The 72,089-nt window shown below is 38.3% G+C and overlaps 1 protein-coding gene and 1 long non-coding RNA gene across 3 annotated transcripts; both read left to right on the top strand.

Annotated features, from left to right (window-relative positions):
- Positions 1-8,543: 8,543 nt before the first annotated feature.
- Positions 8,544-9,897, top strand: LOC311289518. 2 transcript variants are annotated; one of them, XR_014627136.1, is made up of 3 exons: positions 8,544-8,831; positions 8,917-9,008; positions 9,097-9,897. It is a non-coding gene; the product is annotated as an uncharacterized lncRNA (long non-coding RNA). The 2 variants fall into 2 exon arrangements; XR_014627137.1 differs by having other exon boundaries at positions 8,917-9,897.
- Positions 9,898-44,888: 34,991 nt separating this feature from the next.
- Positions 44,889-71,435, top strand: LOC311289847 (meprin A subunit beta-like; the record flags this gene model as incomplete). Its single annotated transcript, XM_084408093.1, has 12 exons — positions 44,889-44,987; positions 64,571-64,580; positions 65,182-65,299; positions 65,471-65,649; positions 65,735-65,944; positions 69,490-69,645; positions 69,732-69,956; positions 70,041-70,481; positions 70,614-70,784; positions 70,918-71,026; positions 71,157-71,205; positions 71,316-71,435. The coding sequence occupies 12 exons, from the start codon at positions 44,889-44,891 to the stop codon at positions 71,433-71,435; spliced, it is 1,887 nt and encodes a 628-aa protein (XP_084264219.1).
- Positions 71,436-72,089: the final 654 nt, after the last annotated feature.

Below are 72,089 nucleotides of genomic sequence, written 5' to 3'. Positions count from 1 at the left end.
TGGTCTTTGGCCAGTTTTGTCTAGGAAATTTTCCATAGGTAATCTATCTAATGTGCTTATAGAATCAGTACAATATACACTGGGTGTAATCCAATCACACTCTATCTCATACAAGCGGTGGCTAATCCCATCAGATTTACACATCATTAACTTAAGAGTTAATTTGACCATTGGTCATTCCATATAGAGTACAACATCTCCTCAAACTCCTCATCACTTTCCTGTACCATTGACTGTTCACTGGATGCCACTGAAACTCTCGTTAGGCTCGGGAGATTCTCACAAGCTTGTCCAGATTGTACTGGTTGTAACTGATTTTCCTGCTAAGACAAAACTCACCCAGCAATAAAGCCATAAAACGCACCCTGGACAGAAGATCGCAAAGACCGAACACAGGACTTTGTCCTGTTCAACCTTTTCTCTTTCCTTATCTCTGCATCCCCCTCTCCCTCCACCCTTCCTCTCCCCCAGAGTCAAGTCACCAAAAGTTCACTAAGAATGTCTAAGAATGTCTTTCAAGTTGCATGTGTAACTATGTTGAATTTGTTTGTCTCCTTAGTGGAAAACTCTGCTATTTTCCACTTTAAAATGAAAATTCTGTCATCATGTACTCACCCTCATGTTGTTTCAAACCTGTATGCATTTCTTTCTTCTGCTGAACAGAAAGGAAGATATTTAGAAGAATATCAGTAACCAGACAGTTTCTGGTCTCATTGACTTCCATAGTAGGAAAAAATATATACTATGTAAGTCAATGAGACCAGAAACTGTCTGGTTACTGATATTCTTCTAAATATCTTCCTTTCTGTTCAGCAGAAGAGAGAAATTCATAAAGGACTGAAACAACATGAGGGTGAGTATATGACAGAATTTTCATTTTATAGTGGAGTATCCCTTTAAGGCAGTAACTTGTAAGCACACAGCACAAGACGCTTATATGTAAAATCAACCAAGACTTTATTGAACTACTCTAATACACACAATCTAAACTAACGAAAACACACAAACATTTATTCAAACAGTGACAGAGAAAAGTGATGTTATTAACGGAGGGTGAGTGGAGCCCCAAATATCTAGCGTTAGACACTATTTCTTGACCGCAACCTGAGAGAATCAATCTACTAGCACTTTATTCTTAGTTTGTTTTCTTAAGAAGGTTTGCACCAGTTCAGCAAGAATTAGAAGATTGTGTAGGCTACTTGCGTTTGGATGCTCATGTGAGCCCTTGCGTTTCCTTCTGTGACGAAGTTGCTGGAGGGAATCTCTTCGGCGCTGATTGGCTGGCAGTTGGTCGATGATGCGTTCTGAGGGACAGTACTCGATGGTGAGTGGTTGGTTGGCTTTGCTGGGTGGCGGTTTATGCGCGGGGTTCCCTGGATTGCGGGTTGCTATGCAACAGAGTTTCCTCTGACTCTGGAGGAGCTGCTGGAGCGACTCTGAGAGGGTTTTCTTTGACGAAGTTCAACGAAGGATCTTACGGAAGAGTTGATGAGTTTTGAGTGAGCTCTTGGTGGTTTGAAGAGTATGTAAGCATACACGCTGGACGATGGAAAGGTCAGCACAAACATAAGCAAGAGCAAAAGTCACTGCAAAAGCAAGGCACAAAGCAACGCATAGCTGCTTGTCATTGGGTTATAAGCGTGTCCATCCGACCCATCCTTCCGAGTGTGACAGCCAATCAGATATTGTCTTGGGCGGGACCTACGCCCCGTTCTCCGGTTCTTGCAATTAATTAGCGTCATGTCCACGTGATTGCGTGTGCCCAAACTCCTGAGAGTTTAGTTAAACGCTTTAACCCTCTGGGGTCTGAGGGTTTTTTGGGGTCCTTGAGATGTTCTGACATGCCCTGACATTTGTGCTTTTTTCAGTTGCTTATAAACATATTAATGGCAAAGGTATAATTACACTCTATTTAGCACAAACAGGGCTATCATAATATGTGAGCAACATGCATGTACATGTTTGTATTTTTGAGAGAATAATGTTTATGCATGGTTATTGAAAAAACTAAAAACTAAAGTTTCTGAAATAAGGCCACAAAACACATACTAAATATGTGTCAATAAGACTTTTGACTAATGGATGTTGTCGCCTAGAGTTTTTTCTTCAAAATGATGTGAAGCAGTCATGTGTGTACCTCAAGCGAGATGGCGGCTATCTAGATAAGCTCCTACCCACTCGGTAATAATTAGATAATTTATGACGAAGTAGTTGACATTGTGTTAAAAAAATACTTTGAAAACGTTTATGATCAGGATGCTAAGAACTTAATCACGTTTTTGATTGTATCACGATGACTACAACATCCAAATATTTCAAAGAAGCAAACCGCATGGCGACCAGGCAGACCCCACCTTTAACGGACACTAAGGCAGCTTCGAGTCCGCCCGAAAAGCAGACTGATGCTAAAGTGAGCCTAGAGAAAGTTTTTGCTGAAGTTACTAAAATGATTAAGACCCTTCAGGCAGTGGCAGCGGACACAATCGCCATTAAAGAGACGATGACAGAGCTAAAAGATACCGTGAACGGGCTGCAAGTTCGAAAGGAGGAGGCGGAGGACCGTATCTCACAAATGGAGGATGTGACAGAGAGGTTGGCGACAGATAAAGATGCTAAAGAAAAGAAGATAAACGTTTTGTGGGATCGTGTTCAAATGCTTGAAAACCATAGTAAGAGGAATAATGTAAGACTTGTGGGGCTGAAAGAGAAGTATGGACACCTTGGAGAGATGTGTGAAGAAAGTTTTGAGTGAAGGCCTGGGGATCGACATGGAGGGCGAATTCGAAATTGAGAGAGCCCATCGAATACTGGCTCCCATGCCGAGTGAGGATCAACCGCAGAGACCGGTGCTGATCAGGTTTTTGAGGCAGTCAGCGCGGGAAAAGGTACTTCGAGCCGTGCGAGAGCACCGGGGAATCGAGTGGGAGGATGTTAAGTTATCCGTGTTTCCCGACATGACGAAGGAGCTGGCTGAAAAAAGAAAGACCTTTTTGCCTGCCAAGAAATCGCTTCAACAGCTAAAGGTGAGATACACGCTTGCTTTCCCTGCTACCTTGAGATTTACTTGGAAAGGTAGAAACCGTAGTTTCACCAGCACGGAGGAAGCGGAGCGTTTCATCAGCACCTTATGCAATGATGGGTCATAAACAGGTACGCTGTGTAACAACAATGACTTTGTGTTGGGGAATTAATTAGCTCAGTCAGAATTAATATTCATAAGATATGAATATTAATGTGTTGTATACACAAATTAATTTATTCTAAATAGGGGATAAGTAGGTGGAATTTATGTGTTCAATTAGGGGAAATTTAGGTAAAGTTAGTGTTCATTTATCGTGCAAATTATCTGTCCGGCAGACAACATGCACAATTACTGAACAGAAACCTATCAGTCTATAACACCGACAAGATATCCTTCTTGTGGCCACAGAGAACGATACTTTAGGGTTTATAGACAGTTTAGATATTTACTGGTAGAGTTTTTAGAGGTAATCAACACTCTCAGAGATTTCAGCAATGTAACAATATGAGACAGATTCAGTTTCATAGGATTATAAGTTTTAATCAAACAACTAAGATTACATGTACTACTTCAAATCACGCAGGAGTAAATATGCATAAACGAAACAACATGAGCGATCGCAATAAAACATAAAATAAAACAAAGCAACAGAATAAAGTAATAACAAGGTTATAGGGGAAGAGAAAATGAGAGAGAGAGAGAGCTTTGGGTGTATGTAGGTGTGGCAGCGTGTGTGTTCAGGAACACGTGTATGTGTGTTTTGGCTAGGAGCAAGTGGGGTGTGTTTGTCTAGGAGCGTGTGGGTGTGTCTGTCTAGGAGCATGTAAGTTTGAGAAAGAGTGTGTCTGTAAGTCTAGGAAAAATGTGAGATTGTGTATGAGAGAATCAGAACAAGGAAGAAGGCAAAACAGTTTAAAATGTTACTTCTCAACGAGAACCCAAAGGCTATAGCAATTTCTAGTCAACTTAAACAGCGTTTCTTTTGGATCTGCAAATTTAAGGATATACAGTACTTGTTTGGAGCCCTCTTGTATGCGTCTCATGAAACAAAAGGCACCTGGAACACGTGGTCAGTCGCTTCGTTGGAGGCGAGGTTTGGTTACTATGGTAGCTCGGAGAGTTCGTTAAACTTAGCTCAAAGATAACTTAGCCTTAAGTTTCGTTGTTTGAGAATTATCAAACTGAAATAAAGTATCAAGAAAATAAAGACTTAGAGTAAAACAAAAAGAAAGCGACAGGAAGAAGCGGGTTTCTCTCTCGAACGGTTGAACTGCAAAGTTTAGAGAGCCGGGCGCGTGTTTTTGAAGGGACCACAGCCACGCCTTCCTCCCGTTCCGGAGCCAATCATCTGGAAGGGCGTGTTGCGGCCGCCTCCTAAAAGTTCGCGCCTCTTCCGTCTTGCGCTGAAGGAATAAACTTATCTGGAAACATTTATAGCCTGATATTAATAAAAGACTGCATCCTCCATGATTTTGGATTAAAGATTCAACACCGTTGGGCTGTTTGGCACAAAATGATACCGCGAACGGTGATTCTGTGATCCAACAACAAAGATACACGATGTCTCGGGATTTTACAGGCATATTACATTGGTTATAAAACAATACAGCTTATAGATATAGTAATTTGGGTATTAAGACCCTGAAACACAACCAGAAATACAATTTATATAGTTTATAGGGTATTTGTAAACCACGTGGTCAGGGTTAGTATAGTTTCTTTGTGTTTGTGCGTGTGGAGTCATACAAAGTTCACACCACGCGCTGAACTTTTGGCGGTCCGAGCCGGGAGGGTGTGAATGTAAATGTGTGTACGTGCGTTTTCCAGTCACATGGCTTGTGGTCGGACACTTGTCTTATTGTTCTAAGGTGTAAATCAGTGTCTGTGTGTTAATCAGTGTCTTAAGAAGTTCCCTAGGGGATTCGTGAAATTGCCGACATTGCGGCGCCTTGTCCTCGTGACTTCCTGTTGAGGAGTAAGCAAAATGATTCAGGGGAAAAAGATGTGTTTTTACATGACAGTCACTTGAGTTACTGAGGTGATAGGCGCCATCTGTTTTTCTGTAGGCAGTCCAGGACGAACAGAGGCTGTTTGTTGATTGGAAAGTCAGTGAGTTAATCATGTAAATTCTTGCTATCAAGGAGAACAGGGTTTTTGTGTTCTGTGAGGATCCGGGTAAGTTAATTAGATCAAGGAAGAACTGGCATTCTGACCCGTCTTTACGTTACAGCTGTATGCCCTTATAAGACAGTGATGCGTTTGGACGATGAGGATTATATAAAACCATGGGTGGAAATTAAACACGAGTGGGTTTTGAGCTTTTTGGTATGCTGCCCGAGCAGCGTGCAGCTGGACAGTGACATTATGAGCTGCATGGGGGGTACCCCACGGACCAATAGGAGTTATTTTTCGTTGTTGCGTGTTATATTTGCAACAATTTTTTTTTTTTTTTTTAGGCTTTGGTTTAGAGACCACGGACTGGTCAGAGCTCCCAGGTTCTGTTTTAAAGTAACACTATGTAACTTTTCAACCTTCATAATATATTTCCAAGATCCTTGTGATGGTACATCGACTTACAATAGGTTGAATGACACGTCTGCCATAGCCTGACAGGGTCTGTATCGCTTTTACTGGCACTATGTAACTTCGGTGTTCGGGTAGTAACCAGAGCACAAAAAGAACTACAAAATTCGACTGCTTTACGGCATACGTCACTTCCCCCACCACTTCGTCAAATTTGGACGTGAGAGGCCAACCAGCGTTTGTTTTCGGCTTTCGTGCGTATGTTTTTGTCATGGGGGCTGTTTACACCTGGCCACTTAATGGTTTTCTCAGATCGGATAGCTATCCGATCGTGAAAAGCTATCCGATCCTAATATCTTCAAATTAGGAATTGTGTTTCCACGAAAATTCAGCACACAGACGGAAACCATATCTTAGACTTCCTAACACTTCCTCATCCCCAACAAAAAGCCTCCGTATTTTACAGGACAACCAACCAGGTGCTCAGCAATGTCTGCACTAATTTAAAGACGATATGGGAAAAGGACATTGGGATTGTAATTGGGGTCGAAGAGTGGAAAAGAATTTTGTCAAACACAGGCAAATATGTAAGAGAGGCTAGAGGACAATTTACACAGTATAAAATCATACATAGGTTTTATTTGACACCTCTTAGACTCAATAGAATGGGTCTGACAAATAATGATGTTTGTTGGAAATGTCAAAAGGATAGAGGTACTTTTATTCATTGTATCTGGGAATGTCCAATTATTCAACCTTTATGGCAACAAACCTTAAATATTTTGAGCAAATGGCTTGGAACAACAATACCGTCATTACCAAGGTTATGTCTATTAGGAGACAGGGAACAGATGCCAAATACTTCAAAGGGAGAGTTTGCAGTAATTATGGTGGGGGTCTCTGTGACGGCTAGAGTCATCCTGAAACACTGGAAAACTCCAGAAACCCCAGAGTTAAAAGAATGGGTCAACATAATGACCAGGACAGCTTCATACGAATGTTTGCTTTGCAAACTACATAATAAGAACAAAGCAGGGGTCCCGGTGGATATTCCAGTTTGGGAAGATTTTTGGTCCTTTGTGACGCTGTCTGTACATGTGAAACAATAATTATTTTATTTTATTTTATTTTTCATTATTATTATTATCAATGTAATTTTCATTTATTTATTTTCTCTGACCATTTGTTAATGTAGTGGGTTGGTAGTGGGGATGTATATGTGTTTTTTTCTTTTAGTTTGATTGACGTCATGGCAGAATGCGTTTAGCGTAATTTCCGCTTAAGGAAGTTAAAAGAGGCGTGGCACATTATTGTGGGAGACGCACATGGTTGTTTGGCGTGGCATTGCTGTACGCGGGAAGAGCTTTTTTGAATCTGCATGCCGAAGTTATCGCCTGCTAGTGTATGTTGCCAATAATCCCCGGGTAGGTCATGCGATTTATTATGTATGATAAAAGCGGAGTATTGTTTGTTCCTGAGTATCCGTGTTGCATGTGTTATAGTAACAAACCTGAAATCAAGGTCATTCACGTGGAGTGCACGCCTCATACTAATCAGCTTTCCTGTCCATGTTGCTGGTGACGAGGGAAGGGGTAGGTTGTTTGATTTTTATTACGTATAAGGGAAAATGAGCATTGTTTTAAGCATGTGTTATATGTGTTATAGTAACAAACCTGAAATCCCGGTCATTCACGTGGAGTTGTACGCCTCATATTAATCAGCTTTCTGTCCATGTTGCTGGTGACGAGGGAGGGGTAGGTTGTTTGATTTTTACTACGTACAAGAGAAAATAGAGTATTGTGTTGAGCATGTGTTGTATGTGTTATAGTAACAAACCTGAAACCACGGTCATGCACGTGGAGCTGTACGTCTCATATTAAGCAGCGTCGTGTTCGTGATTTGTGATACATGGTGCAGGTAGTGAAATGTTTTATGTGGTTTTATATTTTGTATAGAGATATATAAATGAAAGGTATAGTCTAGATGTTATTTGTATATTCCAATGTTATACAAATGTAGGTGTGTTAAACATGTATTATGTGTTGACAGATTATCCGGCAGCCGATGGCACTAGACCACTGCTTTTCCCAGTACTTAAAGTTTGTTTTTAATTGAGTTTTTTTTGTTTGTATTTGTTTTGGATCAGAAGTACTGAAACTTCGTTTTCTTTGGTTGATTGTTGTATTGTATATTGTGATTTATTATTTCTTTTTTTTTGTTTCCTTTATTTAACTTTGTTTAGAAGTATTGTAAACTTCGTTTTCTTTGGTTGATTGTTGTATTGTATATTGTGATTTATTATTTCTTTTTTTTGTTTCCTTTATTTAACTTTGGCCATTTTAGGGGGCTAGGTAGGCTACTGGAAGCGGCTATATTTTCCATCTTAGGAGGTGGTGTGATGCAGTGATAACACTATTTTTGGATTGCTGTGGTTGTATATTTCATTCAACACGTGTGTTACAATTTTCCCGGGTTGCACTTAAATAAGTGGAGATCGTTGCTTCCAGCCCAAGACTTGTATATCTGATTCAATCTGGTCGCCCTCCTTATTATGGCCATTTCATTTGTTTGTATTGGGTATATGATTATGATGTTTAGTATTTGCTCCCAGTAAATGTTTTAAGAGTCATTGTAAAGAAATAAAGACCGTGTACCTCACTATTGCCTATACTTTCATTCAATTGAACAACTTGAGCGAGTTTAATTCCCCACTAATTATAGACGGCGGAGGTCCGCCTTGTTACATTAATACATCTACTTCTGTTAAGTTCAACCACTGTAATATTCTGGCCTTGCAAGCAGTATTGATACATGTGTTGTCATGTACTGGATGAAAAGAATAAAAACTTGAATAACAAAATGATGTGAAAATCATCCTCCCTAATCATTCACATAACACAATACATTGATTTAAATCTTGTAAAACACTTTTTGTTTGTAAAGGCAATATGCGCAAGGGGCGTCAACAATTCAACACCATCATGCATATTTATGTAACCGAATGAATAGGACGAGTGGTGGTGATTGACGGTTGTGAGTACCAATCAGCAGGGAGGATCCACTATTTAAGAGCTGGTTGGTTATGGCCTGGGATGCGTCACGTCCGGCTCCTCCTCTCTTTCCGTTGTTGACAGTAGACACAGGTATGTTTCACTAGCATGTAGCAAGTTTTGTTGTTTGCTGTGTGCATGACAGTAATGATTCATGGCCATTCTAGCCTGTCTTTTCTCCTCCCTGGTTCCCTCGGCTTGTTTTAAGTGGATGCTAAAGACTACTAACCTCTCAGGTATGTGCGGACTGTTTTATTGAAAAGTAGATTGGTTAGCTTTGTGGGGTTTGGGGATTAGTTGATGTTTTCGCGTTGTGTGCAGTGTTCCCTGTATCTCAGCTGAACGGCAGTTATATGAATATGGTATATCTGTGCCTGTAAAGGGATAATAGAGCTCATCTCCACTGTTTTTCGGTAAGTGTTATGCATATAGTTAAATGCTGAGAATTTTAGCAAGTAACGTATGCATTTGGTAATTGTTTTCTGTGTGGATTTGTCTCAGGATTCTCTCTCCCGCTCGTGAGCGATTTGTTTCTGCTATAGTTGCCGTCCCGGTTGCTTCTCCGTTTCCATACCGCGAGAGCGCTGTATCGTCCAATTAATCAGGAGGATTGTCGCTGTCTGGTTTCTTTAAATTATAGTTTAGTGTATTTTGGAGTCGACGTCACTATTTTGTGAAATAAGGAGAAAGTAACCCTGCGGTTGCTCCTTTTAAGCTGGTCTGAATTACTTGTTGTTTTGAAAAACCTGTTTTTGTTTTCTCTTTTTCTATTGTACCAATATCTGTATATTGTTTGTGACTTGATATGACTTTATTTTTGCCCTGTTTTTGTGATCAGTGATATAATCAATTTGTGCTTTATTGTTACTGTTTTTAAGTTGTTTGTTTTTTTCTTTCTTTCAGTCGCCGGGTTCCCACGGGTGATGGGTCTCTTGTGGTGGTGGTGGTGGTGCTCCTCCTACGGGCGGTGCCACACTTTTGAAGTGTTGTGGTTGCGTAAGCTGAGTGCACGGTGGTGTGTGTGTGCAAGTGTGCTTTTGATTTACTAGCTTTGTGATCCCTTCTCCGTGTGGTGAATCCCGGCCCTGTAAGGTTGTATTTCTTTTCTTTTCAGTTGTGTAATTAATAGTGATGTGAATTGTTGTATGTCATTTGTTGTTTTTGTTTGTCTTTAAGTCGATGTCAGCCATGCATTAACGAGTCATCAGACACATCCTGGTGCAATGGAGATTATTTTAATGTGAATCTCACACTCTTTTTAAATAGGATTTTGTATTAATAAAGTTTTGTATTTCTTTGATACCCACGTTTCCGTTCCCTTCCTTAAGAGAGTCGAACCTGTGTGACCTAAAATCTTAGGTATCAATCATATTTCCCGGGGTGAAATTCCCATGGGTGGCGTAGTCGAAGTCCCTTGTGTCTGAAACCTGGTATTGCTCCGTCACATTTACATGACAATGGGGCCTGCATACTTAATGAGCCATTCATTCGGGTGTGTCATCTATAGCCACAAGAAAGAATGCAAGAGCAATATATTCTACCAAATTGGTTCACAGTTGGAAGCATGTCAATAATATATATATTTTTTTTCACAAATTGTGCTTGCAAATTGTATAATATCCAAGGAAAACATGTCTAGTAATTGTGCAGTTAATTCTCATACTGTATTTTCAGTTTTGGAATATGTATCCTCTCCCCAAATTTGTCAATAATAAAACACAATAAAAATTATTTAAAGAAAAGGCTTATATTTACCTTTTAAAATTTGTTTACATTTGTTCTATTACAAGATAGAAAGTCTAAGGCCTTCAATAGCCGTACAGCAAACCCAACTAATCTGGTGCCTATTACACGTCAAACTAAGATTGCTGTGGGGACAAAAAGTAAGACTGTTAAGTTAGCACTTTTGAACATTCGCTCACTTAAAAATAAATCACTTCTAGTCAACGACTTAATAACCACAAACAACCTGGACTTTATGTTTCTAAATGAAACCTGACTAGAAGACAGCTGCAGTGCAACAATCCTCAATGAAACATCCCCTCCTAACTTTACTTTTATGAGTGTCTGCACAGCTGTTAAGAGAGGTGGGGGTCTAGCTGCTCTTTTTAAAGATATCTATCAATGTAAGCAAATATCATTTGGGAATTACCCGTCTTTCGAATATCTGTGTACTGTGTTAAAAGGTGCTCCACGCATTTTACTTATCATTATTTACAGGCCTCCAAAATACTCTCCAGGCTTTGCTGAGGACTTTACAGAACTGTTATCAACAATTACCTCAGAGTTTGACTGTATTGCCATTGCTGGAGATTTTAACATCCACATAGATAATGCAGAAAACAATATGGCAAAAGAAATCAAAACTGTTTTAAAAACTTTTGATCTGACTCAGCATGTACATGGACCCACACACAATCGTGGACACACTCTAGATTTACTTATCAGTAAGGGTCTAAACATTTCATCGATTGTTATTAAGGATGTAGCACTGTCTGATCATTTCTGTATTTTCTTTGATATATTGATCTGTCCTGCCACTGAAGCTAGATCTGTGTCTGTCAAGAAGAGATGCTTAAATGAGAACACTAGTGTACTATTTATGAAGGCTATATCCTTAACACCAAGCATATCTGCTGACTCTGTTGATTTTCTCCTTGATTCTTTTAACTCAAAAGTTAAAAGTGTAATTGATGATATTGCTCCTGTGAAAGTCAGGAAGAAGAGTGGCAAAATATGAAAAGACAATGCAGAAAAGCAGAGCGCATGTGGCGGAAGACAAAACTTGTAGTCCATTATAACATCTACAAAGACAGCCTGCATACTTTCAATATGGAACTAGGCAAAGCTAGACAGACTTTTTTCTCAAATATTATAAACAGCAATTTAAACAACACACGCACTCTTTTTGCTACTGTAGAGAGACTGACAAACCCCCCAAGCCAGATTCCCAGTGAAATGCTCTCAGACAGCAAGTGCAGTGAGTTTGCTTCTTTCTTCTCTGAGAAAATCAATAATATCAGAAAGGTGATCAGCACATCCTTGAGTTGCGCTGGGGTCAGACAGATCAGACCACCTGAGAAAGTATTTACTATGTCTGACTTCAAAGAAATTGATGGCAAAATTTTGGAAGAAACCGTACAGCACCTTAAAACATCAACATGCGCCCTTGACACACTTCCCACATCTTTTTTCAAAAGTGTGCTAAACAGTTTAGAAGCAGATCTTCTAGAAGTGGTAAATGCTTCACTTCTCTCTGGGAGTTTTCCGAACTCCCTGAAAACTGCAATTGTCAAGCCCCTCCTGAAAAAGAGCAATCTGGATAAGACCAATATTAAGCAACTATAGACCGATCTCGAATCTTCCTTTCATAGGCAAGATCATTGAAAAAGTTGTCTTCAACCAGCTGAACAAATTCTTAAGCTCGAATGGATACTTTGACATTTTTCAATCTGGTTTCCGACCGCACCACAGCACAGAGACAGCGCTCATAAAGATAATAAACGATATTCGCTTAAATACTGATTCAGGAAAATTATCAGTGCTGGTACTACTCGACCTCAGTGCTGCATTTGACACTGTCGATCATAACATACTTCTTGACAGGCTGGAAAACTGGGTGGGGCTTTCTGGGATAGTCCTAAAATGGTTCAGGTCATACTTAGATGGGAGAGGTTATTATGTGAGTATAGGAGACCATAAGTCTGAGTGGACATCCATGACATGCGGAGTCCCTCAAGGCTCAATTCTTGCACCACTCCTGTTCAACCTGTATATGCTCCCAATGAGCCAAATAATGAGAAAGAACCAAATTGCTTACCACAGCTATGCCGACGACACACAGATCTACTTAGCCCTATCGCCTAACGATTACAGCCCCATTGACTCCCTGTGCCGATGCATTGATGAAGTCAACAGTTGGATGTGTCAAAACTTTCTTCAATTAAACAAAGACAAAACTGAAGTTATTGCGTTTGGAAACAAAGATGAAGTTCTCAAGGTGAACGCATACCTTCACTCTAGGGGTCAAACAACTAAAAATCAAGTCAGGAATCTTGGTGTGACACTAGAGTCAGACCTTAGTTTCAGTAGTCATGTCAAAGCAATAACTAAATCAGCATACTATCATCTGAAAAATATTGCAAGAATGCAAGAAGATGCTTTGTTTCCAGACAAGACTTAGAGAAACTTGTTCATGCTTTCATCACCAGCAGGGTGGATTATTGTAATGGACTCCTCACTGGCCTTCCCAAAAAGACCATAAGACAGTTGCAGCTCATACAGAACGCTGCCGCTAGGATTCTGAGCAGAACCAGAAAATATGAACATATCACACCAGTCCTCAGGTCTTTACACTGGCTCCCAGTTAGATTTAGGATTGATTTTAAAGTATTATTACTGGTATATAAATCATTCAATGGCCTAGGACCTCAATACATTGCAGATATGCTCACTGAATATAAACCCAACAGATCACTCAGATCATTAGGATCATATCAGCTAGAAATACCAAGGGTTCACTCTAAGCATGGCGAGTCTGCTTTTAGCTATTATGCCAGCCGCAGCTGGAACCAGCTTCCAGAAGAGATCAGATGTGCTCCTACAGTAGTCACATTCAAATCCAGACTCAAAACACATCTGTTTAGCTATGCATTTACTGAATGAGCACTGTGCCGCTGTTCGTCCGACTGTTTGTACTGTACTGTATTTTATTTTATTTTTCTAAACTGTTTTAATTATTCTTATTTCTTTTAATTATTTTAATTTCTCCTATGTAAAGCACTTTGAATTGCCATTGTGTATGAAATGTGCTATATAAATAAACTTGCCTTGCCTTGCCTACATCTACCTTGTAAATATATATTTTTTTATTAAAAAGGTTACAATTACAACAACAATTGAAGTGTAATCTTTCTTTGTAAAAACTAAAGTATACATTTTATCATACATATTTCAAAGTTAAGGATTCATTACTTCGAATATAGCCTACATTGACAAAACATACTATATTTAACATATTAGCAAAAATTGGCAAACAAAAGCTTATTTGAGGTGGCAGATATTTTACAGTAAAAATGTGTAATCTATCCAAAACTAATCAACGAAATGTTGTCTTTCATTTGTCTGTAACATAGGTCTTTCGTTTTTATTATAAGGAATATAAATGTTAATTTGCAGTTTAATACGTTGCTTATACAAATACATTTTATTTCAACATATTTCAGTCGATTTTTACTCGGTATAGCAAAATAGTTTGCTAAAAGCAGATCATTCATTCATTCACACACGCGATTTAAATTTAAACTGTCTTTTTGCGAGCTGTGGTAAACAGCGCGCATCTCTGCCGTTCATTCATTCATAAACAGAAACCCGATTCACGTGAGAAGGAAAAAAAACTTACTACAGTATTCCTCAGCTCGCTCCTCGATATACCCGCACTTCTGAGGTACATGCGAGACGGTGTAAACAAGTAATGATCTGAATAAACTTGTGTTTTCTCGAGCTGATATGGGGGCGTTCACAGGTTTGCATGGATTGCCTCAATCATTTGCGTTTGAATAGCGCGCGCTCTCCGTGGGCGGAGTCACATTACATTTGAATGAGCTGTAATGAGCTCGACTGGAATCGCTCTCTTTTAATACAGATTTCACAAGATGAGAATATTTGTTTTTCATATAAATTACTTCATTTAAAAGAAGAGAATTCAAGCTTCATGCCTGTGTGTCTGTATGCCTGTTTGACTGAGTATTCGCTGAGTTATTGTTCATTTTCGGACGCGTTTCAGAATGGACTTCACTGGCAGAGAGAAGGCAGAACTCGCTTCGTGTTTATTTTTCTTTATTTGGCAAAAAGCACAACACTTTGTTTTTATTGTGAGTATACACAAAAATAATACACATTTAACAGAATCGATTGATGTATGAAACTCCTATGGAAAATCAAAGTCAACAGAGTATTTATGAGTTTCTTTTACACTGATACAAAAAAAGCGAGTTGGTATCGCCGGCGATACCGCCGACCTCAGGGGGTTAACGCTGTGATAGCACCACATTCTGTCGACATAGCTCTGAAAGCACTAGAAGCACTAGACCTTACTGTGGTGTTTCTACTGATGGGAGCAATCACGGTGCTGTGAAAATATTCCCTCTGCTTATTCAGTATTTTGACTGGAAGAATGGTGGCGTGCAAAGTACATTATTCGAAGTTAAAAACACTCCAAATGAGACAGCTGATACAATCGCTCAATACAACAAAGAAACACTGGAAAAGAAGGGGATTTTTTCAAAATGTTTTTGCTATTGTGTTTACAGGTGACAACTGCAATACGATGTTCAGGGGAATCCGGAATAAATAAGTCTTCAATCGGTTTGGGCTGCCCAGCACACGTCTTGAACAATTGTGTTCATTACGGTGCAGACACACTTGATGAAAATATTGAGAACATTTTTAAAATATATCAATACTTTCACATCTACACTGGTGCGCACAGAGAATCTGAAGAAGTACTGTGAATTTGTTGATGTTCAATACAGAAGTCTGCTTTCTCACAGCAAGACGCGATGGCTGTCATTATTCCCAGGTATTGAGAGGAACATTGCTACAGATGTTTCCAGCCTTGAAAGCATTATTTTTGTCACAGGAAAAAACACCCTCCTTGATCAAGAAGTTTTTTGAAGATGAGTTCAGTGAAATTTACATCGGGCACATGCACTCACTCATGTGTGTGTTTCAGTCACACATTCAGGAGATGGAAAGGGAGATCAAGTTAAGGGGCTACTGGCACAAAAGCACAAGGATGGGCTTGGTGAGAGGTGTGATCATTTCAGTGCTCAAGTACAAGGTCTGTACAGTTCATGCCTGGAGTATCTGGAGAAATGGATGGCACCCATGGAGGAGTTCTCCTCTTTCACGTGGATGGATCTGAGTGGATGGATCTAACGGTGATGGAGATTTCATTGATCTGCAAGCACACAATTCATACTTTGCAGTCACGTGACTACCATGGATACCTGGCGGGCAACAAACGGGTATTTTCAACGTAGAGTCCTGTAGTTCCAGGTCTTTCTAGTAGCTATCAAGTCTGTTAGCGAGCTAGCTGCAGAACTATAGACTAGGATTAACTCCAAGGTAGCTAAATGAAAGGTAGCTTTCCTGTAGCTCAGTGGTAAGAGCATTGTGTTAACAACGCAAGGTTGTGGGTTCGATCCCAGGGGATTGCACATATACCTATGTATAAATGTATAGGAGAACGCAATGTAAGTCGCTTTGGATAAAAGCGTCTGCCAAATGCATAAATGTAAATGTAAATTGTGTAAAGCAGACAGGGTTTTTAAGATAATCGAGCAGTAATAACTCCTCCGTAAATAATCTAGCTCTACTGTTGTGTCATCTCTGGTTCTCATTGAAAACCATAGATATCACAAACCTCAAAACAACCTATCACACACTTTTGTTGTTGTTAGCAAAAGACGACAGCTGTTACTGTGCATTCACACCGCCAAAAGTGCCCGGAAGTCATTAATTTTCAATGAATTTTGCCGCTCTCGCCGGCGGTGGTGTGAATGTACAGTTAGCCTAGCTTAGACTCATAACACAGCTGACTCGCCAAACCAGCTGGTGGTGTTGATTTACGAAACAACAGGGTAACTTAAAGACACGATTAATTACATGATCATACTCCCATTGTATTCAAACAAATGTTGAAATTACCTTTGATGGAGTGATGGAATGATCACTGCACAGATGTGTATACTGTGAATGTTGCTTATCTCATCTGCGGTTAGTGCATCCAATCGCACAACAACTATCTGGCATGTCGTTTACACCTCAAAACACCAACTTTTGTATAGTAAAACTGGCGACATCCTGGCAAAATCCTTGATTAGTTTACTGGGTTTCGTTGCTGGAGAAAGACGTTCTTGCCCGCCAGCCAGTACTTGTGACGTCACGTGCATAAGTGAATGAGTGGACAAAATATTTTGAAAGGTCCAAAAGCATAGTCTCATTCAGAGCTACTGAAGATCGCACAGTTTTTCTCTGCTATTCCTTCTCACAATGCAAATTTAGAGAGCGATTTTTCACTGATGCAAAGCCAGTGCGTGAGCTTAGAATTAAAAGGTTCTATCTCCGTTTAGGGTAGTTCTGAGATATTGAGCATCAAAGTTTTTACATCCCAGCTGGCAAAACTGTTATGTAGTATAATCTACTATTATAGCTCAACAAGACCATCACCCTACAGGTACTTTGAGGATAGAATATCAAAATCCTGGCACATTTGGAAATGGGATTTTTTAAGATGGCCCAAATGGAGATAGAACCTTATAATTCTGAGAGCTCTGATTCTGTTTGGAATTATAAGGTTCTATCTCCACTTTTACAAATAAACCCCCACATTTCAAAGAATAAATGTATATAACCATTGATTTTAATCAATTTATATATTTATAATACAAGCACACAGCTTGTAGTATATAATATAATATATAATAGTATAGTATACATCAAAGCCAAGCAAGTTTGTAAGAATTTTTTTTTTTTTTTTAAAGAATATGGAAAAATTACAGCTAAGCAAAAAATGTTTTCTTCACATACTACACCCCACTCCTCTGTACTGTAAAAACATTTAGGAAACATCTTACATACATTAAAACCGGTTCATTTAGTAGATTAAAACATACAAAATATTGTGTAACATCATGAAAGTTATGTTTTCATCCCTTTCCACCCCCACCCCCTCTGTGCTCTGAAACATTTTAAAAACAGTGTTCATTTATTTCATTAAAAACATTCTAAACACACTTCTAATCAATAATGTATTGTTGTAATTCATTAGATTCTTTTTTAAATCCCCCACCCTTGACATCCCCTCCTCTCCACCCGTATACCCCCCCCCCCCTACACACACTGTTACTAAACATCATTAAACACTTTTTAAAAACACATTGTTCATTTATTTTATAAGCTAGTGTTAAACTATGAGACACTTTTATTTATTATTCTGTATGTCTGTTTTGTTATGTATGATGTACTTCATGTTATATGTAATTTATGTTGTCATGACTCTTTCCAACCCTCCAACCTTCTATCTAGATTGACTTAAATATTGCCTTGTAGTATGCTTTGTCAACTGCAGGCATGTACTTGAACATGGATAAAAGGTCTGACTTCTTTGCCTCTGCGATTGTGTTTTTGTTGGTGAGCAACTTTGGCTTGGGCAGCAAGAGAGACATTGGCATGTTAGCCCTGGTTTTGGCATGTGAGCCCCTAATATCCACCTGTATAGGAGGCTGAGCATGGGAGGTACTGTACTGCACACTGAACAGATTTTGAGAAAATGTTATTTGGGCCACTGAAGCGAATGGTACCTGCTTGTACTGGAAAAGTTTTGAACATGACTGAAAGTCTTTGAAATCTGTAGGACACGCAAGAACAACAGTGGGCTGTAAAACTCTGAGCTTGCCATTGCCTTTTCGATGTTGCTATGCATGTTGTCTACTTCTTGGACAGCCGAGTGGCCAGGCGTAGAATATTTCATTGTGATCTTTGGGATTTTGGGATTTCTTGACAAGAACTCAACGATTGCAAAAGACATAATGGAATTTCTATTTTGTGGCACACAGTAGAGCCCTGCGCGGGACTGTTTTCTTCATCCCGCTCCCGCCCGGCGAATTTCTGACCATTACCGCCCGCTCCCGCAACGTATGTGTTACACTTCCGCCCGCTCCCGCAATATGTATGTCCACTCCCGCCCGCAAAACTCTGAGAATTTATTCCCACACAATAATAGAGATGCATTGATTTTGTGTCTTCTCCCGTCCCGCAGGAAAAAACACGTATTTGTATTGCTATTATTAAAGAGATTCATGGGGTTGTTTGTATCGTTTCCCTGGCCTGCATGTATTCTGACGCACTGGTCAGGAAGATGAATAGTGTCTGAAAGAAGCTAGCCTATGACAACACAGAAAGACAAAACACACAATACATTCAAATATAATTTTGTTTTTATCAAAAACTTTGCACCATCACATAAAAATAGACTAGAGAGAGAGTAGAGGGCACCTTCCATCAAAAAAAACTGACAGTTTTATTGCTTTATGGCCCTCAAAGCCCCGCCCCCTTTGACCGTGGGAATTTCACACGCTAGCTCCTCCCCCTTATGGGCTGTACAGTACACCGTGGGAATTTCCCACGCTAGCTCCTCCCACTTATGGGCTGTACAGTACACCGTGGGAAAATTGGATTTGTGTCACGCCTCCTTAGGGGTTGAACATCTGAAGCGTGGGAAAATTTCGCACGCTCAGTAGTTCTAAACAGTGTAAATTAAAACTTTTTAAAAAATGTACAATAAAGACATAGCCAGAGTGTGAGATCAGTGTTTTTATTAAAGAAGACAGATGTACATTCATCACTTTTAAAACATTAATGAAATAAGTTACAATTGCATTTTTCTCTAAAAGAGATATTTAAAAATGAGTTAGTGTTATTTAAAGATGTTAAAACATTAAAACAAGTTAAGAGTTTTTTAATTTACAGAAAGGATTGATTTGTAAGCATTTAACTTTCAGCCAGTATTTGTAAAACTTTTACATAAAACACAAACTAGTTTAAAAAGTGTTACGTTTTTACATACCCAGTTGTTAAAGACTCGGAGTTTAAAGATATATAAGTGCTTCGTTGTAGTGGAGCAAAGTGGAGAGCGTCCATTCAGTCCACAGGTCAGGCAAAAATGAAGCACTCTGAGGCCTACAGAGAGACACACACAAACCCCGCCCCTAGCCCCGCCCCAACAGGTGTCACCGTGGGAAATTCCCACACCCCCCTTCAAGCTCCCAAATAGAAAACACATCCGGTCATCTCAGTGGCCAGACTTAAATGACCAAAGAAAACCGATGCAACGGCCCGGAGAGACCACACCCCCTAACACGCCCCTCTCAAAGCTCATAGGTTGTGTAAAATTAAGACACACCTCTCAGATGTCATTGGATGATACAAATGACATCACTCATAGGAATCCCCCTACCAAAGTATGACAGTTAAGAGTTTAAAAAGCAGCGGAAACTTCAAGTGAAATACTACTTGTTTTATCTATCGTTTTATACCGTTTTTATGTAAACCACTTTAAACATCCATATGAAATGTGGTAAATAGTCACGGTTTCCAATATTTAATTGTCACAAAATTATTCTATATTTTAAAGTAGGCTATAGTCCCCTAGAGTTTTTTAAGGCTCTCTCACCTATCATACCACACACACACACACACACACACACACACACAGCGTCGCTATGTCTACCAAGGTGTTATGGGGCATATGGTAGGGTGGTAGTGGCGCAATGGATAAGACACATGCCTTTGGTGTGAGAGACCCGGGTTAGAATCCACTGTGAGACACCAATGTGTCCCTGAGCAAGACACTTAACCCCTAGTTGCTCCAGAGGCGTGCGACCTCTGACATGTATAGCAATTGTAAGTCGCTTTGGATAAAAGCGTCAGCTAAATGAATAAATGTAAATGGTAGCATCCTGCATATTTAATTTTTTCTCTTTTTGACGGAATTGTGTGAATTAGTTTTATTGCAGAGCTTATTTGAAGAGATGGGTCAAATTCGACATGTTTTTTCTAGTCATACAAATCAGGTATCAGATTCCATACCACATGCAGAGATGAAGGGTTTCTTTGAAAATTAAGGGGGGAAAAAGGTGTTTTTAAAACGCATCGTATCGCAATCTTTAAAAGGAGTCAAAACTATTTCATTTGAGTACCCAACCGCCGAAGGAGACACAGCATCGAGCCAGCGCAATGTCTACAAATCATCATCATGAACCAGAAGGAGACGAACCCTCTTTTGATCCCGAATTAGTGGAAATTCTTAACGATTTATGTGAGTTTTTTTATCATAAATCATAACCTACAAAATTGAAAAGATATCTCAATAAATGCTTTTATTTGCAGATGATACATCATTCCCCGAAGGTGCCGTGCCAGGTGATTTTTTTCAAGGTACGGGGATATATTTTTGTCATGTCTTTTTTAATATTTAATATTTAATATTTTTTTTAAAGAAAAAAGCTACTTTCAACAGAAATCACAGAGGACGCACCGGCTCATAGCTCCGCCCAACCGCCGGACCCAGCTAAATACCCATTGGTTATTGATTTAAACCCGACCAATCAAATTTACGAAGACGTCACGCCCAATTCAACCCCTAGACCCCTGCTCTGCGTGGACACAGAGAGTACCGAACGTCAAACCTCACGTCCAGTCGAAGAGGAGAATTCTTCCCGCTCGAGCCCGTCTTTGGATGAGCCAAACACCGGATCGATTAACATCATTGACGCTTCACGCAGAGGGGTGAAACGTCTTCGGGAAATTTATGGAGAAGAATTAATCTATCCGGAGAGAGGTAAGGGAAAAAGAAAACTATTTGGTCTAATCTTTTATATTTTTTTATTCGTTGAATTTTTTTAATTAACTGAATATTGTTTTTAGAAGAAAACAGTGAATCTGTTACATCGACAACTGGAGGAAAGACACGATTCGAGAAATATTCTCCCGAGAGTCCGAATACGGATGAATACGGTAAGATTTCTTGTTTCATTAGACTATATTTTATCTATATTAAATAATTCATATAATATATATATTTTTTTTTTATTTTTTTTTGCTTTTAGAAGAAATCCCCTCTTCTCCAGAAAGAGGGGCAGAGGTGTTTTTGGCTTCTCAGCAATCGGTACTGAACACCATCAATTCTGAACGGGACTTATCAGAAAGCAGTGATGAAGACGACCGGAGGTTTAGTCCTCTGTACAACCCTGCAGATCTCCGTGGATTGAGTTATGCCACTTTACGGAGTGCAAACAGAAGCTTCCAACGTGTTATTGAAATAGCCACGCTACCTCTCACTTACCATCAGACAGCGGATATAGTTTCAAGAGCGCAGACCGGTATTACGGACCTTCTACATAGAGTCATTGATACACAGAATCAACACACCGCCGATTTAAGAAGTGCGGTGGAATTTTTCGGTGTTTGCCAAGACCGTGTGTTGGAAGAAAACAGACAGTTGCGCAACACGGTCTTATCACTTCAGCAAAACCTTTTGGAGGTGAGGAATGACCATTCCTTGCTTATTACTGTACTGTCCCTAATCTCTGAAAGATTAAATATTATTCAGAGACAATCGAGGGATACATAAAATGATGATTGACTAGTTAAAAAAAAAAAAAAAAACATTTCACTGTTATTGTTTTAAAATCGTTTGCCTGTTATTGTTTTTATCTAAGTGTGTGAGATTTTGTATTTGTGTTTCAGTTTTTAAAAATCTATTTCTCTGTTATTGTTTTTATCTAGAGGTGTGCGTATGTGTGATTATGTTTTACTAATAGCCTACATTTTATGATGTATACCTATTAACAACATTGTGGTGTATATTTGATGGCATCCTTCTGTTTCACACAATTTTAAAAATAAAAAAAACATATCAAAATGTTTCCTAAAAGACAGAGAACCGACTCAGAGTGTGATGAAATAACTCGCTCAAGATCAAGACCTAGGTCTGAGAATAACGAGAGACTCAATCTTTTAATACGTGAACAGTTAAGAGGTCTAAATAGTACTGATTTGTCTAATACGGAAAGATTGGATAATATTATAATCGACCAGCATGGCTGGATAGACCCGACCGGGGATGATGGAGATGAGAGCGCACAGACAGGTGGTACACTAGGGACATCTCAAACGCGGCGTACGGAGTTAAGCTGTGCCGAGATAGATTCTCTGATGACTGATGGCGGGGTTGTTCGGGGTTTCACGATAACACCACGACCTCGTTTTAATGGGGTAGAGCTACAGAGATCGTTAGATCTCAGACAAATACAGACCAACGATTTTGTAGAATATAATTCACGGCTCCATAATATCCTAAACGATGTGGTTGACTTTTCACATCAGCTGGCGGGGGAGACCGGCTTCATAAACATAGCTCTTGCAGGAGAAAGTTTGCCGGGGTCAGTAAATGCTGTATTAACACCTGATAACAACCACAATGCTTCATTATTTATAAATCAGATTGAGCAAGTTGCTCAGAGTAATGCTGATGTGGCTAGTGACTCGACCCTAACATTACAAATCTCAATTGTGCGAGATAAAACAGGAGGCGCACGAAGAAAGATCAGTGACTTAGCTATCAGCGAGAGTATCAGTAGGAATAAAATGCATTTATTTACCCCCATTAATATCGATAATGAAATGTGTTTGAGTTACTGTCTAGCATATTTCCTCAATCCAGAATTCACAGATCAAGAGTTACACACACCTGCGATGGAGATTCACATGGGATGTGGTTTTATGACACACGAGCAGATAGGTCTCCATAATTTGTCGGTTTTCGAAAATAAATTAGACATAAAAATTGTAGTTTTTTATAGAGACTGTTCTGGGAAGGTGGTGGTGTACAAAAACACAGACGAATTACACCCAAAGACAGTCCATCTATTTCTGCACGAAGGACATTTTCATCTAATAAAATTTTTTACAGGATTTATTGGATGCTCGTACGTGTGCGAATACTGCTTCAAGGGGCATAAAGACAGAAAAACACACGAATGTCAGTTTGTTTGCAAAATATGAATGACATCTGAATGTCGCTCGTATGCGAGGAGAACAAGACAGTGTGCAGAATGTCTGAGATTCTGTAAAAACAACTTCTGTTACGAAACACATAAAAAAATCACAAACCCCCGGCGAGAGATCTCAGTGTGAATCTGTGAGATTCTGCTCAAAATGCCATGCCGTTTATAGAACGCCCTCTGGTGGTGAGAAAATAAAACCTCACAAATGCTCTCCAGAGTATTGTGTACATTGTTACGAGGTTTTGACGAACGACGGTGGTCACGAATGTTACATTCAGCCTCTAAAACCTGAACCCAAAGACAAAAATTACATTTATTATGATTTTGAAACATTCGTTCAAGATGGGAGACACATAGCAAATTATGTTTGTGCAATGACACAGACAGGTGAGACGTTTGAAGCTGGAGGGGTAGATTGTGTGGCCCGTTTGATTAAACACTTCAGACGCCCAAAATATACAGGATACACGTTTATTGGACATAACTCCTCCGGTTTTGATGGATATTTACTGATTAATTATCTTGTCGGGGAGGGCTTGACTCCAAAAGTTATTATGCAGGGGTGTAGAATTCTATACATGTATGATACTGTGTTTAAACAACGTTTCATCGACTCATGGCAATTTATCCCCTTTAAACTAGCTAAAATACCCGAGGCCCTTAACTTACATGTAGATACACAGGAGAAGGGTTATTTTCCGCACCTTTTCAATAAACCAGAAAATGCAGAATATATCGGTCCCTATCCTGCAAAAGAGTTTTACGGTTATGAGACAATGAGTGAAGCCGAGCGTGTCAGATTTGACACTTGGTACGCAGATGTATTGAATGATATCTTTGACTTCAAAAAGGAGATCGCTTTTTACTGTAGGAATGATGTAATTATTCTACGAGAAGCCTGCAAATGTTACAGAGACGAGTTTATAAATTTCACAAACATCGACCCGTTCAAATCAATCACATTACCAGGTGTGTGTATGAAAACTTTCAAAACAAATTTTCTCTCGCGCGACACACTGGCTCTAACACACAGCCACGCCTATATTAATCAACACAAGACGTTTTCAAACGTATCTATCCAATGGCTTGAGTATGTCAAATTGAGTCAAAACGTGGAGATAGAACATGCACTAAACTATGGCGAACGTGCGGTGGGGCCATATCACCTAGATGGTTATTATGAGGATGATAATGGGACAAAGATAGCCTTGGAATTCCTAGGGTGCTTTTTTCACGGCCACGACTGCAGATTTAAGGCAGAAGAAATTCAACCTTTATCGAAAGTGTGTTTTGGTGATCTCAGAAGGCAGTCGGATGCAAAACTAGAAACCCTGCGAAAAGTTTATGGATTGCGCGTTATTGTTATGTGGGAATGCGAATGGGAGGGGCTGAAACAGACAGACCCTGATGTCATGCGGTTCATGTCATCTTACGAAACACACGAGAGGCTGAGAGCTCGAGATGCTCTATACGGCGGAAGAACAAATGCGTACAAGTTGTATCACAAAACAGCTGAAAATGAGAGAATCGATTATTATGATTTCACATCGTTATACCCTTTCGTCCAGGCTACTAAAACGTATCCTATAGGTCATCCTAAAATTATTTTCAAGGACTTTGAAGCGATAGAGAACTACTACGGGCTCATAAAGGCGGAAGTTCTTCCTCCGCGTGGATTGTATCATCCAGTACTGCCTTACAGGTGCGCTGGTAAGCTAATGTTTCCTCTATGTAAGACTTGTGCAGAGAATCAGATTCAGGATACACAATGCTGTCATACAGAGGCTGAGAGATGTATTACAGGCACATGGGTGACCGTTGAACTCCAGAAAGCTATTCAACACGGGTATTGCGTAATCAAAATACATGAAGTCTGGCATTTCCCAGACACATCCGATACATTATTCACCGAATATGTTAAAACATTCCTTAAACTGAAACAGGAAGCGTCGGGGTATCCGTCCGATGTAGTGACAGAGACAGAAAAACAATCTTACGTAGCTGATTACCTGGATAAAGAAGGGATCCAGTTAGATCTGTCTAAAATAATAAAAAATCCAGCAAAAAGATCCATTGCTAAGCTCATCTTGAATACACTTTGGGGTAGGTTTTGTCTGAGATCTCACCTTGGACACAGTGAACTCCTGGCAGACCCCGAAGAGTTCACTCAGCGTCTCTTTAACCACGCCCACGTAATACGTCCTTTCTCTTTCGTATCTGACTCAGTGGCTTTGATTCAGTCGAGTAGTACGACACAAGACCCATCTCCCACGCGTGATGTAAATCTTCTGGTAGGCGCTTTCACAACTTGTTATGGGCGACTCGAGTTGTATAATCTTCTAGATAAATTACGGGAGAGAGTGATTTATGCCGACACAGACAGCGTGATTTTTGTATCAAAAACCGGTGATTGGATTCCTGAGACAGGATCTTATCTCGGTCAGCTGACGAGCGAGTTAGATTCTGGTCAGCATATAATCCAATTCGTTTCCTCGGGTCCTAAATCTTATGCATTTAAGACATCCGATGGTCGTTCATGTCTCAAAGCTAAAGGCATCACGTTAACAGCAGAGAATGCTGAAATAGTTACGCTACAGAGTCTGACCGATCTTGTGCGAGGTTATGTCGAAAGAGGTGTCAGATTACACCTGTCAGCAAAAACAAACACCATCACACGGAATAAGAGGAGATTCACATTACACAACAGGTCAAATGTGAAAAAAAATTTCGTGGTGTATGATAAGCGGGTACTCCAACGAGATTATACTACCTTACCTTACGGCTTCTAGTAATATATTTAAAAATGTGTGAAACAGATGTGTTTGACTGCAGACTGCAACACCCTTTTTCGGGAATCGTAGCAGGTGTAAGTGGTTCTGGGAAGACTTTTTTTTGTGAAGAATCTAATGTATAATTCAGAGAAAATGTCCTCTGTCAAGTTTGACAATTTTGTCTATGTGTATACATCCTGGCAGCCAATGTATGATGAAATGTTACATGCTTTTGATATTAAATTCATTGAAGGTATACCAAAGAAATTGGATGACGAATCATTATTTCCTCCTGGTAAAACATCTTTACTGATTATGGATGACGTCATGATTCAAGCTGCATCTAATTCTGAGGTCGAAAACGTTTTTACGCGCCTAGTTCATCATATGAAGATCAGTTGTTTACTACTGGTACAGAATCTGTTTTTCCAGGGTAAATCTACCAGAACAATTGGGTTAAATACAAATTATTTAATTATATTTAAAAATCCTCGCGACAAGCAACAGATAGGTATTTTGGGTCGTCAAATGTTTCCGGGTAATACAAAAAATTTTATCGAAGCGTATCAAGATGCAACCGAACGGCCTTACAGCTATTTTTTGATAGATTATAAACCACAGACACCAGAAAAATACCGACTCAGAACGGATTTACTGTCAGACTACCCGGTGGTGTACGTCCCGAGGTGAAAATGAGCACAAGGCTTTCCAGAAATCTCTACCTCTTAAAGTTATTATACAAGAGCTCACCCAAGCAGAGACGTGTTATTCTGCATTCAGCCCCCGATGAGCTAATATTAGCTCTATGTGAACTGGCTCTCAATATTCTGCATGGCAAGGTCCCTCTAACTGCGAAACAGCACGGGGCTTTAAAAAGAAGGAAAAACGAGATAAAGTACGTTGCAAATAAAAATATTAATATCACCAGGAAGAGACGTATGATTAATCAAAAGGGGGATTTTCTGCTTCCCCTACTCAGCGTAGCACTTCCCTTTATAACTAGCCTCATAACTAGAAACTGAATCTGAAGAGAAAAATGCAACATACCGAGAAATTGTATCTAGTGCCAAAACAACAGCTGGATAGACTAAGAACTGCACCGGTTCGTGAGAATATTCATACGTTTGTGGAGAATGATTTGGATTCATCTATTAGAGATATACTACAGAGGCATGATTTGAACACTTACGAAAAATCCAAGCTCTACACTAATGTTTTACAACGATTCTTAAATGTGGTAAAACACGGTGATATGGAAAGTAACACTCTAACTCTTACATTACCCGAACATGCGACAGCTACCCCCTCCCACACCCCCGAGGTTAGGATTGATGACGTCACTGATGACCCAATCTTCTCAGAAGTTTTAAACAACGTTCCTCAGAGAAGCTTAAAAAATGTAAAATATATTATGGATAAAATGTCCAAAGCCAAACACTTGTCTTCATGGACAGATGATGGAGAATTTGTTTATAAAGGGAGAATCATTCCCGGATCCCATATATTTGATCTGGTAAAGAGCGTAACGTCATCACAGATGATGCATGACAATCGACGCCCTGCCGGCTGGTACGAGTTTCTGGATGCATTTGCAACATTAAATATTCCTCATTCGACTGTAACCAATCATAATGTAAGACGGTTGCTTGAATCACTTAAAAGAAAAACACACGTGGATGACTTTGGTACTACACCTACTAAGTCTTTGAAAAAACGTCACACACACACACACCCACGCGCCTCTGATGAAAACCTATTTAACATGCCAAGCGTAGATACAGAACAATGGATGAATTTTTAACAACTATATGTAATGGGTTTGTTATGTTTTTTTTTTTTACAAAATATTATCATGTGTGTGAGATTTTCATTATGTGTATTTGTGTTTTAGTTTTTTAATCTATGTATGTTATTGTACAACATATTGTATATAACGTCAATGTATATTGTGTTATTGTTTTGATGTCAAATAAAAGAAAGAAAACGCGATTATTCAGCTGTTTACGAGTCATTTATTCATTACATATTCTTTATTTATTCGTTACACAGGAATTAATAAGACTGGAACATTTTACCAGACTGTACACACTGGATACATTTAAATCTTTTACTATCACAGACCATGGGTTTCAATTTTTTCACAAAAAGAGACTCCATAACATCATTTCTTAATAGATTATCATCATGGTAAAATTTCATTATATCTTCATACTTAACACCTTGTGAAATATGATACAGAAAAAAGACACAATGCTGCCCGCAGGTGACAGATGTAAAATCTTGGACTTGTCTGGTAGAATGATGAACTTGTGTAGAATTGTTTTTTAGAAAGTAGAGAATAGATGGAGGGAAAAAATCTGAATCCGGAGGATTGCCGAAGCTGTCAAAAAAACATCCGCCCCCGTTTCGACCTATGTACACTGCTAACCAATGGCGGCCTGGTTCGTCCGATCGATCCGTATTACAAATTAATAGAGCTGGGAGATCTATCAACGGTTCTTTGGGGAGATGATCGCTAGCGTATACTCCTAAAAAATTTACATTACATGTAATGTTGTCCATAATTCCAGTTAGCTCCACAGTGTTCATTTCAAGTCGTTTAGTAGTGTTCTGCCAACACCTGTCTCCTATTTGATATTTCAAGAAGAGAATCATACGTAGCGTAAATCAAAATGTTTACTGTGTTTTGTAGAGGCTCTCTAAAACGCGCTTCTAACCTAATATTTCCTGATCTTATCAGCGACACATGCTGCGAGCAGTCTTCATCTGGAGAAAGGTTATAGGCAAACAACGTGTAGCCGTTGAGAAAATCCTCCCTATCTATGGCCAGTGACTGATTCTTCAAATGCCTCCCCGTGGCGGTAACCAGTTGATAATACTCTCTCACGGCATTTCCTAAATTAAACTGTGGTTGAAAAGGGCGTGTCCCGATATGCAGGCCGTCTGAGGTGAGATTTAAATATTCAAGATTAAAATGTTTGAACGCAAATGTTTTTTTTTCGAATGAGCCAGTAAAAGCATCGTTATCCGTCATTCCTATAACGATGGATTTTGTTAAAGTGCCTAGGAAGAGGTTTTCATGATTTGAGACGCGAGATCCAGCGGGTATACTAAAATTCTTGACACAGACTCTATCGAAAGCATACTTGGCTGTGGCCGACAGTAAAGCTTGACCATGACCCAAACGCACCGAAGGGGAGACAGACACTCTTTTGATAAAGAGAGAAGCAGAGATTATTTTTAGTTTATAATCGATCGCGTCCCCGCGCATAAGGCAGAAGGTGTCTTTCGCTCTAGTTAAACGAATACGAATATCTACACCGTTCAAAAGTAATTTCGGCTGAAAAAATATATCGCTGTGTATGGGGGCTAATAACTCCACAACATTGCTCCCATCTGTAAACGCAGCCCTTTTTGTTAAACCTGCATTTGCACCTGCCGGGTCTGTGGCATCCATATGGCCAGCGGTATCTTTGTAAAACAGTCCAGCTGAAAAGTTATTCTCTAGGGTATCTTTTCCATAATTAATAAGCATCTCAATCAAACACCTGTACGGATACGTGTTGGAGGATTGTGACACTAGTCGATCTCCTAGCGAGACATCCACCTGCCAGAAAATGGTCGCTCCGGGGTAGTTTATGAGCGAAACGGGAGCGCCTGCCGGTAGGTCATCCCCGTTTGGCAGAGTTATTTTAACCCGAGTGTATAGCAATGTGTTATTCAGATCTGTGTAATCTTCACCAGTCCCCGCGATGTAAAATTCAATCGGAGAAGAATCATTAATCGCTGACACTGGAGGGATCTCCACATAAGTGTTTTTCTCGATAGCTGTTTGAGTTAAAGGCAGGGTAAAAATATCCAATTCTGATTTGATACATTCGTCTGACATTGCATGAATCAACGACATGGTTTAGAAGATAGTGTTGGTTCGTCTTTTCAAACTTGTAGATCTTTTCACACGCTTCGTGCGGCTTCTTGCTCTGCTTTTTACAACTGGGCGTTTCTTAGTGACGCGTCTAGTCTTCTTTATACCGTGACCACGCCCCCTCCTTATACGGGTCCCCGGTGGCCTTAAGCCTCTACGCATGACCATAAGACCGTGACCCCTCTGTCCCTCAGTGTTATCATTATTAAATGACTTTGACAAGGCACTGGTAACTACATCACTTACTATATTTTTTGCCGCAGCTTTTATGTGCGGCTTTGCTATACTGAAACCCCTTCTTAGAAACGGTATTGCCATACGATATAATCCACGAAATAGACCCCCGATCCCTGATGCAAAGCCGGCGCCATACATTACACCGCTTCCGGCATAGCCCGGCATCCCATGTCCTGTCTGGGCTTGATAATATGAAATATAACACTGGGGGTCCTCCTGGTACGGATTGAGATAAGCCATTTTTAAAACAAATGTTTTCTCACTGGTCTAAAGTGCAGCTTCGTCACAACTTTTCCGTAGGTGAATCGTACGTCTTTAATCTCGATGCCGATATCTGATATGTTGTTTTTATTAAGACGGACGTAATGAGACTTGTCGTACCTGACACTGACTGCTTTGTTAGTGATCGGTTCAATATGTATCGTCTCTAATAATGGAACATACGCGTCACCGACTGCTTGATATTCTATTATATCTATGTATACAAATAGAGTGTAAAATCCTCCGCTTATATCAGCCTGGTGTGGTGCGTATGTGCGTGCGTCTTCGTGTTCATCCGAACTGTTTAGATTTTCTATAGGAACACCGGGTTTTAATCCTAGAATAATGGCTACCTTTCCGTAAAACGTTAGCGATGCTCTCTGATTTGATTTCAGAGATATCTTATTCTTTATATTATCGTACCTGAGCTGCACCCGCGGTGGAAGAGTAGCGTTTATTTCCTTGAGTAATACTGGAATATCCTCAAAATAGCCGTATTTTATTTTTAGGTCTTTCCGAAAAGTTTGAATACTATCCCCTCGCAGTTTGCTACGTTCATCGTCGTTCAAACATGGTTTGCATTCAATAATAAAAGTAGCGTCTTCCTCGTTGAAAGTATGCCAAGTTTTTGGATAGTGGAACTCAACCAACGCCACTTCCCATAATCCTTTTAAATGTATTGCCTTTGCCAATCTAGTTCTGTAATTAGATATGGTATTCTGGGGGTAAACATGACCGGATGCATTGCACGGGAGTGTGACGTAGAATCCGTCCTCCTCAGACATCTCAGATGTTTTTGGTTGAATGAGAACGTGAGCGACTCTCCCTAGGGTTTTAAGGGAGATTGTAGATCCATCACCTGCTTTTCATGAACCCAACTATTGAATTTTGATGGCCATCCAAACCATTTCACCAGAACGTACATGGTTTTTCCGCGTCGCTTTTTATCGAGAATTTTTTCGACTTTAAACGATTTATCATTGCTCACAATCATTTTTTGGAGTTCTTTTTCGTAAAAAAAACCCTGTATTATCTCTCCATCATAGTCCTGTATCCTGTATACGACTGGATTTCGGGGTATACACGCACTTATAGTAAAGTATTCTTCGGTATAGTTCTGCTCATAGCCTTTGGTAAATATATTCCGGACTTTAGATATTCTGACCACGTCTCCCACTGAGAATTTAAAGACGGGGGTCTCTTTACGCATTTTCCCGTATAAATTGTTGAATACCACGGATTCGTTTTCTTTATTTACATCCAACGGTCGCATTTTTATGGACTTGTGATAACTGGAGTTATACCCCTCTGTCAAATCTTGCAAAATATCACAGTAGCGTCTGGAATTTATCGATGTAAGATACCTCCACATTTGTCCTTTTAAAGTTTTATTAAACCTTTCGACCACACTCGCTTTTAATTCAGAAGCTGTTGAAAAATGTGTTATATTATATTTTTTCATCATCTGTTGAAAAGACTTGTTGAAAAACTCTGTGCCCTTATCTGTCTGCAACTTGATAGGTATTCGTCCCTCTCTCAAAACTGACAAAAAAGCTTTAGTTACTTCGGACGCTGATTTATTTCGCAACACCCTTGTCCAGGCATATTTTGAGAAAATATCAATAATAGTTAAAATAAAATTGATATTGTCGTTCTCTTTTGCGTAGGCTGACATATCTACTAAATCGGCCTGAAACTGCTGGTCTTTCCCATAGACAACCACACGATTCCGCTTATAATTTATTGGGGCAGTTCGATGGAGAGTGTATGTGTCCTGGGTGGACAGCCAATCACTCACATCTTTATCGGATAATCTTACACCGTGTTGTTCTAATACAGCTTGTTTTAATCTGTCTCTACCTCCGAGAGCACCCGAATTTCTGGGGTCGTAGTAGATCTTTTTCATTAATTCTGCCATGTTAACGCTATGAGATTTCAGTCATAATGAATCGAGTTACAAATTTGTTCAGTATTTTATTTTATTTCACAATATAAAGTCACAAGCATTCTCAAACAATAAAGATATTTTTTATTTCACCATATAAAAAGTTACACGACCATTTTCAAACAATAAAGATATTTTTATTTCACCATATAAAAGTTACACAAGCATTTACAAACAAAGGATATTTTTATTTCACCATATAAAAGTTACACAAGCATTTTTTATTTCACCCAATAAAAGCTTTTTTTTTTTTATTAGAATGTAAGAAGTAGAAGGTTACACAAGCATTTTTTTTATTAGAATGTAAGAAGTAGAAGGTTACAAACATGTATAATGTGAATTATATCACACAAAACAAAAAATAAAATTTCACAGCCATTTCAAAATTCTTCTCCAAAATGTAATCGACTAAATCTAAAATATTACATACATCTGGATGTTCATTACTTAACAAACTGCAGACATCAGCCACATATGTACAAATACACAATATATCTCCTATTCTAAGAGAGTCGTGGCACTCAGGCATCAGCTCGAGAATGTTTTTGATTACCGCAGAAGGTGTGTTCTCACTGGTAACAGACGTTTTTACCATATGATTCCATTCGTCCGATAATCCCCTCACGGCATTCATTAAATCCATTAGTCGTTTTTCATCCCGAGTTATGGTGGTATTTGTAGTCCAATTATTCTGGGTAATCTTGTGGAGCAGGTTAGATATTCCATATTTAACACGTGATTTAAAGAAATATTTTGTTATCCAAGAGGTAGAGCAGAAGTTTCCCATTTTCAAACGTGAGTGATCTCCGGATCTTCAGCCATGGCTCGTTTCCATTTATCCACAGCCGTGTATATTATTTCCTCGCAAGATTCATCGATCAGCTTGTCCCGTATTGAAGATAATTGTTCCACTATGTACATTTCATCTCTGAGACCGTATAAAATTGCCTCAACAGCTCCTTGGATCCTCTGGAGATGGGGGCTGCCTCCGTACTGACTCAAGGCCTGCGCTAATATGTTTTTCAACTCCGGGGTGAGAAGCTTCAGACTGATTTCTTCAAAGCATCCGTAAAAATAATATGCAGAAGGTTCAAACAAACAAGTATGTCTAGTTTGCGAGGGATGGTCTACTGTGCAGCCTGCGCAATTGTTCTTCATTTGTTGGTCTATCAAAAATTCCAGAATGACAGCCAAAATAGCTTTGATAATCCTGTGACCCCGAGACATCCGTCCGTCTCATCGCTGGTTGTGTCTGGGGTCTCAGCGTCAGCGTGAGGTGTTGAAACTCCGTAGTTTCTGAGGAACGCCAGATTGTGGTATCCAAGTTGTGTGCAAAAATGATTTATCCATTCGATGTTTTTCTGAGGTAATCCATTTGTCATAGTCGGTAATCCATTTTTTGTAAATCCATCAGTAGCTCCAAGCAGTTGAGATGAAGTAGAAGGAGAACCGGTATCCTGAGACATGATGCGTGTGAATGAGTCAAGAGTCCGGAGAGAGGGCCCTTTAAATGTCTGTACACAGTTGGGGGCGTGACGTGAATTCCACGTCTAGTTGGAGTCGCCCACTCAGGGTGGAAAAGTTTGACTTTAATGTTGTTATAGCGTTCATACGCGCTGGTCCATTGGAAAAGCTGATTGATCTTGGAAAAAATATCTTCCACAAGCGCTAGATCCTTCCATTGAAACATGAATTTCAGATCATATAATTTAAAATGTTCTTCCTCGGACACCGGCCAAGAGCATTCTGGTAAATTCTTACCAAAATCACTGCACAGGATGTAGATGTAATCTTCAGGATGTTTGTTGATTTGATCCGCGAGGATTCGGTACCTTGTCCCCAAAGTCATTGCTGTCCATTCGGCAATGAAAAGTGGCATATCCCCACCGTCTTTCAAATCTGGCCATACTTTTGAATAGAATAAAACCCACTCTCTCTCCGAAAAAACTAAATCCGGGTCCTCCGTTGTATTCGTTGTGAATCGTTCATCGTCATCCACGTTAACTAATCTAACCTCCATGTTGATTTTGTCATAAACATACGTACACGCACGTCCTCCAGATAAACGGAAAGCATATTTCACAGAATCTGACGGCTCGTGAAGAAATCGCGTTAAGCATGGCCCATGCGTTTCTCGTTTTTTTCGTGGAGCTAAAGTCAAATCCTCCATAGCCTCAGTAATCCTTCTCTCGGGAGTTTTGGGGTCTGACGCCATAGCCATTTTACTTTATCTGATTTGTAAAAAACCACAAGTAGTATTTCACTTGAAGTTTCCGCTGCTTTTTAAACTCTTAACTGTCAGACTTTGGTAGGGGGATTCCTATGAGTGATGTCATTTGTATCATCCAATGACATCTGAGAGGTGTGTCTTAATTTTACACAACCTATGAGCTTTGAGAGGGGCGTGTTAGGGGGTGTGGTCTCTCCGGGCCGTTGCATCGGTTTTCTTTGGTCATTTAAGTCTGGCCACTGAGATGACCGGATGTGTTTTCTATTTGGGAGCTTGAAGGGGGGTGTGGGAATTTCCCACGGTGACACCTGTTGGGGCGGGGCTAGGGGCGGGGTTTGTGTGTGTCTCTCTGTAGGCCTCAGAGTGCTTCATTTTTGCCTGACCTGTGGACTGAATGGACGCTCTCCACTTTGCTCCACTACAACGAAGCACTTATATATCTTTAAACTCCGAGTCTTTAACAACTGGGTATGTAAAAACGTAACACTTTTTAAACTAGTTTGTGTTTTATGTAAAAGTTTTACAAATACTGGCTGAAAGTTAAATGCTTACAAATCAATCCTTTCTGTAAATTAAAAAACTCTTAACTTGTTTTAATGTTTTAACATCTTTAAATAACACTAACTCATTTTTAAATATCTCTTTTAGAGAAAAATGCAATTTTAACTTATTTCATTAATGTTTTAAAAGTGATGAATGTACATCTGTCTTCTTTAATAAAAACACTGATCTCACACTCTGGCTATGTCTTTATTGTACATTTTTTAAAAAGTTTTAATTTACACTGTTTAGAACTACTGAGCGTGCGAAATTTTCCCACGCTTCAGATGTTCAACCCCTAAGGAGGCGTGACACAAATCCAATTTTCCCACGGTGTACTGTACAGCCCATAAGTGGGAGGAGCTAGCGTGGGAAATTCCCACGGTGTACTGTACAGCCCATAAGGGGGAGGAGCTAGCGTGGGAAATTCCCACGGTCAAAGGGGGCGGGGCTTTGAGGGCCATAAAGCAATAAAACTGTCAGTTTTTTTTTATGGAAGGTGCCCTCTACTCTCTCTAGACTGCTTTGCAAAAAAATACAATATGATAATCTAGGCTACATGAAAAACAGCAGTTTTACAATTATTAGCCAAAGCCAGATGTCGCAGGTATTCTGTTTGAAAAAATACAAATAAGAATAAAAACATTCAAACTTAGGCAGCCTGCTCAATAACACTGGCATCATCACGCCTCTTGACCTAATTAACAAATGGCAACGAGAGGCTGTGCTCAAAAAACAACACTAATAAATAAACATAAAATAAACAACGTTAACGAATGAATTTAACAAATGAATCACTTTGCAATATTGCTGTGGAGGAAGAGAATGTTGCTGATCGACTGCGGTCCCAATCCTGTGCGTCTCTCTTCCAAGATGTGCCCACAGACACTAAAGGCCCGCTCTGAAGGCGCACTGGATGCAGGGATACTAAAGATGAAACGTGCCAGCTTTGATAGCACTGGGAAGCGCTCTTTGTTGAACTTCCACCATTGAAGCACGCTGTCTGGGTCTGGGTTATCAGAGAGCTGGGAGCTGAGATATTCAGCCATTTCATCATCGATCGGCCTCTAGCACACAGCTGTCACTCCATGTGACTATCTCAGTTACCTCAGGATGGTCTTGAACAACTCTTTCAAGGATTTTGACTATGGCACTTGCCATGTGATTCCCTCCTCTACCTGACATGGCCTCCGTCCACACAGCACAATACCCTTTCTTAGTAAGTGAGCTGTGGGCAGTCATATTATATAGATTCATCTTCCTTTTATAAAAGAATGAACTAACCTCAGCTCGTGGACATGAGATGACATTTTCTAAATCAAAACAGACCGTAAGGTGCTGTTTATCATCTCTATCTCTTTGGCGCTCTTGGCGCATGGCATTTTTTTCATATACATGTTTATTGTGTGCATCCTCTTGGTGCTGGTTTAACAACCCCTGTTTTTGTGCTGCTTCATGTGCCTCACATTCATCACACCTGTCTGATTTGGGGACATGAAAACCAAGATTAAACTCTGTGTTAAATATAAATCTATAGTAAGACATTTTCACTGGTGTTTCATGTACAGCACATTTGATTTTATAGAGATCATACATCTTGGCCACATTTAGAGTTGACTCCAGATATTGCTTTTGGGTGCGGGCACGACAGTAGTGTGACTCGACGACAGGGAAAGACCTAATGTGCTCCAGCACCTTCTCTTTTTTGTCCTCATCTATGTGTTTTTTAGGATGCTTTCCCCGTGCATCTGACTTTGGCATGCCAGCCTGGCTTCTCTTTTGGTGTACATTATACACTGTTTTCTGACTTATTGAAAGAGTACCTAGAAAAAAAGGCTTGCATACTCTGACTTTCTGTCCATCTCCTATATCATGAAATTTTTTGAATGAGTGTATACGACGTGAGTCGCCGCCACTACCACGTTGTCTCTCTTTGCCATGGCACTCAGCTGTCATCCTAATGTAGTCATATTTCCTGTCCTGATTCAGCCTGTAGTACCCTTCAAAACACCTCTCCCTCTCACCATAAGTGACTTTCCTGGTACAGTTAAATTTACAGGACACGGTGCAGTCCTTAAATGTTTTTATCTGTTTGGCTGGCACTGTCTCTTTAGACATGTTCATGTGTTCTTTACCCTCTTGATAAAGCCTCTTTCTGCATACTGACTTCCATGATGATGGAGTGCTAACCCTTTTCCGACTCTTCCCTTGCTCTGGTCTCTGCTGTATCCCTACTGCTGGTGTCTCTATTATCGGCCTGGGTGTCTCTGTTACTGTCCCTCTCGCTGCTGCACTGGGGGTCTCTGCCTCTTCTGGCATGGCTGCAAAAAGTAATGTACTGTACTGGCTTAACATGGATAAAGATTAGACAATGAGACCCACTGAGGCACTGTCCAGGACTACTACTGGGTGTGATCCTAGATAGCACACTTTCTTTTCAAGCTCACATTAATAACGTCACTCGATCTGCATACTTTCACTTACGTAACATCAATCGCCTCAGACCGTCTCTTTCACTCACTAGTACAGCAATTCTTGTTCATACACTGGTCACATCCCGTATTGATTATTGCAATTCCCTTCTTGTTGGTCTTCCTTTCAAAACTTTACATAAACTTCAACTGGTTCAGAACTCTGCTGCCCGAATTATCACCCGAACTCCTTTCATTAACCATATTACTCCTGTGCTTCAGCAGCTGCACTGGCTCCCGGTTAAATACCGCATTGATTTTAAGATTTTACTTCTGGCCTTTAAGGCTATCCATAATCTTGCACCTTTGTACCTCACCGACCTACTTCACATTAACACACCGACCCGGACTCTTAGGTCCTCTTCTTCTATACATCTTACTGTACCTTCTGCTCGTTTGACCACCATGGGGTTTAGAGCCTTCAGTCGCTCAGCCCCTCGTCTCTGGAACTCTCTTCCACCAGATATCCGTAATATTGACTCACTTTCTATTTTTAAATCCCGCCTAAAAACTCATCTCTTTAAGCTGGCACATCACACATGATCAATCCGTTCTTAATTTTGTTTTTAGTTATGTACCCTGATTTTATGCTCTGTAATTATTGTTTTTTACAATTTCATTGCTTTATAAATGTATTGTACTATGTTTTGTGAGGTGACCTTGAGTGTCCAGAAAGGCGCCATAAATAAAATGTATTATTATTATTATTACTACCATCATTTTCCTTACAAAGACTCAACAGGATAAACAGTCAAATAGGCCTAGTGATTAATGTACTTCTTAGTGTACACACTGCCAGTGGCATGTTTGCCTACATAATAGTGTCTGAAAACATCTGTGCAACTCGAGCATTCACTGCCCATCAAACCTGCAAAAACATAACCCCAGCAGTAGCCAAGAGAAGCTAAAGATTCTTTATTATTACATGATCCAATATTATAATAATGTGTCAGTTTACTATTTTGTTTTATGACACTGAGAACATAGTTTGGGTATTGTACAAACAAAGGCACGGTAAATACAACAGAAATTCCACCCATCTGTTACAGGTACCGGCTGGTATCATGTAAACGGCTTATATGCTCTTGCTCTGAAACAGGAGAAATAAATGAGACAGGGCAAAGTCTGCGTCTGTTTCTCATCTCGCTCAGCAGAAAGAGAGCCAATAGGATTTATTACACAATCACAATTAAAATCCTACTTGGTTACAAACACACAATGTCTTCTCATGAAATAGTTTCAAAAATAAAATACAATCTGTCTTTTTTTCAACTTTCAGCAATTACTGAGATATAAATTGTATCTGATCAAATAAATCAAAATGATAATATCCACTGTTACCTTGTAAGTTGTCTCTTTTCAACTTAATATAAAACTTAGCTTATGCATATACACTTGCATATACGTTAATTCCTAAATGCATTTTCCATTTTCAATTAACAATTTTTACTCTTCCACAATGCATGAGCTGACAGACTTCTAACTTGTTTTTAACCCACTTTTAGAATTTATAACGTTTGGTTTGAACACTAGATTTTCACATATTCCACAATATTATACATTTCAACACTATTTAACCTTACAAACATGTTCAAAGAACTAAAAATAAAACTCTTTTCGACGTGACGTCACTGGGCGCGAACATACAACTGCTGCTATATATACATAAATGTCCATATTTTCATAAAACAACCTTGTTACACGGACCTTGAAACATTTCGCGACATGTAAACATATTACATTTCAGTTATTTAATTTACTTTACCAATCTACCAACCTGAAACAGGAGAAATAAATGAGACAGGGCAAAGTCTGCGTCTGTTTCTCATCTCGCTCAGCAGAAAGAGAAAGACCGCAAAGCGGGACAAACTGACGTAACGCTGCGGAAGCACAATAAGCGCCACACTGCCCCCTGCTGACGAACTCCACAATTACTCCTGATTTTTATATAAAATATAATAGTGCAAATAAATGGTAGAAACAGGTTAACTACCCCTGAACAAAGTTCAAAAACATTTCTTTTATAAAATTACAAATACTACCACAAATGTGATAACAATTTACTGGGCATCACACATCTATAGAAGTACCCACCACTAGATTCTGCTGTCCTCTTTGCCGCTCCCACTCCCTTTGGAGGACTTTCACCACTATCATAATTTCTGTAACAAAAAACAATTTAATTATTATCCTGATATAAATGGGGCAACTTTTATCAAGACACCAATAATCTAGCAAGCTTAAAAAGCTAGTTAGCTTGCATTTATGGAAGGTAGGGGTGGAACGGTACACAGAAGTCACGGTTCGGTTCATACCTCAGTTCAGACATCACGGTTCGGTACGAGTTCGGTACAATGGAGGGAAAAGCAACACAAAAAAAAATGCAGAAGGCTTGTGCATGTCTCAGGCTGTTCCACCAAAGGAAAATAAATTACTTAAGCCTTGCATTTTTTAAATAAGTTTTATTAATAAAGTAAAGGCATAGAACCAGTTTATTTGTAGTGCACTGACAACAGTTTTATATAATTAGTTTATTAATTAAATTAATAAAAAGACAAAAAGACCTTGAGATATGTTTGGTAATTGTACCTGAATGAATTGAAAATTAATTTGCCTCATTTCAGATTAATATATTTGTTTTACTTAAAATTTTAATTAACAGTAACAAACGCTTTGCAGTTTGAATGATGTCCTCTATAAACAAAATGACGGAGTATGTTTTTATGTTTCCACAGTTCGATCGCGCCCGCGCCTCACTCACACACACACACACACAAATAAAAGTAAACACTTTGCGACTTTTCGCCCGCGCTGTTTTGTGAGATGGAACCTTTTTATTTTATTAATAACTACTAACAAAATATTTTTTTTTACAAAAATAACACCACACAGGCATTAATAAACACCTAATGGATCAGATTATGTCAAAAACTCAATTTCGACCAAAAGTGGAGATAGAACCTTATAATTCTAAGATCACGAGTGGAAAAAGGAAAGGAATCACTTGTCTGTTGAGTCACTGAAGGGGCTTGTGTACACAATACAACTTTAAACACAATGTCTTAAAGGGGACATATCATGCTAAATCCACTTTTTTAGCCCTTAAATGCATTTTGTTGTATATTTGGAGTGTTTAGAAGTACAGAAAAGTTGAAATTATTCTCTTCAGGTGCTTCATTGATATCTTTATATTCTGTTTTGGTCATATTTTTCAACCGGTTCAGATTTTTCTGTCATCTATGACGTTTTTTTCAACTATTACGTCACAGTATTTGCAGCGGAACTGCCAAATAAGGACATTGACTCCCGGCCCAACACTTCCAGCAATCCGCCATTTTTATTTCTCGCTGCAATTTTGTAGTCCAAGCTAAAGGATGCAGAAGTTACGAGAGGGTAAGTTAAAATGTTCGGTTGTTGGATGTAGTAACCCACACGCTTCATTACACCGTCTAATGTAGATAAACTGCCGCGCTTGTGACAGGGCGCATGTTTAACTGAAAGAACGAGCAGAGAGAGAGACACGGGCGCGCACTCTCTCTCATCGGAGCCAGGCGAAAGTGTAAACAAGACTTCGTCTCCAAACTAGGCGCTGTCTTGCTCTCTCTCCCTCTTACATATTAATCAAAATAAACCGACACGGTGGTAAAAGGTCGGAAGACCAAAGTTTCATGTGTAAATACAGTAACACACCATTGCGATACATCCATATGAAGACGTTGTTCTGCAGGTTCGTCGTCTTCATTTTCATCTCGCTCCGGCTCCGACTCTGGCTCGAACATGTAAGGCTGGATGGACAAGTCTTCCGTTGTTGATATTTTGTTAATAACGTGTGAATAAAAAGTTTCTGTGCCGCTAGATAATCTTATCTCTGCTATCAAACTACAAAAATGGCCGAACGGGGTGGAGCTGAACCTCTGCAACCTGGAGAGGGGGCGGGGTATGAAGTGTCTCAATTGTATTTAAAGAGACCGCACCAAAACGAGTTGCTCTCAGACGCACATCAGAAAAGGGGTAGAAAAGGGGCCTGTGGAGCTATAATAATGAGGAATTCAGACCCAAGCATTGCAGTTCCGCTTTATATAGACCACAAATGTATGATTTATATGTAAAAAGGAAAGATTTAAAAGCATGATATGTCTCCTTTAAACACAAGCGGAGGAGTCTTGAATCAGCCTGAAGGGGTTGTATTATATGTCAATATATGTAAAATACTGATTTAAAAACGATTGTATTGCTTCCGCTAAAGAAAATAGTCCATTCCGTCTCTACGGTTAGAATCCTGTGTCCATAGCAATGCTCTGTTTTTCATGGCAACGGTGTGTTATACTTAGCAGCGTCTGTTATCAAGAAATAACACACCGCATTCTACATTAGAATTCAACCAAGCCATGAAATAAATATATATAATTACATGTATTGCATGAACACATTTACACAGAAAACAAACCCAACAGCATGAAAAATTATTTACTGTCATCTTCTACTTATGTGTGTGCTAATAACGGAACGTGCAGGAAACAATAAACAAACATTAGTTCCTAGGACAGGCTTTCTGACATAGCCTACATATCTATATATTTTTGAATATGCATAAATACATACTTTTCATATGAAAATGTTAAATAAAGAACATATTGCAGTTGTTTTATTGCTTTGTTATTTTTTAGATTTTGACCACATCTATGCACATTTTAATCTCCTTCTTAAGCACTGTAAAATTTGGTTTGCCATTTGTGAATTTACATTTATGAATATGAAATTTAAAAAAAAATTAATAATGAAACCAACATCCTTTGAGCAATGATCCTTAATGCAATAACCTAATATCACATATTTATAGGATAAGAGAAAAGTATTTAAAATATTATCAGCAATGACCTGTGCACATTCATTTAGGGAGCACCCATTCACATTAACCTTGGGGGTGTGTCAATAAAAAAAATGTTTTAATGTCTTATGTGCAGTAATTTTCGAATTGATTTGCCCACAGCAGAAGTTGACGGCGACGATAAAATGTTCGCCCAACGAGGACGTTCATTTGGCGAATGTGAACTAGCCTTGAGTATAGTTGGTGCTGCAGGGAGTAATGCCATAATAATAAAAGTATAGTGGCAACGATATGCGTCTGTTCATTCATTCTTGTCAAAGTTACCTGCCGAATTGACAACACACTGACGTCAGTCGCACGTCTGTTTACAAACCAATCAATGTCAAGATGCAGCCCATATAGATGATGACGACAGGACACAAATACGTCATGTAAAGTTCTTTAGTGCGCTCGCATAATTGCAATGTGAAACCAAACCAAAACTAACCGAATGTATACAATGTATCAAAACATGATCTTTGGTTCGGACCTTGGTGCAGACTTTCAGGTGTGAAATTGCCCTTACTCACCCTCAGGTTGTTCCAAACCTGAATACATTTCCTTGTTCTGCTGAACACAAAGGAAGATATTTTAAAGGCACACCATGTAACTTTTCAACCTTCATAATATATTTCCAAGACCCTTGTGATGGTACATCGACTTACAATAGGTTGAATGACACGTCTGCCATAGCCTGACGGGGTCTGTATCGCTTTTACTGGCACTATGTAACTTCGGGGTTCGGGTAGTAACCAGAGCACAAAAAGAACTACAAAATTCGACTGCTTTACGGCATACGTCACTTCCCCCACCACTTCCTCAAATCTGGACGTGAGAGGCCAACCAGCGTTTGTTTTCGGCTTTCGTGCGTATGTTTTTGTCATGGGGGTTGTTTACACCTGGCCACTTCATGCGTTTTCTCAGATCGGATAGCTATCCGATCGTGAAAAGTCCAGGTTTAAATGCCCTCCGAGACGGATTTGAATCCGATCGCTCAAACCACTTCAGGAGGAGGTCTGGGCCGCATTCCAGACAAAACTGGACAAGTGTAAATGCATCTGGTTGTTGAAACCACATATGTAAATTGTACTCCTCCCAAAAATGCTAAAAAAATTAAATAAATAAACGTGTGAAAGCGTGTTATAGACTATGTAATGTAATAGCCAGATATGACGATGCTACTGGAATATGGATCACCACAGCTGAGAAGCTGAGCATCTATTCATCAAGCCAACGTGCAAACTATCGCAAATCAAAGTGAAAGTAAGTCGCAGACGCTTAACACACAATCTTCATCATTAAAAGTAGAGAAATGAAATGATCTTACCAGGGCTGTTGCTGCTCTCTCTTATTGCGGTCTTTGATTTTGAAATTTTAGCTGATGATCAAAAAAATGCAGCTCATATCTGTTGCTTTCGGTGATGTGCACTCCATTAAATCTGCATATAGCGCGAGAATTGAAGATCGGATTTAAATCCGTTTCGCAAAAACACATTTATGTGACCAGGTGTAAATGGAATCGTTTTGATAAATCAGATAGCTATCCGATCTGAGAAAACGCATGAAGTGGCCAGTAAATCTCTTATTTGTAAACTTGTTTGCATTCTATGTTGTATGTTGTTGCGCTTGCTTGTAGTATGTCATTTTTTTTTACATGCTGTTCATTCATCCATTGCTGATAATTAGACCAGTCCAATAATTTCCACATATGTCTAGCTAGCTTTCGATTGTCAGAGCTGTTAACAGACTTGCTAACAAACACTCGTTTCTCTTACGTGTTTTTTGCGTTATGTTTTATTGCCTAGCTTGCCTCACGAATTAGTTTGCCAGCTGAACTCAGGTTTTGTGAGGTGTATTTATCACGTAGTCCTGAGGGATATCAGACGACGCTGTTGACGTTGATTCCTGCGATTATCATGAGAACAGTTTTCAATATCTCACATAATTATCAGGACATAAATAAGCCTAACGTCTTCGGAGTCTATCTGTGCCTGTTCCATGCCCGACGCAGGTACCGGTGTGCAGGGTGGGAGGGGTATTTACGACAGTGCAAGTATTCCACAGCGACTCTAGGGGTCACTGTTTGACAAAAACACAATTTCTACACAGTGTGCCTTTAAAGAATTTTTGTAACCAAATGGATACTAGTGGAACTATTGACTAACATAGTGGGCTTTTATGTTTTTTCTTTGGGAAATCAATAGTGCCCCATAAGTTTGTATGAGCAACCTTTACTAAATCCTTTTTTTTTTTTCAGCTAATGTCCATTTTGAAGGGTTAATATGAAGATCTGCTCTCAACAGGGTATATTTTGCTACTGGCCAAAAATTTTACAGGTATTTAGGATGTATTATAAGTTTTCTAACATATGTCACATACATGGTTTATACTCTCTTACTGGTCAAACTAAGCTGCCATGTTCTTTCCAGATAGCTATGAGGAAGCCAGACTGAAAGCTAACCAAGCCACAGTGACATCAAACCTGGAGAGCGATGAGGAACCTCCATGGAGACTAGTACGACCTCCAGCTAGATATATGAGAAAGCTGGATTGTGGTAAATACTTTTCTGAAAATTTGACAGAGGAGAATTAAATTATTATTATAATTTTTTTTTTTTTTTTTTTGCTTTTAGAGGTCGACCGATATGGGTTTTTCTCTGGCCGATGCTGATGCAGATATGTAGAAATCAGGGCGTCCGATATGTTTGGCCAATTTTCTTTGGTTCTTCGAAAAAGGACGTAAAAAGCATTATCACTTTTAAGGTGATGTGTTCTAAAATAACACTCACCTTGTGTAAGACATGCAATAAGTTAGGAGAGGTGTCTTATTTTGCCAGAGAAGGCAAAGAATGTGGTCATATTTCTGCTAAAGAATTTCTGCAATTTAAAGCTGGTTTGAGGCATACCAAGAATACAGACTACTTTGCCGTTATTAGGGCCAGAGCACCGATGGTATGAGGAGCCTATTTGAATTGCTCCGTTTATTAGTACTGTAACTGTTATTTAGTGTTAAATTATTGTTGTTGGTTTAGGTTAATTTATGTTTTATTGTGAATTTGTTGTGTTTGTATTTAGGCTACTTATATTTATACTTTACAATTTTAATATATGGTTCAATTTTAAGAATTTTTAATTTAATTTATTTCGATAAAAAAGCCGTTCTTTAAAAAAAAAAAAAAGAGCCTCAAAACGATTGTGAATGACATTAAAGTATCGGTTTAGGCACCAGTACCGTTAAAAAAAAAAAAAAACGATACCCAACCCTAATGTGTCACCACTCAACAAAATGAGTGCTACTATTACACCACCATTTATGAAAAAATAAATAAATAAAAAAGCATCCCTGAATAATTTCCAGGAACCATGTTTTTGGAATCTTGTTTTTCAGGTCTTCTAAATGCCGAAGATCCAGAAACACCCATGTCTGACAGGGAAACTCAACATGAAGGTGGAATAAGACATTTTAATCATAATACTATTTTCACGTGTAGTAATGTGACACTGTTTGTTACTATTTGATGAATATATTTATTAATTATCTGAATATAGTATACAATATTATATAATTTAATTATAAAAGGCAACTTGTACACCATGGTGACCTTCTGTTGTTTTCTCTTCACCGTACAATTTTCACCTGGTGCGTCTTGTTTTCCAGGAAAATGTGGTAGTTTTCTTACTAGTCACAGGCTTACTTTTCAGCAACTGAAATGCTAGTGTCCACAGTTATACATGGATTAGGAATGGAAGTATCTATCTGTCAAAAACTAATAATTGCTTTTTTTATTACAGGTCCATCACCTTAGCCTTCTTGGAGGCAAAATGCCTGGAGACGCCATCCGGAGGGTGTTAAGAGCAATTGCGCTCAACTGTGTTTGGAGTCAGTACAGTATGAAGGGAAGGAAGGGGAAAATCAGTTTCCAAGAGCTTAATATTTGCATTGTGATCATTCGTAAGTATTACATTTTGTAAGACTCACTGCATTTACATCTGGTATTAAGATGAGTTTTCAGTGATCAGATCAGCTAAGACACAATACCATTATTAACATTAATGTCACATAACGTATGAGTGAGTTAGAAAGCAACAGAGGATGTAGAGGATCTCGTTTGGATATATCCTCTGTTGTTGATGAGATAGCAATTTTTAAAGAGACCTTGAGTTTTTCTAATAATTTTAAAATGAATCTATTTAACATATTAAGACAGTTGAAGGCCACACCGCTTAATAAGGCCCCAGGTCCAGACGGTATATGTGGCAGAACACTGAGATACTGCGCCGATCAGCTCAGTGGAGTTCTCCACTTACTTTTTCAGTCGTCCTTAGATCAAGAGTTGGTACCTGATTTGTGAAAAAGTTAAATTATTGTACCAATACCTAAAAAAGCTAAACCAGATTCTTTGAATGACTACTGTGATTTTGTTACTAATTTTACCGTGACTAACTTAGGTGTTTTTTTATTTATTTATTTATTTTTAAGTATTTGAATGTATGTGATCACTGTTTTATGTGAGGCACCATGTAAGCTCAAACTAATTGCCCAACGGGGATTAATAAAGCTCTATACCATTTTCACTTTAATCCGTGTGTTTTGTCATGGGTCACCGTTTTATATTAATGTGCTCTTTAACCCCTTAAACCCGAACCCTGGCAACCACTGAATGGAACAACACAAAATATGTGATCAAAGCATCTAATCACTTTGATCAACTTCTAACGAGTGCTGAGTTCTTCCTCTAAAACCAAGTGTACCCCCTGCAGGCGCCACCTAGCTGCGAAATTAATCATATTTTTCAAAAATATTACCTTGATCAACTGTCATTTGAAAGCTTAGAGTCTGAAATTTACAATGAATGTAGCCAATTTGATAAACTCCTAAGTAGTGCTGAGGTATTTGCTGATAAATAGAAAAAAAATGTTTTCAGAATTTATAAACTACTTTTTGTACTACATACTGCAATATGTCAAATACATCATACAGATCAGATAGTCCTGTGTCATATGTCATTTGAAAGATCTCAATGAGTAGAATACAACAAGCATAATTGTTTCAGGCTTTTTACTAAACCTTGAGTGAGGTTTTTGTAAAAGAAGCCCTTAAAAAGACCCATGTGTAAACCATATATGGATGCTGAATTTTAGACACATTTCCGCTTGTAACTTCATGAAACATGCTGCAATTGTGGAAAATGACACAGCATTATTTGCAGCAGATGCTTACAATTAAAATGAGTCCAAACTCAACATAATCCATCACTCAGAACTAAAGATATTCCTCATGGAGTTCTAACACACAAAAAATCCACAGAAAATCCACAAGTAGCTTAGACTTGACCTTTTTACTCGTATCTTCATGAAAAATGACACATCGTTATTTACAGCAGGAGCTCACGATTAAAAAGATATATATATATATATATATATATATATATATATATATATATATATATATATAAAATCAATATATTCCATCAATCAGATCTAAAGATATTCATCATGGCGTTCTAACACAAAAAAGACCTCAGACGCACCTGTCCTAGTATATACTCATGAAGCACTCGCATTTGCATGCACTTCACGAAGCATGCACAGATCATAGAAAAATGCACAACATTATTTTCAGCAGACTCGCACGATTAAAAAGAGCCCAAACTCCAATGAAACATGCATGGATTGTGAAAAATCGAACATCTTTATTGACAGCAGATTCTCACGATCCACGTTCCAGCAACGTTATGCTAACCTTAAGATAATGTTCCAGCAACGTTATGCCAACCTTAAGATAACATTCCATGAACGTTATGCTAACCTTAAGAATGTTCCAGCAATGTTGTGCTAACGTTCCAGCAACGTTATGCTAACCTTAAGATAACGTTCCAGCAACGTTATGCCAACCTTAAGATAACATTCCATGAACGTTATGCTAACCTTTAGAATGTTCCAGCAATGTTGTGCTAACTTTCCAGCAACATTATGCTAACCTTAAGATAATGTTCCAGCAACGTTATGCAAACCTTAAGATAATGTTCCAGTAACATTATGCTAACGTTCTAGCAACGTTATGCTAACCTTAAGATAATGTTCCAGCAACGTTTTGCTAACATTAAGATACCGTTCCAGCAACGTTAAATCAACGTTCCCACAACATTCTCGGAACATAATTTTGTTAGCTGGGGAACAAACTGGTATTAGACACAAACAACTGATTTAATTGCAGTTATTTAAATCTTCCACTCTGAAAGTGAAGTAGACACTGAAAGTTAAAGTGTAATTATTTCAGTTCTTTCATGTGTATTCACCAAATGATTAATTTAAAAAAAATTTTTTACTATATATCAGTGCTTTTAGCCTTATTTTTTACAGAGGTGTGTATCTGTCATATGTATGTTCTTTGTATTGTTGGTTTTGACACCAGTGTCTTGTTTGACCCAGTTTACCAGTGTGTGATTTAATGTGTTCTGTTCACCTGTCGTCTAATTAATGAGCGTTATTAGTCCTCGTTTTGTTTAGTGTTTGGTTTATCTTAATGTTGTTTATGTGACTTGTGAACTCTGTTTCACTGCATATCTTTAAATGATTTGGATTAAATTCTCATTGTTATTTCGTCTTCGTGAGTAGTATTTAGCAATGTTCCTTGACACAACCATGGTTTTATCGTAATAAAATCATGCTTTTTTTTTTTGGTGTAGCCTATTTGTATAACCTAAAAAAAGCATAGTTTGACTATGGTTTTTGTAGTAAAACCATGGTAAATTCGCTGTTATCATGGTTAAAAACTATCACAACCTTTTCACGACTTTTTTTACAACGTTTTTGTGTTTGCTGGGACAATACTACGATATTTCTTCAAAAGCAGATCGTGGAGACATTTTGATCGTCCACAATCAAAAATCTTAATATCGCACACCCCTAACTGCTATCCTTGGTTCAAACCGGTAATACTAGTATCAGTGCTGGTTGGACTCTATGGTGTAATAGGTGGTGCTATCAGGTCATTTTCACTGCACAGCTGCATACACAACATAAGGCAGTTTGATTCTAAACTTTAAGTTTAATAAAACTGAAAATGTAAAGGAAATTGAATGATTAAATTACACACTTAAATTAGTTCAAGCTAAAATTAAGGACCTGTTCAGTGTGGTGTCAGAATAAAGTGTCTGTGTGGAAAGCGCGTGTCCTGTAGTTAGAATAAACAGAAACGAGTGAGCATATATGTGATCTTAAACACATACAAAAAAAATCTGTGCTCTCCCTTTTTTTCTCATTTTAATCTTAACATTTAGTAATTTAGGCTTAGATGGGGGGTATTTTCAGTAAGTGTCACAAGTATTATTGTTCATTACAATGACAACAGCTTGTGCGTCTGCGTTGAACTGTTTAAAACGTACTTGAACACATGAGAGGCAGCAAGATCACAAAAAAGCTTGCAACATATACCATGTATGTTGTTGTCAAAGTAAGTTTCATGTTTTAAAACTGTCTAACTGTTGTTGTTTGTTTTAGGACAATAGCCGCGTTTCCACTGTCGGGCCAGTGCGAACCAGGGCTTTAAACGGGCCGTGCCGGGCTAATAGCTAATAGTGCTTCACTAAAACACGCCCATAACACGCCTCTCTGGAACAACGTCACACTAACCCATCATTTCACCAACAAATAGAAGTTTTATAAAAAGTTTTATCAGAAAACTAATCAGAAAGAAATCACTGGAAACTAGCGTGATTGCAAAACAAACATGATAAAAGCGACCGTTTGCTGGCGTTTTTGTTGTAATTAAAACCCAAGAATCGATGTTTTACATAAAAGAGTGATACACTGATCATAATGAATTAATCTTTGTCAAAATTGCACATTAGTCACACAGAAATAAAATGGCTTACCGTTTGGTCTATTTCACAAAAGAAAGAGGACACCCTTACTTATTCAGTCACGTCTGTTTCTGTTTTTTTGGTAGTTACAGGACATATTTACATCACATTTAGAAAGAATGATGATTTCAACAAATATGCCACCAAAAATACGACCTGAGGAGCTTTAGCACTCTCTCCCAGTAGGCTACAGATATTTAGCTTTAGCACTCTCTCCCAGTACAGTTATATTTTCAGTCAGAGAAACAGAGGAAGCTCTCGAAAAGAAAGTTGCTTCATTTTATGATAGTCCGATATAAAGAGACTAGTAGGCTACTGACAGATAAAATAAAAACATGATTGTGATAGCATTTATGATTTGTCTGATTTCTTCAAGTGTTCATACAGATGGTGGACAACCAAAATGCCTATTACCGCCGCGCCAGCTGCCGCGGCGAAATCACCGCGGCGAAAATAAACCAGCCGCATTTCAAAGTCGTTCCCGAAATGACCGCCAGGTGGCGCAAAGGGACATTGTGCAAAACAGCAGCAATTGCCGCATTTTAAAATGTAAGTGGGTTAAATAAAAAACCCTAAGCCTAATAGGCATATTTTTCATATATATAAATAGGCCTATTAGGCTACAACAGAATAGAACCAAAGATAGAATAAATTTTAGAACTGAAAAAATAGAATCAAAAGTTAAAAATAGAGGCGATATTAGGAGCAATGACGCGGAATATTTTTACTATTCTATTGAGGAATTAGATAAATGAAGAGCTCTCGTGAGCGATACAATTGCATAGTAATTTATAGTGATTTCAAAAGCAGTCCTTAAAAAAAAAAAAATACATGGAGTAGTGTGGCATAATTTTTGAGAGATTACGCAGAACGCGTTTTAGTTAAGATCCTGGTTTCAATGCCCTTAATCTATATAGGCTAGGCTACTGCTTTAAAAAAAATGTCACAACGCGTTTTGAGATTGTTTTGAATTAAACATTGAAGTTTAAAATGTAGTGTTTTGGCACACCAGACCGAGTGGCGTTACGCATTGTTCAAAAATCAGGTTTTATTCTGGCATGTTGAATTGGCGTTAGATTTTTTTTTTTTAGATTTATTAGATTTAGATTTTAGATTTCGTTAGATTTATTTTTCTCATAACAGCTAAAATAACTAATATATGCCTGGTCTTAATATGACCTTAATATAGGCAATAGGCATATAATAGCCTATATAATAAATTAGCAAAACTTGGCCACTAAATATTTAATTTTCAATTATTTTAATTATCACAATTAAAGTTTTAATTTTATTAAATTGAACAAGCGCAACAATCAGCATTTAATCAAATATTCTAAAAGATGTATTAATAATAATAATGTTATTTCGTTTTTTCGACATGTGTGCGTGCAACAAGCAAGATGTGTATTTGTAAATCCGGTGATGCGTGCATTGATTTTTATCAATAAACTAGTGTTTTCTGACAGTGTCGACTGCAAAGATGAAGTTGACGATCGCCATATTTGTTGTGAACGCACCTAGAGAGAAATGCACATAAAGACATAATCAGAGAGTAGCCTTTTTCTTTTCGTTTTGAATTATTTCGTTTGAAGACATTTCAAGCTTTGTGTATTTGATGTATTTATCATGTCTGTGTGAGGCATACGCTGAGTTTCGTTAAGTTAGGAGGATGAGATGCGCTCCAGCTGACGTGCAATGCAAGTGACCGCGCGGGCGCCTCCATGATTAGTGTCTGTTATATTTGCTTCTCTTACTTATTTAAATCCAGGCAATTGGTTGATGAAAAATTGATTAAAATTAAGATACAATTTATAGAAAACGAAATTCACTTAAAATAAAGGTTTTCTACTAACCAAAACTTAATGAAGTGGTCAAAATCATGTCTGACCCACTCCATATCCATTTCTCGATATAATGCATCCTATCTTACTCGTGCTGTTCACTTTTCATATTCAACATAGATGGAAAAAAATAACATTATAATATTTTAACAAATATGATACTAAATGAGATTATTTAATGGCTACAACAGTATAGTAGGCCTATAGACTTTTTTTTTTAGAATAGAATTTTGCTGTCTACTTGCATATTAGTGTCAGCTGGGAAGGAAATATAGAGACCAGACCTCTTGGAACTTTAATTGAATACATAGCGTTGGTAAAGCATACTGAAATTACATCCCTACAAATTTATTAGGCCCTACTGAAAATAAATGTATCGAATTTAAGCAAAGTAGCCTAAATGTTAAGACTGTAAGCCCTTTGCTTTTTTATGTAGCCTATAAAGGACTCTTATAGCCGACTTTGTGTTAATTTAATTTGTAGAGGATTTTTTTAACTCAAACATTAACACTGAAATAAATGAAACTAAATTATTGTAAATTTTTTGGCACACCACGACGAGTGGCGCTATGCATTGTTCTAAAGCCAGGTTTTATTCTGGCATGTTGAATTAGTGTTCGACAAACGCGGCGGCGCGTTCATTTGAATGAAGAGCGTTTGAGCGAACACACACTGGAACGTTAGGCCATGTCGCAACGAGTGAATCGTGGCCGAGTGGTTGAACTTACGTCACGATCATTTAGATAACACGGGTTCGAATCCCGGGCTAACTTGGACTACTGATATTTTTAAATTAGCCTATTAATGCATTTTATAGTCTATTGTTGATGCAGAGAGATTTGTCTAGTTCTAAAACATATTTTTTTGCTTATAGCCTATTTACAAAATAAAATCACCATGCATTTCCATTTTACACTAAGGAACAAATATTATACAATGACTTTACTTCTGTAGCCTATAATAATTCCAATCGTAATTTCAAAAGCAGTTCTGTTAATATATATATATATATATATATATATATATAGCCTATGACGTTTAAACGACAAACAATAAAATCAGAACCAGTATTCTGTTGCGTTCATGGTTTCAGTGGCAGTAATGCATCCACGGCTTTTCAAAATGTCACAAAGCGTTTTGAGATTGTTTTGAATGAAATATTGAAGTTTATAATTAAGTGTTTTGGCACACCACGACGAGTGGCAAACTCTTTGTTTTGTTTTGCAAACTCAGCTAGCCTGTGGGGGGTTTGGAGAAGGCAATAGTTGCTTTATCGTGGGGGTGCAGGACAGAGGTGTTAATGTTCCGTCTTTCATATGGAGAGTGTCGGAGCCAGCCTGATGAGCAGGCAAAGGCTAAATTCTTTTAAGGATTAATCTCAAAATCTCCAAAAGTCCATAGCCTATGTAGCCTACAGTAGGCCCTATATCTTATTAAATTATATATTGTAGTTTTATTGATTGTATTTAAAGGTTTTCCACACACAATTTCAATTTAGCAGATACAGAGCTCTTTAATTCGCGACCCACCTCGTTTTATTGTGAGGTGAATTCAGCAAGGCATGTTGTATCTTTGAAGGAACAAAAGCTATTTGTTACAGTTTTTTCTTTCGTGATTTGTGTGGATGACACACAGCGACATATACAGTATTATCAGCTGTATTATTAATGCTTAATTTCGAGAAAGACCCGCCGCGCGCAGTGAGGGAGACCAAACTTAGTAAAAAAATATCCAGCGCGAGAGAGGCAAAGAAAAACGCCTGTTCTTCATTTATGTTGCTTTGAACTTTTTTCGTTTTGTACCGTTTTAATTTTTTAATTTAGCTGCAATTTCTTTGACAATATAAATTTAAAATGTTGCAAGAATAAGATTCTGTGTTTCTTATTTTGCATCACAAAGGGAATAAACTCTATCGATGCAACCCTGTTTAAATAAATAAACTGTCCCGACACTTTATTCATACCTTGAAATGTGCGATGGGTTTTCAAACTTAATTAATTTTCTTTTTCTTTTACATTTTCATTGTTTATTTTTTTAATTGAAAGTAATACTGTATTGAAAGTATTTTTCTGATTTGTTCGATCTGTTTTGAAAAACAGAATTGAATTCTCGTGAATGATTCACACACACAAAAAAAATAATTTAGCAGATTAAAGACGAGCTTCATCATCTTCATTTTCTGGTGCAATCGGCTGACAGTCTTCCTTCATCAGATTCATCAGTGTCGTCTTTGCAGCGGCACAACTGGAATGTTGCAAATTTATGTTGTAATGTACAATTGATAATTAAACAAGATGATTGACTTTAATAAACAGATGCATATTTATGCATCAAGAACGGAAAAACATAAACACTGTCAGCTACACTGAGATTCGATCTCAGATCGTTTGAAGCTCCGAGAGGCTATTGTTAATGCATTGACCACAGAGCTATCGTCTGAATAGCCTAGGTCTACTACTGTTTGTTCGGTATTTGAACCGATTTGAATTCGGCCACGAATTTGTTTTGTTTTATTTTGTTTTAAATGTATTTTTACATATTTTGCTTTCGTTAATGTTAACCAATTCTGTTGTAGCATAATAGGCCTATATTTTTTCCCTAAAAGTTTGTTTTATTCTCTGCTTTGTTTGTTTATATTTTTACATATTCAATCAGTCTAATTTTTGTTCAAATAATGAAATTTTTTTTTTTTTTTTTTTTTTTTTTTTTTTTTTTTTAATAAACAGATAGGAAACGTACCTTTTAAAACGCCGCAGTTGCTGCTGTTTTGCCCTGTCACTTGCCCGGTATAGCCTAGTCATTTCGCGAACGACTTTGAAATTCGACTGGTTTATTTTTGCTGCGGCAGTAGGCTAATAGGCATTGTGGTTGATTATTTATTAAATAATTCAATTGATAATCATAACAACATGTAAGCCTGAATATAACAAAGAATGCTTAAACCGACTAACATCGGTTAGTAACTGCAAGTCCTGAAAATGTTTTAATTTTATGTAAGTAAATGACAAGTAACCTATTGACATAGCCTTTCTAAATTATAGAAAAACTGGGCACACAATTTTAACGTGTCTACTTTGTTTAAATTTAATGAATTTGAATTCGTTTAACCACAATATTTATCTTGAATTTATCTGTGACCTCAGCTCAGATTACTGCCGCGGCAGATTACGTCATAAAGAGAATAAACTGACACTTTTCAAAGTCTGTGATTACAGCGCCACTCAGCGGTAAAAGGCAGCAAATACACATCCCAATTTTGCCGCCGCGGGAACGGCGGCGGTAAAAGTCTCATTCTGGTTGTCCACCATCTGTATTTACCATGTTTATTATGGTAAAGGTTAGCGCGCATAGTCTTTTGCATCACGTATAAAAAATCCTGCCTTATACAGTGATCAGAATCCACATCGGATCACAAACAGAAGGCATTCAAACATGAAAGTGAGTTTTGAGGTAAATTATTTAAAAAGTCTTTAATACTGATGTTAGCTGGTATATGGAATCATCCGTCTCCAGACTCAGGTAAACCCCGCCTCTGTTCGTAACCACTCTTCTAGCCCGAGCTGACCCGCTTTGGACCAAGGTATTCGACGGCCCAGAGGAAGCCCTGACGAGGCCCGATCAAGCCCCGGAAGTGACAGTGGAAACGCGGCTGGCCCTGGCACATGCTAGCACGCCCGCTTTTGGCACGATAGTGGAAACACGGCTAATGACTTGGAGAAAGCTCAGGGGCTGTTTACATGACAACGTTTTGAACTAAAAACGTAAAACATTTTAACCACAGGAACTAGGAACTATTTTAGTTCTAGGAACTCCTTTTGGAGGAACTAATTTACTCCTACTTCAGAGTCGGTCTAAACACTATAAGAACTACTAGTGACGTTAGTGTTTGCTGATTGGCCGAACACACACAAAACACCTGCACCCGCCATTTTAAAAAAGGTTGTGTAAACACTAGTGATGTTACATATGACACTGAAGCTTCGATGCGCGTATCACATAAGCGACACAATTTCTAGTGAAGCCCCGTATCGATGCGTGTATTGGTTTACTAGAGTCACGTGATCGATGACAAACGAAGCCTCACTTTCTGTCCAGTCACGTGCGTGTTTCGCTTCGGGTGTCAGAAGGCTCGAACTTCAGATCGTATTTAACGAGTCATTGTTGCCTCAGTCTGGTTGATATTTTCAATTATTGATATTGACATTTAATAACAGATGATCCTATCAGACAATGTCCTTATTCATTGTGTGTGTGTGTGTGTGTATGTAGAAAGAGAGAGAGAGAGAGAGAGAGAGAGAGAGAGAGTAGGCCTACATTAAATTTTATTGAATCATATAAACGTATAAGCTATTATATTTTATTGTCACACTTTAATGGGAAAATGAATTTTTTTTAATGAACAAATCAAACACAAACATGTAAGGCTTTTATTTGTGCACATAACATTGAAACTATGGAGTGTGTTGTGGTTGCTTCATCTGCCAGAGCTTCTAACACAGGCTTCTGGCTGCTTTATTTTAAATAAGCACCAGATGGCGCTGTTCTCGCCGCTGTTCTCGACACTCTCGAAGCTTTGAATCTTTTCCCGGAACAGTCAGGGGAAAGCCTCAGAGATTCATGAGGCTTCATTTCCCCATCCCTAGTAAACACAAGTCAAGTCATCATTTATATAGCATTTTTAACAATGTAGATTGTGTCATGGAATGGTGAAATAGTGAGAGAGGATTCATGTGCAGAAAATCAGGATCTTTATTAAGTAATATAAATAAACAAAACAAAACAAGACTGGAAACACAAGGGAGCATAGACAACGAAACAGCACAGGACTGCAAACACAGGGAGACTAAATAGGGAAGCAAACAAAAGAGGGTAACGAGAAAGGCTGGTGGGGCAAATTAATCAATAATCAGGTAACAAGATGGGAGGGGCCAGACAATTGACAGGAGAGCACATGGCACAAGGAAATACATGACAAACCATGTGCTCAAAAACAGACCAGACTACACACAAACACATGACAAACCGGGAGTGTCAGAGCTCTGTCACCAAACCAAGACACAAACCAGACAGACGTGACAGAACCCTGACAGATTGTTCCAAAGCAGCTTTACAGTGATAATAGGAAATTAAAATAACAGAGATTGTTTTGGCTTTACAGCAGCTCTAGAATAAAGTTATTGTCCAGCTAAAGTTAGTTTGATTGATTCACTTTTGTCGCAACGATCATTAGTTATTAACTTAGGGGCCGCTAACATGACACTGTTTTAACAGAAAACTCTTACGTTCTGTCTACACAAACTTCAAAAACACGAACCAGTGAGAACACTGATGGCGTGCACATGCGTATTACAAGTTCAGTCTATAGGTATGTGCGTTTGAATATATGTGCGCAGGCGTGTAGTCCTTCCCTACAAATCAACCCTCAACAAACTACTTGTCTGGCCTTAAAATTTATAATACCGAATTTTTATCGTTCCGCGTAGCCACGCGAACCGCAATTATCCCGACAACGCTTTATCTGTAGAGAGGTAAAGGGAGGGAGGCCTTCACAGGGGAGAGACTAGTTGACACTTCAGGACTGCATTGTCGTCGCGTCCAGGCGCAGGTCCTTCATCAGATTATAACTTTTATATTTACTCCACAAACTAACTCTACGAACATGGAAAACAGAGATAGATCTCTTAACCTTTACACTGAGGAGAAAATCCAACGCAACTTTGAGGAGACCCAGCCAAACATGATTATGTATTTCTGCTCAGCAACACTGGACATCAACAACATGGCATACGCTAATAACTTTTAATATACTGTCTACTTTCTATGTATAACAGTTCAATCTAATAACGTTTTAGACAGGACTGTTAGACAGATCGTTAACTCATGAACTCGGAGAATGCGAGCTCTGTTTATTTGCTCAGGCTCAGTCGTTCTTAGCGCTGTCAAAATAAAAGTCACAACAACAAGCTTGGCTTACGTCACTTCAGAGTTCCTACTGGCGGTGCGAACGCAACCAGGAAAAAATTCCTAGGGGATCCATTAGTTCGCTGGGAAACACCCTGGTGGCTAGTGCCTATAACTAAGATCCTACAACTATCCGGTGCGAAAGCCCCTATAGTGACTTAAGATTTCTTTAGTCCATACAACATTGAAATTGTCAACTTTACACAAACAATTTAGTAAATGCAACTTATATTTTCCTGTTGTTATTACTGTTGTATTTAAGGAGTATTTGTCTTAAATTTTGTTTTTTGAGATTACTTAAAGCTATGTGGAACCCACTTGACGAAGTGTTGAGGTGAATATTGTTAATTATGTCGGAAACCAGATTGAAAATTGCAAAGTATTCATTCGAGCGCAATAATTTTTTTCAGCTGATTGAAAACTTTTTTGCCTATGAAAGGAAAGTTTGAGATTGGTCTATAGTTGCTTAATATAGTCTTATCCAGATTGCTCTTTTTCAGGAGGGCCAAAACAACAGTTCAGAAAGAAGTAAGGTAGGGGTGAGCGGGGCACAAACTAACGCAGGCTAGTTGTAACACAGGTTTTAAATACTTCCACTCATGCTAGCATGACGATACTTAGTGTATTTCCTAGTTGCAATATCAACACTATATATAGAGAAAACTGAGCCAAAATTCAGAAATCTTTGGAGGATATCACTGATATCACATTTAATCAGGACCACTTTGAAAATAAAATGTATTGACAATCTTTGGATTTGGCGAGAGGTTCAGGCTCTAAGGTGCTCGAGCTGCCATACTAGACAACTCAAGATACATCCTTGAGACACAAATCCTAGGAGGTGGCGGTTGTGTAAATGTCTGTGCGACAGACTGCGGAGCATTTGCTGAATGAGCTTAAATACTATAGATGATTAGAGTAGGTGGAGTAACCAATCAGCTGAGCGTCAGCTGATATTGTTTAGCGATCAGTGGTCTGCCTGACCTAGCTTAATTTCCATTTGATCACTCTAGCTCTATTTGTGCAGGCGGGGCATGTTGTCACACTGCGTTACAATAAGCCCCTATTAGAACTATGCTATTCTATTTTTTTATGAATTCTATTGAGAAAACATGAGAAAAAGGTGAATAAAGACTGAGAGTCAAGGTTCAGAAATTATTAATTATGAGTATAAGTTTTGAACTATGTTGTATAGCTGTGTTTTCCGTTGTGCTTATTGTCAAACTCAAAAATTATTTTAATTTTAATTTTAAAAAACTGCCATTATTTTATATGAAAAAGTGAATAATTGTATTTTATTGAGAAAATATTTTAGTTTGTCTTGTATATATTTTTGATTAGATCAGATAGCATTTTAATCTGTCATATGGTCATGTTATAATGCACTCCACCTATGGGTGTGTACAGTATACACTGTTTTAATAAAACTAAACCACATAATTGTACTAGATATGTGCCCCGCTCTCTCCTATTTACCACTTCTAAGAGATCAGCTTCTAAACAGTTAAACACACTTCTGAAAAAGAAGTTTGGAGTGTGTCAAGGGCGTATGTTAATGTTTTAAGATGCTGTATAGCTTCTTCCAAAATCTGCTTTGAAATTAGTTGCTGCAAAGAGAGAAGATCACTCAAGAGCTAGCTTCAGACTTTGTGGATGGAAACAATTCTTTTAATAATCCATTTGACAAATTTACAGATTTTTTTTTTAAATTAATGTTGGTCATAAATTAGCTAATAATATTACTATTATTGTAAAGATTTTGGTTCCAAGCCTTGAATAGTCCTAGGGGTGGGAATCTCTAGGCACCTCACGATTCGATTCGATTACGATTCAGAGGGTAACGATTATCGATGCATGTTTTTTTTTTGTGACTACTTGGTACATTTAAAGCAAAATATTTATGATGACCCATAACGAATTTACTTCCAATACTTCCTATATTCTTTTTATAAATAAAACAAATGGAAGTGATTTGGCAAGTCAACTGTAAGGTTACATTTGCCAGCATATGTCCCAACATTGCAAAGAACCAACAGGAAAATCAATGTGTGCCTGTACTAGCAGCATACTTGTAGTAAATATTACAAACTTCAGCATATTCTGAATCTCTAGCATTTAATAATAGACTCTTAACCAACATCCTCCTGTTATTTCCAATGAGCAATATAATCCTTCAGACAAAAAAAACATTTTGCTGTAGCAAAATCACAAAGAGTTTTCGTTCTAAAATATAGAATTATGTACCAGCAGCTCTCATACAAACATAATGCTTGTGGACTTACGCATATTCTGAATAATTAGTAACATACAAAGCCGCTTTTATACACAACTAAATAATAAAGAGTTATGACTTGAAATGTTTGCTGGATACCACAATCAAAAACAGCTTATACAAAAAAGTGAATGAACATCAGCAGAGAGCACAGTCAAAATGTAACTTTTTGTGACTGGCATTGCACTGATACACACTGTGAGTGTGTAGGGCAGTATAACGTACGTATAACAGATCGGTTTACAGCATATTGATGTGAAAACTAAACAATACAGAAAGCAGCTCTCATACAAAAAATACTAAATAGGTCACAATGAAATTGCCAATTTTCCATACGTTAGCTTTTAACGAAGAAGGTGCCGTTCGAATTTGGCGCTCAGCTATCATGCGTCTGTTATGCGCGCGCCACAGACTGTCCACGCACTGCACGTCCGCTTTAGAGTTCCGCCTTTTGCGTTCCGTCAATATTACGTTATTAGAAAAAATATTGTCACTGACAGCCTAATGTGTGACCAGAAGGAGGAGTGGCTCAGACACTTCAGTTGAAACTACCATTACTGGTGCTTTGTCACTGCCATTTTTCTTGGCATGCACTCCCCTCAGCATGGCAGCGTGGGTATTTCGTTGCCCAATAGTGTCTCAATAGCGCCCCTTTTATACTTCCTGGTCGCGCTAGTAGTGACATCATAGGCTGTCGCCGGCCAATACGATTGCCGTGATTAAACGTGCTTCAGTCATCAGTCACGCTGAGGCGTTTCCCAGTAGTATCTCAGGGTGCAGTGTCTCATTCCCTGTTCTCAGGGAACCAGGGTTACAGTCGTAACTCGAGATGTTTTCATGCTAAATTACAACATTTTTAATTTTTAATATTAACAACATTTTTAATAAAAGACAGTTTGTTTGTTTTACGGGTTTCTATTCTAGCAAAGCAAGATTACTCTGTCTGGTTCCTCAGGGGTCCATTCTTGGACCCTTACTACTACTAATTTACGGCAATAATGTTTACAGATGTTAAGTTCTCTCTCATTCAAATTTTTATTTATTGATTAAGAATGTAAATTATGGTCTAATTGATTATGCTAATCGGTTTAATTTAAATAAATTATCTTTACATATATAAAAAAATAAAATGTTACTATTTTTAGTGACAAAAAATGTTTACCCTTAGGATTTATAAAAAATTACAATTGAGTCTATTAAGGTGCCTCAAGTGTCAACTTCAAAATGCCTGGGACTTTATTGATGAGGGTTTGAGGGAACAAGCTGACTACGTGAGCAGAAAAAATTATAAAACTAGCGGTATAAGGAGGGTTAGGCATCTTGTTAGTACAGAGTGTATTCTTTCTCTTTATTATAGTTTAGTTTATCTGTATCTTTCATATTGTAATATAGTTTGGGCAAGCACTTTATCTACTAAAAATGTATCTTTCAGAAACAAGTTAGGGTGGCAAACCAATCAAATGCCTCATCTGCTTCTGTATTTCAGAAACGTATTATTATTTTTGATATTGATATTTCTCAAGTATTTTATTTATTTATAAGATATATTAAAGTTAAGGTAACATTCCAGAGCAATTTAAGATGTATTTTTAAGTAAATTCACAGGTTCACTGTCACTTACCTAGTCAATTTTTAGATTTTCATCTTTCTAAATTTCTCACTTGTTGTGGTCAATACTTGATAAGATTTAGGTGTATTAAATTATGGAGTGGTTTATCCCATTTGGCAAAGAAAAAAAAAAACTTATTTAATGTTATATGAGATGCATAAACAATAATTTTATTGCTGCCTTGTAATTGTTTTTTTTAATGTATTTTATATACACTATAGGATTTGTTTTTGAGTTTTTGATATATGTTGTTAATTTGTTTATAATTGTTATTAACTTGATGCAGTCATATACATTTACATATTTGTAATTGTAATTTAGCTCTTTATTTAATTTCATAATTAGTTTTGTTTTTCTTTTCTTTGCTGTTAGGCTTTAAATAAGCCCTTTTGGGTTTTCTGCCTCTCCCTGCACAGTATATGTGTTTTATTATTGTATATATTTTATAATCATGCAAATAAACTAAACTAAATAAAAAAAAATTCAATCTTCGTTATAGCTAATGGTGCACAATTTTAAGGTGTGATTTTTTTTTTGATTTTTTTTTTGCGATATTTTGTCCCGTTAGTGGCCTTTGGCGTAACCAAATATGCTGCTCAACAGGTCTGAATATTCTCCATTGTGTTTTCTTTCATCTGTACTGCAAGAGAATAACAAATTATTTGAAAACCCCGTCATACAGGAATGCACCCATTCATGGCAATTGTCTTGTTTATCTCATTGTGTTGTTTGTCTTGATTATCTTGTTAGTCGCTTTAGATAAAGGTGTCTGTAAATGTAAATCTAATCTCCTGCAGTTACGCAGGGAATGTGGAAAAAGTAGCATCTTTTGTTTCAAAATGTTGCATTACATGTGTTACGAAACTGCAGGTTGAAGATCCAAACTTTTTTCTTTAAGGTAATCCACAGTCGTAATCCATAAACAGACACAGGCTCAAAAACACGGGCAAACAAACCAAACATAAAACAAAGTTCAAGAAATAAAAAAATGCTTATTTTACCTATATATAATATATAACTATTAGTTAGCTTTAAGATTGATGTTATGATAACTCTTGGTGTGTTTGGCATGGTTATGGGTATGACCTCATCTACAAAACTGTTCTTAGAATGTTTTGTTAACATTCTCATTAAGTTATGAAAACGTTATTTCTGAATGTTTTTTTAAAAAGTTGCCAGCATTACTGGCAATTTACACAAATGTTTCATGGCTCCCAGAATATTTTGTTGTATGAATATCTGAACATGCAATATATATCAAAAGAAAGAACAGACCCTCTGCTTAGAAATAAAATAAAAACATGTTTTATTAAAGCTATAGGCATTCCTTTTTTATCAACACTTGAATGTGGGTAAGTTTCATAAATAGAAAAACATTTTGATTAAAAATTCTGAGAAAATCCCATTTTTGTCAAAGACTACATCCTGATGGGATTGAGAACAGTTATGTTTGTCAAGGAAAAATACAATCGTAAGGACGTTCCATGAACACTGTTCTCACAACGTTTTCACTCAACATTGAAAATTAAAACAACATTAAAAAATGCTTGAATGCCTGTTTCACTGTAACTTCTCATATCCGCGATATAAGTCGCTGTATTCTCACAGCATCTACAAATGCTTGCTGCTGCTTATGCTTTACTCCTGCATGACGCTTGCTTTTAAAACATATGTCCTGTTGCTCATTTAAGAATTAAAGGCAGACCACACAATAATGCACAGTGTAAGAACATTCACTCATCTTAGATGTTCAATTTCAGAGCCTGTGCCATCAGTTTCATGACAGACAGAACCTTGAGTTTTAACACACTTTCAGACACCACCGAATGTTTAAAATAACTTCTTATTGCGATCCGATATGGATTCTGATCACAGTATGAGGTAGAAATATATTATATTATAAGCATAAAGAAATGTAAGTCACTTTGGATAAAAGCATTTGTTCAAGCATGAACAAACAAACAAATAACCAGCCATGTGAAGCTGTGGTTTACAGTGATTTTTTTTATCAACTAAAATATCAAAATATTTATTATTGATGATGGAGTCTGAAATCTTTAAGTAAAGACCAAAATCAAAGCAAACAATCTGCCACTTCTGTTATGGTAACTTTGCAATCTAGCTGGTTTTTCCAGTCAGTTTCAGGGTGGGTTTAGGCATTGCTGCTTAAAAGACTCTCGCTTCACACATAAAGCCTCATTACCGACTGTAATCTGGTATGTATCCCTCTTTTAGTTTCCTTGGGTCTTCTAATCATTAATTATTATTAAAAAATATGTATTGTTACATTTAACTTAAATTGCTTGCAGGTTAATAAGTGATAAGATGAAACTTTATCAATCAAATGTGCTCATTATGATTTCCAGTGACAATGCATGTATGTGCTTTTCTTCTGCTGAGCTTGGCTTTGGCTCTTGGTCAAGCATCAAATGTAAGTTGGATAGTGGACAGTCATTGTCCACATTGTCATTGTTAAAGCAATATACAGCTGTTGATTTTTAAGGCTAAATCTATTTTTCTTTGTCTTGTTTTTATATCTCATTCTCTCAGAACCCAACTGGTAAGTACAGTACAGTCACATTCATCTGTTGTAAAGTTATTATAATATGTTTCCAGGTTGAAATATCCTGTTTTAACTGTGCATTACTGCCATCACTATCATTATCATCAACACTATCATCTTATACTTATCCCAATATAATCTTCAATATAATTTTCTCAAAGCCATTCGTGAAAAATGGGAGAGCATTCTGGATTTAAACGAAGGTAAAACTTTTATATTATCTTAAGAACCCAAATACATTTATATAAGCAGTAAAATCACTTTTATCTCATGTTTTATTCAAGCATATTTACTGTGAACTGAAGACTCTTTTTGTATTAGGTTTACATCTCACAGAAGGAGACATCATGAAGGTAAGTCATATATAAATGAAGGAAAGTCTATAAATGATATCCGGATACTTGAAATGATCTGCTTTAAAGCCTAGGCAAGCGAGCGCCAGTCCAGGGAATCAGTCCTGGTGGGATATTCCCGTCCCCTATGAGCTGAGTGTAAATCTCAGTAAGATTTCAGATTCCTCACTTACGCTTCAATCAACTTTTAAATATATAATGTAACTTTTATATTGTTTTCCACTCAGTTTTGTTTGTGTTTATAGGTATGAACTACAGAGGAGTCATTTTGAGAGCCTTTGAGCAGTTCAGACTGAAATCATGTATTGACTTTAAGCCCAGAGCAGCAGAAGAGTTTTACATCTCTGTGGAGAGACGTGAAGGGTAAGGAATATATTACAGACATTTCTGATGTAGCCTATGCTAGACTGAATCTGTAGAGTCAAATTTACAGTATTATTAAAGTTTATTATTTACCAGTCAAAAGTTTGGACAAATAAGGTATTTAAACACATATTGTATCTGGAAATGAATTGGAAATGACTTATTTTGCAGGTGTTGGTCATATATCGGACGCACATCTCCTGGAGGCCAGACTCTGTCCATTGGGAATGGCTGTGGAATAAAAGCCATTGTTGAGCATGAGTTTCTCCATGCACTGGGATTCTACCATGAGCAGACACGATATGACAGAGATGATTATGTGACAATCAGATATGAAAACATCATCAGAGGTTGCCATGTCGTTTTATTATATTTTTTTAAATTATGCTTTACATGCTTAATCACTTTAATAACTGCAATAGTCTTTATGTTCAGGGTATGAGAGTTATTTCAATAAATCCAGCGAGAACGTGTTCGGCACCCCATATGATTATTACTCTGTGATGCATTTTGATAAAAATGCCTTCAGCAACAGTAATGGATCCACGATCATTACCAAGAATCCCGAGTTTCAAGATGTGATCGGACAACTAATGGAAATGAGTGAATATGATGTGCTTGAGCTCAACAAACTCTATAAATGCAGTAAGTATTTACTCCACCATAATCTATTTTTCTTTTTCTCCTTTTTGGTGCATAGCAGCACACAGACAATTTGGATCGTAAGTTTCTTGTGGGCTATCATTTTCACTATTATATTATGATGTTGGCGCTGTTACGCTTGTACAGAATCTCTGTATCAAAACACAGGTGAAGAAGAAGCAGAAACAAGTTTGCTCAAATCAAAACCGTCTAATGTTACTGAATGAAATGTTGACCCAGGACGAGCTACATTCAAGTGTTGATAAAAAAGAAATGTATGAATCTAGAATAAAATGCTTTTTAAAACTGAAAGAGTAAATTTACAGTTAAACGTATATTTCAAGTAATAAAAAATGTTTACTTAAATAGGAACAAAGTAGTATACTTAAAGTGCAAATATAATAAATATATAAATACTAAACTATACGTATGATGTTATATAAGAACAATTTTCAATCTATAAGTAAGAAAATATAAATAGTAAACTAAGTATGATGTTATGCTCACATAAAGAAAACTTACAAGTATACTTGCAGTATAAAACTACTAAGCTAGAAGTTTACTGGGAGTATACTTCAATGTGTATTAAAACAGTAAACTACTAGTATACTTATAAGTTCACTTGTAGTACAGATGCAGTACAAATGAGAAACACTGTGAGCTAGTTGTGCACTTAAATTTTACTACTGTCACACTTATGTATACTTAAACGTATACTTTTATATACTAAAAGTGGGCCAATTTAGTCCCAAGCAGTATTAAAATAGTACACTTTTTTGTGTCAAGTTTACTACTAGTACATACTTACTACATAGTCAAGTCACTTCAACTTAATTTATATAGCTTTACAGTGATAGTAGGAAATTAAAATAACAGAGATTGTTTTGCCTTTACAGCAGCTCTAGAATAAAGTTATTGTCCAGCTAAAGTTAGTTTTTGATTTTTTTCACTTCCGTTGCAAAGATCATTAGTTATTAACTTAGGGGCCGCTAACACGACACTGTTTCAACTAAAGACAGAAAACTTTTATTGTGTTCTGGACGTTCATTTGCACAACAATAGTGTCTGGTGGCACGAGAACGCAAACTTTGAAATAGGTTCCAAAATTACTTGTCCGGCCTGCATAAAATATATATATATTTTGTCGTTTTCCGTGGATCCATGCGAACCGGAATCATTTTGACAACTTTTTATCTGTAGAGAGGTAAAGGGAAGGGAAGGAGGCCTTCACAGGGGGGAGACTAGTTGACTCTTCTGGACTCTTCTGCGTTGTCGTCATGTCCAGGCGCAGGTCCTTCATCAGATCGGGAGTGTGTGTGTGAGCGTGTCCAGGCGCAGGTCCTTCATCAGATCGGGAGTGTGTGTGTGAGCGTGTCCAGGCGCAGGTCCTTCATCAGATCGGGAGTGTGTGTGTGAGCGTGTCCAGGTGCAGGTCCTTCATCAGATCTGGAGTGTGTGTGTGTGTGTGTGTGTGTGTGTGTGTGTGTGTGTGTGTGTGTGTGTGTGTGTGTGTGTGTGTGTGTGTGTGTGTGTGTGTGTGTGTGTGAGCGAGCGTGTCCAGGTGCACGTCCTTCATCAGATCTGGAGTGTGTGTGTGTGTGTGTGTGTGTGTGTGTGTGTGTGTGTGTGTGTGTGTGTGAGCGTGTCCAGGCGCAGGTCCTTCATCAGATCTGGAGTGTGTGTGTGTGTGTGTGTGTGTGTGTGTGTGTGTGTGTGTGTGTGTGTGTGTGTGTGTGTGTGTGTGTGTGTGTGTGTGTGTGTGTGTGTGTGTGAGCGTGTCCAGGCGCAGGTCCTTCATCAGATCTGGAGTGTGTGTGTGTGTGTGTGTGTGTGTGTGTGTGTGTGTGTGTGTGTGTGTGTGTGTGTGTGTGTGTGTGTGTGTGTGTGTGTGTGTGTGTGTGTGTGAGCGTGTCCAGGCGCAGGTCCTTCATCAGATCTGGATACGGCGTGGATCTGGCGGACTGCGGTAAACCTCGGGATAAACAGAGAGACTAATATTAGTGTAGACGCCAAAATTCCTGGCCGGAATTTTGAGATCGCAATAGACGTGAAGGACACGTAATATAATGCGTTAAGAGCTCGCTCAAGTACTGCGGAGATAAACCATTTAGTGCTTTGTAAGTAATCAGCAATATTTTAAAATGTATACAATGTTTAATAGGGAGCAGTGGCGGCTTCTGGTCTTTCAAAGAGGGGAAGCTCATTTTCGGCCTACATCATACAAATTGTCCATTTATTTATACGTAAATTCTGCCCAATGCTCCTTTTCAAGAAAATGCTCTGTGACCCTATATCGTTCCAACTAGGTATCTTTTCCAGTGACATATCCAGTGTCCTCTCAATGGCCAGCAGAGTTAGGTGTAATTGTATAAATGTAATAATATAATAAAGGTATAAATAATAATATAATAAAGTATAATAATAATAATAATACTAATATAGGCTATTTTTAATTATTTTAATAATTATTGTTTTAATTATTACTAATAATATTATAAAAATATAATAGGATAAGTAATAATATAATAAAGGTATAAAAGTATAAATGTATAATTGTGTGAAATGTATTATGAAAAATGGCTAGCAATTTCGACAAGAAAATACCAAGAAAGAGGTTGCAGCAGTTTGTCTTTTGACTATCACTTGAAAAATCCGCGATGGGGCTGAGCTCCAATAGCTTCAGCGGCAGCGACTTTTTATTGTATGAAATCGCTGTCAATCAAAAGGAGATGCAGCCCCTCCAATCATCACGCGGAAGCCCGGAGTCCGGGCCAGCCCACTCCTCATTCACCCCCAGAGACGCTGAGCGTCCGTGGGCGGGACATAATCGCAGCATTTATCCAATGACTGTCTAGTTTCGAAGCGCTGAAAAAAACTGTTCAGAGCAGCCCCATTGAAGTCAATGGACGCTGGGCTTCAACAGAGAAATGCAGTGACGCTACGGGAATGTATGAGAAGGAAATCGAGTCTGCCGACCTGTTGTATGTAGCTGATTCTGAACGAACTCGTCTTTGAGATTAACGTTTTCTAACGCATTTTTAGTCAATAAAATGTTAACACAATAGTACATATTTGACCATTAATTTTTTTGACATTATAGGGGAAGCCGAGCTTCCCTTGCAGTCTTAAAGAAATCCCCACTGATAGGGAGCCAATGCAGTGTTGACAGAACCGGGCTAATACAGTCATACTTCCTGGTTCTGGTAAGAACTCGAGCTGCTGCGTTTTGGACCAGCTGTAGTTTGTTTATTAAGCTTGCAGGGCAACCACCCGGTAGAGCATTACAATAATCTAGCCTTGATGTCATGAACGCATGAACTAATTGTTCCGCATTTGTCGATGAGAGCATATGGCGTAATTTAGATATATTTTTAAGATGGAAAAAATAAATCTTGGCTTTACAGATACTAGACACGTAATTTTACATAAAGTATACTTAATAAAATGAACTTGAATTATACTTCTTTTTTGTTAGGGGACCAAGGACCATTGTGATGAATTGAAATGGTAGTGAATTGATTTAGTCTCAGTGTTTGTTTGCATTGCAGATTCCTCCATCTCTTTCCTTGACCACTGTAGTTTTGATGATGAATCTCTGTGTCAGATGAGTGTCTGTTCTGCTGCTGATTATGGCTGGCAGAGAGTGAAGTCAGTGAGTGGCATCAATGTGACTGACCACAGCTACTTGGGCAAAGAGGAGAATGGTGAGATCACTTCACTTCCATCCACAGTTGCAGTCACTGTACCTCCCAGTTCCCCAAACCACACACTCCTGTTCTCATGCCTGCAGGGACGTCTTTCTTCATGCACTTCAGCACTGAGGGCAGAAGCCAGGGGGACGCAGCCAGATTGGAGAGCAAGACACTGACCCCTACAAGAGACTGCAAAGTCCAGTGCCTGCAGTTCTACTACTATCACAGCGGGAATGAGTCTGACCAGCTCAACATCTGGATCCGAGAGTACCAGGATGAAGCAGACAGCAGAGGAACTCTCAGACTCATGGATCAGATCACAGGTCCGTCTCTTCCTGCAGAACTTTACAGACTGCAAGTCATATAGGCCTGTGTTTCAGTGTTACTGACCGCTTCATTTCTTGCAGAAACCCCTGGTTATTACTGGAAGCTGCATCACGTGCCACTGAACGCAAATACATCTTTCCAAGTTGTGTTTGAAGGCCGTAAAGGAGCTGGAAACTCCAGTGGAGGATTCTCACTGGATGATATCAATGTTTCAGAGACCGAGTGTCCCCTCACATGGCAGATAAGGGACTTTGAGAAGCAGCTGAAACATGGGTCCGGCGTTTTAACAATGCCACTGTCTTACTTCAGTGATGGTTATCGCTTTCTGGCTCGGTTAAATGTGGACAGAAATGATCTTTCAATATTTGTTCAGTTGGTATCTGGTGCATATGATGACGAGTTGCAGTGGCCTTGTCCATGGAGACAAATAACCGTCCAGATCCTTGACCAGAATCCACACATACAGAAGCGCATGTCCTTTGAGCAAAGCATCACCACTGACCCTGCTCTGACTTATAATGGTTAGATCTTTAATGCAATCTGATTATCTCTCTGTAATTTTTCATGTGTTTATATGCACCTTTTTTTATTATTATAAATTATTATCTGTAAGCTTTCAGAGTTATTTTAAAAGCCGTGTTTTGTTCTAACAGGTGACAGCTATTACTGGGACAGACCTCGAAACATTGAATTTACATTCGACACTGACGATGAGTCTGTATTTCTGGGTGGATTAGCCTCATTTGTGATCCTTACAAAAGATGATCTCACTAGAAGAGAGTTTATCAAGGGTGGTGACCTCATACTTCTCTTCTCCATGCAAGGTAGGATTTGTGAAGTAACAGAGAACAAGTTCAACTGCAGTATTAAGAGCAAACTGGCGTTATTAGAGTGATGATTGGGCAGGAATGATATTTCCATTGTGTCTCACTTTATAAATGTTGTGTACCAATCCAGATATCTCAGGGCTTCTTCAGGAAGACTCTCTGCCCTGCCCTAAAGCCACAGTGAAGAACAACGTTTCTACTGACACAAGTGCACTGAGGCAGGGACCCTGTGCCTCAAGGTGAGTATCCTTTTATCCTCTGTTGTTCTCTTATTCAAAATACTCAAATCAAAGAAAATGTAAAAGTACAAATAATCACTATGTTTAAGAAATAATGTGGGAGAGAATATGCTCTACTGTGTGAATATAGTCACATCTGTAAGGCTGGAAGTTTACGCTGCTATTCTAAACTAATAATCGTAACAAAAAAAGCAGGTGAAGGATGACTTGCATAATTTGGAGAAGGTGTTCAGAGATAAACTGATGCATCTGATGATGAAACTCTTAACAGTATTTTTGTGTTTCTTAGACCACCTTCCACACCTCAGACGATCTCTACAACTACAACTACACCATCTACAACTACACCATCTACAACTACACCATCTACAACTACACCGATCACTACACCTATACCAGAGCCCACTGAGGGGTAAGACTACAACATCTACAACTACACTATCTACAACTACACCTAGCACTACAGCTACACCAGAGCCCACTGAGTGGTAAGACTACAACATTAGTTTAATTCATTAAGGGGAATCCCAACACAACAGAGCATTGCTTTATGACGAGAACAGCAATCTGTTACGGCAGTGAAATGATGAACAGGAGTTTCACATAATAACCGTTAATAGGGCTGCGTATTCATACACATTTCCCGACTCAGTTTGGGTCCAGCTCAAACGCTTTGAGTAACTTTGATTTGATTATGATGCATTTGGATGTGTTTCAGTTACAACCTCTATTTGCTTTATTTATAAATTGGTTTTACAACAATTGTAAAGGTGAGGACATCCAAAAATGTTTCCAGAGCATCTCTGACAGATTCAGGGAGTTGAATTAGTGAAGGATTTGTGTCCTTTGAGTGATTCAAACAGTCTGTCTAATATTTACTAACAGAACTGCCTCAAAAGACCCGTTTGTGAAATAATTTATTGCATGCACTTTACAAATATATATATGTGAGCCTGGACCTCAAAACCAGTCACATGGGGCAATTTTCTGAAATTGAGATTTATACATCATCTGAAAGCTGAATAAATAAGCTTTCCATTGATGTATGGTTTGTTAGAATATG

This window comes from Rutilus rutilus (assembly GCF_951802725.1).
Source record: "Rutilus rutilus genome assembly, chromosome: 4".
Taxonomy (NCBI): domain Eukaryota; kingdom Metazoa; phylum Chordata; class Actinopteri; order Cypriniformes; family Leuciscidae; genus Rutilus; species Rutilus rutilus.
The sequence above is the reverse complement of the archived record's forward strand: the minus strand, read 5'-3'. Positions and strand labels throughout refer to the sequence as shown.